Source organism: Symphalangus syndactylus, chromosome 5, assembly GCF_028878055.3.
Source record: "Symphalangus syndactylus isolate Jambi chromosome 5, NHGRI_mSymSyn1-v2.1_pri, whole genome shotgun sequence".
NCBI classification, from domain to species: domain Eukaryota; kingdom Metazoa; phylum Chordata; class Mammalia; order Primates; family Hylobatidae; genus Symphalangus; species Symphalangus syndactylus.
The window spans coordinates 57515143-57576090 of record NC_072427.2 but is presented as its reverse complement, the minus strand read 5'-3'; the positions used below and the strand labels follow the sequence as shown (position 1 = coordinate 57576090).

Below are 60948 nucleotides of genomic sequence, written 5' to 3'. Positions count from 1 at the left end.
CTGCAGGAGAAGCATCAGGGTTTTCTACTATGTGGGTTTCAGAGCTGTGGAAAAGCCAAAGGGGAGACTCCTGAAGAAAGGCAGTGAAGCCTGTGAAGAGCGGGTCAGGAAGATGAGCACAGCACTGCTACTCCTGTGGGCACAGGGACAGCATGTCTCCAGCCAGCGCCACCTTGTCTAATACATGGGAACTCACTGAAATTCATTCTGTATTTTGCCCACAAAGTTTTGCAGCTTTCATCCACAGTCAGGAATTAAACTTATACCAATGAGAGCCCCACACATTCAAGGATGTACTAAGCACTACATGCCTCACAGAAACAGAGATCCTGTCTTGGAGTTTTCAGTCCCACATGGGAGATAAAGGGTTTTATGGCTCAGGGGGCATCACAGAACCTGCCGACATGTGATGTCTCCCCTGGACACCCAGCTTTAAAATTTCTCTTTTGTACTCTTTCCCTTTATTTCTCAGACTGGCCGACACTTAGGGAAAATAGAAAAGAAACTACGTGAAATATCGGGGGTTAATTTTGCCCGATACACCTCAGCCTCCCAAAGTGCTAGGATTACAGGCGTGAGCCATCATGCCTGGCCAATAACTCCTTTTTTTTAAACATTGAAACAACATAAGTATGGAAATGAACTACTCACATATATTATTATATTGCCCATATCCTTCTGCAGCTTGCCTTTTTCAACCAAAGTTTTCTTTATGAGATTTACCCATGTGAATTCTTTTCAATCTAGTATGTTCATGTTTAATTGCTGTATAATATTCCACCACATGGATATGAGTTTAATTATCCAATTTCTTGTTGGTTAACTTACATTCTGCATCATCTTATGTTACTGCAAACACTACCATGATAAACAGTTTTTCCAAATTTCTTTGTACACATGTATTTTTTTGCTCAGCTATGTGCATCTTCAACTTCATTAGAGATTATAAAATTGCACTCCACTTTACCTAGCTGAGTTTCCACTGGCCCATATCTCTGCCAGCAATTCTGTCAGACTTACATTTTCACCACTCTGAAGATGACAGAATAGTCATTTTAACTTTCAATTTATCCATTAGTTTCTAGTTCAATTATCTTTTCCCATGTTTACTGACCACTCCAATTTCTTCTTCTATAAAGTAACTCTTCATATCCTATGCCCATTTTGTCTTAAGTTTTCCTTTTCATTATTAGGCTATTTTTCATTTCCTGGATACTAATCATTACAAAAAGTTTCCCTACAACAAGATCACAAAGACAGGTAAATTTTCTTTGAAATTTTTTCTAGTTTTCCTTTTCATATTTTAGTCTTATAATGTCAGAAAAAAAGACCTAACACTCAAATGTCAAAAAAACCTAACTGAATAAAAATGTGGTACATCCACACTACAAAGTACCAATTTTAAAAAAGATGAAGAACATTTCTATAAACAGATATGAAGTGATCTCTGAGAGAAGTTTAAAAAGTTGCAAAATGGGCCGGACGCAGTGGCTCACACCTGTAATTCCTAGCACTTTGAGAACAGTCTGGGAGGCTGAGGCAGGTGGATCGCCTGAGCCCAAGAGCTCGATACCAGCCTGGGCAGCATGGCAAAACCCAGTTACTACCAAAAATACAAAAAAATAGCTGGGTGTGGGGGCACACACCTGTGGTTCCAGCTACCCTGGAGGCTGAGGTGGGAAGACAGCTTGAGTCTAGGAGGCAGAGGTTTCAGTGAGCCAAGATCACACCACTGTACTCCAGCCTCAGTGACAGAGTGAGACCCCACCCCAGGTCAAAAAACAAAGTGCACAATGGTGTATGCTATCTTTTATCTAAGGGAGGGAGAAAATATTCCTGTCTCAGCCTCCTGAGTGGCTGGGATTGCAGGCGTGAGCCACCATGCCCGGCTAATTTTTTTTTTTTTTTGGTGGAGATGGGGTTTCTCCATATTCATGGGGCTGGTCTCAAACTCCCAACCTCAGGTTATCTGCCTGCCTCGGCCTCCTGGGGTGCTGGGATGGGAACAGGAATTAAAAGAAATTAAAAAATCTGTAAACAAAAACTCAGTTGTATGTAAAAAACCCAGTTCCCCCTGAGAAAGAGAAGAGCTGGAGTCCTTCAAAAAAAACTACTACCTGTTTTTCTCTGGCTAGTGAGCCTTATCTCTCCTCCCTTCCAAGGCATTATAAAAACCCTAATCCCCTAACTGTACAACTGCAAGGTCACTAAACAAACTCAAGTTACAAAACATTTTTCCTAAACAAGGAAAAAATAATATAATGCATGATTCAATTAAACAATTATCTTTGTCTCTCACTTCTATAATATGCTTCACCCTGCACAGATCTACCCCCACCACATAAAATGCTTAAAAAACGAGTCTTTGTTCAGAACTCAGTGCTTTAAATGTTAATCCGACTGGGCCGATGCACATAAATAATTAATAATCTCCTAAACCCCATCAGTGTCTCTAATTCCTTAAAAATCCCGCTACAGGATTACAAGCGTGAGCCACTGGGGTGCTGGGATTGCAGGTGTGAGCCACCGCACCCAGCCCAATTTATTAATCAGAAAAGAATAGATCGGCCTGGTGTGGTGGCTTACGATTGTGATGCCAAGAATTTGGACAGCCGAGCGTGGTGGATCCCTTGAGCCTAGGAGTTCCAGACCAGCCTGGGCAACATGGTGAAACCGGGTGACTTTTTTTTTGTTTTTTGTTTTTGTTTTTTTTTTGAGGCGGAGTTCCGCTCTTGTCGCCCAGGCTGGAGTGCAGTGGCATGGACTCAGCTCGCCGGGCCTCCGCCTCCTGGGTTTGGGTGGTTCTCCTGCCACAGCCTCCCTAGTGGCTGGGATTGCAGGCATGAGCCATCGTGCTTGACTCTTTTTTTTTTTTTTGGTAGAGATGGGGTTTCTCCATGTTGGTCAGGCTGGTCTCAAACTCCCGACCTCAGGTTATCTGCCCGCCTCGGCCTCCAGGGGTGCTGGGATTTCAGGCGTGAGCCACCGCGCAAGACCCAATTTATTAATCATAAAGGAACTGATCGGCCTGGCGTGGTGACTCACGATTCTGATCCCAGGACTTTGTATGGCTGAGCGTGGGGGATCACTTGAGCCTAGGAGTTCCAGACTGGCCTGGGCAACGTGGTGAAACCTGGTCTCTCTCTTTTTTTTTTTTTTTTTTTTTGAGGCAGAATTTCACTCTTGTTGCCTGGCTGGACTGCAGTGGCATGGTCTCGGCTGCCCGTGGCCTCCGCCTCCGGGTTTGGTTTGTTCTCCTGCCTCAGCCTCCCAAGTGGCTGGGATTGCAGGTGTGAGCCACTATGCCTGGCTTTTATTATTATTATTTTTTTTTGGTAGAGACGGAGTTTCTCCATGTTTGTCAGGCTGATCTCAAACTCCTGATCTCAGGTGATCCGCCCATCTTGGCCTCCCGGGGTGGCGCGATTCCAGGCGTGAGCCACCGTGACAGGCCCAATTTATTAATCAGAAAGGAATAGATTGGCCTGGCGTGGTGGCTCACGATTGTGATCCCAGCTGGGACTTTGGAAGGTGGAGCGCGGAGGATCGCTTGAGCCTAGGAGTTCCAGACTGGCCTGGGCAACATGGTGAAACTGGTCTCTTTTTTTTTTTTTTTTTTTTGGAAGCAGAGTTTCGCTCTTGTTGCCCAGGCTGGAGTGCAGTGGCCCGGTCTCGGCTCCCCACTGCCTCCACCTCCCTGGTTTGGGTGGTTCTCCTGCCTCAGCCTCCTGAGTGTCTGGGATTGCAGGTGTGAGCCACCATGCCCAGTTAGTTTTTTATTTTTTTATTTTTTGGTAGAGACCGGGTTTCCCCATGTTGGTGGGTCTGGTCTCCAGCTCCTCACCTCAGGTGATCTGCCGGACCCCGCCTTCTGGGGTGCTGGGATTGCAGGCGTGAGTCACTGTGCCTGATCCGACACCAGGTATCTTAACGGAAAAACAAAACAAAAACCATAAAAATTAGCCGGGTCTGGTGGGCCCGGTGGGTAGTCCCAGCTACTCTGAAGGTTGATGTAGGAGGATTGCTTGAGCCAGGGAGTGGAGGTGGCAGTGAGCCATGATGGCGCTGCTGTAGTCCAGACTGGGCGACAGAGTGGGACTGTGTCTCAGGAGAAGGGAAAGGAAAAAAAAATAACGAAAAAGTATATAAAATTGCCAAATCAAGGAACAGCTTGACAGTATATTATCGAGAGAAATAGAGGCAAAGGTTAGCAGACATCAGTGTTCACTTAGTGAAACTACAGGTGTTCCCAGACAGGAGGCTGCTACTTTTCCAAAGGAAATCTACTATTGACTAAAAAAAAAAAACTTGCTTTGTTACAATATACAAATAGCTAAACTTTATATAGCCCCCTCCCTCTTCTAGCACTGCTCTAAGCCTTTTCCTGCTCTGAAATAGCTGCTATTGTTACCTCCATTGTAGAGAAAACAGATGCCAGAGGTTGTTGTGGAAGGACCACGGAAACTCTGAAATTTACCTGTAAGTTTCAGACTTAAAGGTTCTTCCTACACTGCTCCTTACGCTGCAACATTTTAGTTAACATATCTCTTAAAATACTGGTCCTTTGTATATTTGGAGGGACTCATCTTGCAGTTTGAAGTTTTTTCTTGCACTAAGCATTTGGTCATAAGCTCATTTGCATTTTATGTCAGGTTTAAGTACCTCTTTAGACATTGTTCAGTTAGGAATGTAAATATGAGCAAACAGGTATCTGATTGAAATAGATAACCTAGAAAAAAATCACTTATGAGAAAGTCAAGAAAATGTGAACTCTGGATTTGTGACTATTTTCAGAATGTATTAATTTTTTGGTATTTAATGGCATTGTGAGTATATTTATTTTTAAAAATTTCTTGTCTTCTACAGGTACATATGAGGTAATTAAAAAATGATATGATGTATAGGTTTTACTTCAAAATAATTCAGAGGAAGGAGGAATGTATATAAATGAAGTGGGAATACAAATGGAACCAAACAGGATGTGGCCAGGTGCGGAGGCTCACGCCTGTAATCCCAGCACTTTGGGAGGCCGAGGTGGGTGGATCACCTGATGTCAGGAGTTCAAGACCAGCCTGGCCAACGTGGTGAAACCCCATCTCTACCAAAAATACAAAAATTAGCCGGATGTGGTGATGGGTGCCTGTAATCCCAGCTACTCCGGAGGCTGAGGCAGGAGAATCACTTGAACCTAGGAGGCAGAAGTTTCAGTAAGCCAAGATCATGCCACTGCACTCCAGCCTGGGCAACCACAGCAAAGGCCCACCTTTAAAAAAAAAATACAAAACAAAAACTGGCCATGCCATGAATGAAAAATTGTTGATGTTGTATGTATGTAGGGCAATTATATTATTTTTCTCAACTTTTTTTTTTTTTTTTTTGAGACAGAGTCTCGCTCTGTCGCCCAGGCTGGAGTGCAGTGGCGCAATCTCGGCTCACTGCAAGCTCCGCCTCCTGGGTTCACGCCATTCTCCTGCCTCAGCCTCCCGAGTAGGTGGGACTACAGGCGCCCACCACCGCGCCCAGCCTTCTCAACTTTTTTAGGTTTGAAACTTTTTATTGAACACATGCACATGTCCCTTGATAACTGGGGCTGCTTCTCCATTATTCTCTTAGTAGCCCTTCTGATTTTCACTTCATCTTCATTCTTAGAGATTCTGGATTTTTTTTTTTTTTTGGCAAGTTCAAATATGTCTTTGCAAGGACTATCCAGCATGTCTATTTTATGAGAAAGGCTTTGCAGAGTACCTACTCAGCCATATTATCAGAAACAGAAATATTTTCCAGATTCTTGTCTTGTCCTGTTTAGGTTTTTCAAATTCCAAGAACAGTCACCTTCTTCTACCAGACACTCTGATGTTGGAAGACAAAGCATATTTTGTAAGTGGCATGATTTCTGGACTCCAGTTTAGAACAGAGCCACAGCTTTCAACAACCCAAAAATAACTTACTGTGACTCACCAAATTTAGAAAGATGGAGATTATTAAAAAAAGAAAACCTTAATTTACTATGTGACCTCTAAGTATCTGTGCTGAAAATTGTAAAGATAGAAAGGTAAATCAAAAGATATAGAGACTGTAATCATGCACTTAATGAAGCGCTAAATCAAAATATTTTGGGCATGCATGAAAGAGTTTAATTTTATCACATTTTTTACTGGCACTATAGCTATTTGCAAGTACATATAAAACTACAGTGTTACATATAAACTACCAAAAAAGAACTTTTTAAGAAACGAGACTCATCTAGCAACTTTATTTAAAAGTTTATCTTCAGGGAATAATTAAGGATGGCCGTACAAAAGGATTTAGCCATGGCATGAGAATATTCTCCCTGGCAAACCAATGGAAATTATTAAATGTGCAAAAGGGAACTGTTGGAATAAATTGTAATGCCTTCATATGATCGTATATTTAACCTTTTAAAATGATATTGAAGAGTTGCATAAACTGACCTAAACACACATTCGTAACACATCACTGAATAGGAGAAATATGGGCCAGCAAAGAACATAGAGTTGGTCCAATTTCTACAAAAAAAAGAAGTCTCTAACAGCATGACAGCAGGGAAGGAGGAATATGTCAATGTATGTGTGTATATGTATGTATATGCATAGCAAGTATGAACTTGAAAGGATATATATCAAATTGTTTACACAGATTAACCCAGAGAGGTAAATAACTTTGGCCTTTGGTGTTCTGTATTCCACATAATCTGAATTTTCTTTTTTTATTTAAATAGAGATGGGATCTTAACCAGGAGCAGTGGCTCACACCTGTAATCCCAGCACTTTGGGAGGGTGACAAGGGCAGATTGTTTGAGGCCAGGAGTTCAAGACCAATCTGGCCAACACGGCAAAACTCTGTCTCCACTAAAAATTGAAAAATTAGCCAGGTGCAGTGGCTCATGCCTGTAACCCCAGGTACTCGACAGACTGAGGCATGAGAATTGCTTGAACCAGGAGGCAGAGGTTGCAGTGAGCCGAGATCGCACCACTGCACTCCAGCCTGGACAACAGACCAAGACTCTGTCAAAAAACAAAACAAAACAAAACAACAACCACAACAACAAAACAGCAATAAAGAGAAAACCTAATGGACAGGAGCAATGTCTCATGCCTGGAATCCCAGTGCTTTGGGAGGCCAATATGGGAGAATCACTTGAGGCCAGGAGTTCAAGACCAGCATGGGCAACATAGTAAGACCTTTTCTCTACAAAAAAATTTAAAAATTAGCCAGGCATAGTAGTGCATGCTTATACTCCCAGCTACCTGGGAGGCTGAGGTGGGAGGATCACTTAAGCCTGAGAGTTGGAGGTTGCAGTAAGCTGTGATCACACCACCAGAGAGCCACGACCCCATCCCCACCTCCTTCCTCTGTCCTATGCTAGCAATAAATAAGTTTCTCAGCCACAAATAATTATTAGAACCTCCTCCCATGTGCCAGCTCCAACCTCTGCTAGGTATGATACAGGGGCAGCCCTACCCTCTGGGATATACAAAATGTTACACAGACACAGTATGTACACCGGGGAAGGGGGGCCACACCAGCAGCCCATGCCCTCGCTGGTCCACAGTTAGCCCCACTTTCCTGCCTCAGCTATCTCTCTGAATAAGAAGATGGGAGCCCCCCTGAGGGAAAAGTTGCTATGGTGAGAGTAAGGGGGCCATCAGGCCTCCTCCAAACAAACCAACTCCACCAGCCTCTGGCTCTTAAATAACAATCATCATCATCCAGAAATTTAGGGACTCAGCCCTGGTCAAGGTGGCAAAGGGTCTGTTTGTCTTTCCCCATTAGACAGAGGTCTTGTCCTGCTACCCTAATTGTAAAGGGGTGCCTGGGAAGGGGTGGTAGGGACATGGTGGCGGTGGAGACTCCAGCCCCACTTCTCCAGGCTTTGCTGACAGGGGCCTGCTTTTAATTTTTATTTTTATTCCGTGACTTTTTAAAAAAATCCCGTAACTTCTTTTCCATAACTTTTTTTTGTCACTTTTCATAAAACTTTTTTCTACTTTTTTCCCACAAGTTGTTTTGCCACAACTTTTTTACATTGTTTATCCCATAACTTTTTCACCCCACAACTTTTTTAATCCCATAACTTTTTTATTTTGTGTTCTTTTAATAAACACTTGCATAGTTATATTACAATTTTGTAAAAATGAAACACATTATCTCATGGCAAGTATGCCCAGCATTTGCACAGTATCAATACCTTTAATACTATAGTTTTCAGGAAACACAAAATAAAATTTTAAGGCAAAAACAACACTTTGAAACAATTTAATAATTTATTACATTACAGTAGCATCACACCAGCAGTCAATAATGCCACTCTAGGGAAAAAAATCTTTCAGTATTTCCATTGCACATTCTGTTTACAAGAATTCATAAATTAGTAAAATTCATTCTAAGAAAACTTGGCAAATAAAGCTTTGGACTGGAATTGGCATTTCTTTCTCTGCTTTTCCTTCCCACCGTTTCTTTCTCTTGTACTACAGTATTCATATTTTAAAATGTTTTAACTTATTTCAGAACATTAAGATAGCAGTTACATTTTTAAATAGTTATATTATTTTAAAATAACTCTTCAAGATAAAGTTTTAGAGAAACTATATTATGGATAGGACTGATTTACATTTTCAAATTTTCTAAAATTCAGCTTTGGGTTTAGAACTGATATTTTTTCATTTCTGGAAAATCTATCAGGTTTAATCAAATACTTTTAAAATAATTATTACATACTTCAGTCTTTAAATAGGTGTTTTGATTTTCCTACAGAAATTAAAATGTATTCAGTGCAACTCACATTTTAAAATTCTATGTTTCTGATGAACTCTAACCATCCAATGTTGCCTTCGAAGCAAACTGAGAGCTGCCTTACACTGAATGAGGAAGAGCAAATACTCAGCTGAATGAGGTATCGCAAAAGACGGCATGCACTTTGAAGAAAGACTTAAGTTATTCTCATACAATTTCCATTCTTTTTAGCTTTTTCTTAAATATATGACAAATACCTATACAAAGAGTGCTATTTCAGTCAATATAGTAAATTTATTTTCCAGACTGACCTTCAGCTTAAATATGCCAGTGTGTGATTTAATCCATAGGCACCTGATGAACACATTATTGTCAGATTGGTTACAGATGCTAAAAGCTATCTGAAGGTCATTCCTAGTCACTGATATTTATCATGGTAAAAGTGAAGTGATTTCAAAGATAAAAGTACCTTTGAAATAATTTATCAATGTATTAGATAAACCCAGTTTCAGAATGATAAAAGAAAAAACGTTAGACCAAATAATGTGGCTAATTAACAGTGGTCCGATTTCTAGCCCGAGGGTTTAAAATGCTCTTAAAGTAACTGTCTTTAAACTGAACTCAAAGAATGCAAAAGCGGCAAGTTCAGAAAATAAAAGGCAAGAACAGGACTTTAAGTGCATTTTAAACCCACGGGCTAGAAATTGTTCCACTCTTAATTAGCCGCATTATTTGGTCTAACATTTTTTCTTTATCATTCTGAAACTGGGTTTATCTAATACATTGATACATTCATAAAATTTGGAAGAGTCAGTTGAAGTCACAAGGACCGAATATTTGCCCTCGTTCAGTGAATGCCGGCAAATCTGTTATTCCATTGGTTAAATCATATTGTTGCTCTCCTGTTAATGTCATAGAAGTGTCAGGAGGATGCCAAATGCTAAATCTGGAGATGGTCTAGTAACTAGAAATCCCCACCCCAGGGAGCACACATACATATCTCCCTACGTCCTAATAATGTGATGTGTTCTGGAACACAGACATTAGAACTTCATGAAGTTTGAACTGTTGAGTCTTTCCCAAGCATCATCAAGTTATGATTTAGGCAATATGTGACTGAAATGCATTCATTCATCACGCATAGGCACACTCACATAAATATTGCACAAAACATGTCCCTAACTGAAACCGAGAGGTACAGAAACATATTTCACTCTTTGTAAACAAGTTTGTAAGAAAATATAACTGTGTGATTGTATAGACACGTTTCCTGATAATACATGGACATTCACAAACAGTAGATTGCACTGCAGTTTGTAAACATTTTAAGTTTCATAAACCTCCTTGATTTTCAAAGATAGTATAATACTGTCTACTAAAATTCCTTTTTGTTTCAACTAAGTACTCTCACACGTATTAGTTTATAATAATGTTTCTTATTATTTTTTAAAGTGTTTTCCATTCAAAAAGAAATAAATTCCTATGTCAGAGTAACCAAGGTGGTTGAAGAATAGGTATTAGCCAGAGAGGTCTAGATGGTAAAATCAGTCTTCAAGCCTGAAAGAAGCTCCGTGAACAGAGAGGAATGCCAGGCGTCACACAGCTTTCCTTCACTCTAATTCATTCTTGGCTAGAGCCTGTATGCCTGTTCCAGGGACATTTGAACTCGTAAAGGATTTCTTATGATCTTCACTAAATACATTAAGAAGAATGCCAACCAGTGCCCTTTTGTGTACTGAGGCATGTAGTCATGTGATTAAAACAGGTAACATGAACTCTGACTTTAAAACGTATTATAGATACAAATGCTCTAAGCTAGGAAAGGTTTTCCACATCCACAGTCAATGATGGGAGCCTTTCATTCCTCAGAAATCATCCCTTTTTAGGTCTTCGAAAAAGAGTACAACTGCTGCAGCTCATGATGCAGTATCTTCATGAGCCCAGAGCACATACAAATCCTAAGGGAACCACCATAATACAGCGCTAATTCTTGGCACCGGGACAGATGAAACACACTCTATCCTGCACATACCTGCCAGAGCAGGCCACTTTACTCTTCTGTGAGATTTAAAAAGCTCCCCCAAAAGGTTATGACACTCCCATCACCAATACACAGAAAATGGAGGAAAGGCTGTTTCCAGTTCTCGGCCTTTGAACAACTCTAAATGTCAGTACTCATAGTGGCATATTACAAAGTAATAAACAGTGCACACTTGGGGGCAAACCACATATTGAGCTAATGAAGAGCTCACTGTGATTAAGATTAGATCAAACACTAGCAGAACATAGGCAAATTTTATCTGAATTCTGTAATGAATATACATGTTGCAATGACATTACAAAAGCATGGCAGCCTATTCCAAACCAACGAGAAGAATTTTTTGCAAAGAGTGAGTCTTTGCGTGTTTGAACTCCCAACACATAAGGGCAAACTCGATATGCATGCTAATGACCTACAATTATGAAATTAAAAAAGAAAAATACTAAAGGATGCCAGAGTGAACATCAGTGAAAGCCACAGAGACCCACTCTCTTTTAACTTTTTACAAATAAACTTAAACTATAAATTAGAAACACAAATAATCATGAGTGGCTCTAACATTCAAATGAACGAAATGAATTGTGTGGGAGATTAACCCCGTAACTTGGTTTCTTATTTAAAAATTTCTTGGCCAGCTCTTTGATGATGATGATGTTTATCTCCTTCTTCTCGGCAGCCACGCCCAGCAAAAGAATGGAAGACAGCCAATGCTGCCCAAGCCTGGGTGCTCCTGGTGGTCCCGCACGATCGGCTGTGCAGTAGGGTTGTCACAGGTAGGACCCTCCCTGGCCTCTCCTTGCGCAGAGGTGGTGAGGCTCACCTCACAAAGATCTTTGGAGAGAGGGAGGAAGGGATCTGAGCACAGTGGGAGCCCCCCTCTTCCTGCCTGCCCACCCCGCCTGAGGGCTCTACTCACCACCATGCTTGTCTGCAGCCCCAAGCTCCTGGGGGGCTGGGGCTCCTGGACCGGGCTCATCAGCAGGGTTCTGGGCAGCGGCCAGGAATTTTCTGTGCCCATTGTTGTAGTTGCCACAGGCCCCGATACCATCTGCTGCAGCTCCAGCAGCTTCACCTGGAGGGAGGGGTGCTCAGCTGTCATGCCACTGCCTGCGCCCACCCTCACACCCACCCCCACCCCCACCCGCACAGAGATGTTGCACACCCTACCTTCATCTCCTTCCTGTCCTGGGCCAGCCTCATGATCTCCTCCTCCCAGTGCTGCATCTTTGGCATGGCACCCTGGCTCTGTTAAAAGGTGATGGGTTTTCCTGCGGGAGGACAGGGCTCAGACACTGGGGCCTCTCTGATGGCCCTGCAGCTCCCCCTGCCGTGCCCTGGCCTCCCACTCACTGATGGCATCTCTCTCGCCAGTACTGGGTGAATCGTATTTCTTGTTTCTTCACCAGCTCACTCAGGTCTGCCTTCTCCTCCAAGTGGTCCATAAAGCTGATCTGGAGCCAAAATATTGTGGTCATATCTCAGCAGTGACCTGCCCTCAGGTGGCATTTTCAAGTCATGGAGAAGGCGGAGGGGAGTCCTGGCGTGGGCCAGCTTCTCCATGACTTCCTGCAGGGCCCGGTGGGTCTCCCCACTCACAGACTCGCCCCCAGTCCCTGGGGCTAGGACCGCTGCCTCTGGCTCCTTCTGGGCTGAGGCCACAGGTGAGCCAGGCGCTGGCAGCACACCCTCTGCTCTTTCACCTGCTCTCGTAACCATGCCTGCTCCTCCTGGGCAGTGGCTTCAGTGGCCTTGAAAAATGCCACCTGAGGGCAAGACGTAAGCATTCTTGTAGGGGCATATACAGAAGAAATGGGGCAGAGAGTTGGAGCGCAGCCCCTTCCCTTGGGGCCTCAGAGAGTGCACCTGTTGGTCACAGGTGAAATGGTGTCTGACCACTGGCTCTCGGAAGGGGTGAAGGTCCAGAGAAATCAGAAGGAAGGGAATCTAAGAGCATAAAGGGGTCTTGGAGGGACCATAGAGGAAGGTGGCAAAGTGGGTGCAGGAGGAGTCAGGCTCACCGTGGCCTCCCCGCTCTCCAGGTCCTCTGGGACGCTCGGCATGGGCCGAGGTTCTCCTCCATCTCCTGTGGGGGGTGGCCAGAGGGGTCCTCAGACAACCCAACAAGGGAGGTACCGTGGGCCCACCTCTACCTCCACCCTCACTGTGTAACCCTGAGCCAGCCCCTCCCCAGAGAGGAATGAGCTGCTGTTCTTTATTTTTAAGAATCAAGATCTTGCTATTCCGCCCAGGCACACTCCCACTACTGGTCGATGTGGGAGTTCTGACCTGCTCCCTTTCTGACCTGGGCCAGTTCAGCCATCCTTAGGCAACTTGGTGGCCCCTGCTCACAGGAGGTCACCACACTGATGCCAGACTTAGTGCAGGCACCCGGTCGGCATAGTGACCAGCTGTTCTAAAGGTCTCTTCCAACTCCTCAATCCTATGCTGCTAACAGTCCCCCCTTCCTCCTGGGGCTCTCTCCTCTTCCTCTGAGCGGTCTCCCGTACCTTCTCCAGGTAGAACCATGAGGCCCAACTGGGTTGTTAGCTGCTGGTTCTGCTTGCTGGCAGCTTCCAGGAGCTCCTAAGGGGCCAGGAAAGAGTGAGAAGAGACGAAGTTTGCCAGGTCGTCCCCCTCAGGGCCCCATCCTCAGCAGCTCCCTCCCCTGGGTCTCCTGCAACTTTTGGCGGGCCATCTTGGCCACCGCTTTGCCCCAAGCTTCCTGCTGCTGCAGCTGGTTCGTTAGCTGGGTCTGCTGCAGTCACTGCCTGTGCAGCACCTCCTTCTCAGAGGTCAGCTGCTGATAGGTGGCCACCTGCTGCTGATAGGTGGCCACGTACTGCTGCAGGTGACCCAGGTAATGGTCTGGCTGCTGCTGCAGACTCTGAGCCTCTTGGCTCTTCAGCTCCACCTGCAGGAAGACCCTGGGTGTGTGGGCACATGGTGGCTGGTTTCCAGATTCTGGGCCCATTAATAGGGTAGCGAGAGCACTGTGGGGGCTCTGTCGGCTGCCCAGACCCCTGTCTCCTTACTCCAGGCCTAAGTGACTGCCTTGCTTTCCTAGAACCCCATGCCTCCTTTCCCAGCCTCAAATCTCACACTCTCTTCTCATTTAATCCTCAGCACCTCTGTAGGGAAAATGCTAACTTCCTTTTGAAGTTAAAGAAACAGAGACTTAGAGATGCAAAGTACTTGAATGGTGACCAGTGGAACGGAGGCTGGAATCCAGTTTTAATGTAAGGAGTCTTTTTGTTTTGTTTTGAGACAACAGTGTCACTCTGTGGCCCAGGCTGGAGTGCAGTGGTGCAATCTCAGCTCACTGCAACCTCCACCTCCTGGGTTGAAGCAATTCTCGTGCCTCAGCCTCCTGAGTAGGTGGAATTACAGGCACGTGAACCATGCCCCGCTAATTTTTTTTTTTTTTTTGTAATTTTAGTAGAGATGTGGTTTTACCACATTGGCCAGGCTGATCTCAAACTCCCGACCTCAAGTGATTCTCTTGCCTCAGCCTCCCAAAGTGCTGGGATTATAGGCATGAGCCACTGCGCCTGGCATAAGCAGCCTGTTATACCACTGTCTCTTCCTCTGTGATTGGGGGGCTCCATGCCTCTAGCTAGGATGATGATGTCCAGACCTGGGAGGAGCCCAGGGCTACCCACCTCTAAAAGTCAGAGGGCAGGAAGCAAGAAACAGCCACAGGACTGCCCTGGGGGGTGCTGTGGTCACCAGCCCCCAGGCTGGAGCTGCCTCTGGCCTGGCACCTCCCCTCCCCAGAGGCTAGTGCCCGCCTCCCAGCCCTTCTTGGATGGGGTGGAGGTTTCCGTCTCCTTCATCTCGTCCAGCTTCTCCTGTAGCTCCTTTACTTGCTGCTCCAAACACAGGGTGCTCTTGTTCTCATTGTTCAGGACAGAGAGAAGCAATCAGCAACCACCCACTGCAGCTGGAGACCCCAGAACTTGGTGTCTGCCTCCCATGGCACCAGGAAGGGTAGAGGAAGGTTAGAAAAATCATCCCCTCTCTCCCACAGCCACCTGGTTCACAGGTGCCTTTAGAAGTAACATTTCACGTGAGGGCTACACTGCCCCGTTTTAGAGGTGGGGAAACAAAGGCCCGGAGGGCTAGGGAGGAGGGCAGGCTCCCCAGCTGGGGAACGCACCAGCTCCTCGAAGACGCTCTGTGGCTTGGCCAGCTGCTGAAGCCTCTCCTGCTGTTCCTGAAGCCTCTCCTCCTGCTTCTGAAGCCTCTCTTCTTGGACCCGGTTGAGGAAACTTATGCGCTGATTCTTTTCGACCTGGGCCTGGAGCTCTCCTGCCACTCTCTCGAGTTCCTTCCTCAGGTGCTGCAGCTCCACCTCAGAGGGCACTGCTGGGAGCTCCGGGGGCAGGGGTTCAGCTGAGAAAGGAAGCAGACAATAAGGGCCTCCGGATTCTCAAAAAAAAAAAAAAAAAAAAAAAAAACCCTTCTCTTGGCGCACAGCTCCTCTCACGCTCCTCAAACATGGCCTCACTGCTAATGATTCCTCGCACCCAGATGGTAGCCAATCTTCCAAGCCACTTTCAGAAAGAGAGCACTGTGGGTGGCTGACAATGGGCTCTCTTTGTTGATGGGGACACTGGGGCTAATGGAGATGACAAGACTTGCCGTCTCCTGGCACAGACCTCTTTCCCTCTGCCTCAAAGCCCTTCCATCCACCCACCTCCCTGAGGCATTCTAAGCCACCCGCACAGCCCTCTGATGCCAATCCTGCTCCCGGGTCATGCCAGCCCCATCTTACCCGTCTGTTTTTGCAGTTCGGATAGCCTCTCCAGCTCCTCTACCCACTGCATATAATGATTATTTTCCTTCTTCAATTTGTCTACCTGGCCAAAGCACAGGGGAAAGGGCCCTGGAGAGAGGGGCTGGTGGCTGGGCAGGCTGCCATCTCCCTCTCTGCCCCCACCTCCACAAAGCCCAGACCCATGACCACCTCTGGCTGTACTATTCCCATTTTACAGATGCCCAGAAAGATCCAGTGACCTATCTAAGGTGGGGGGTCTGAAGGGTCAGAACTCACTTCCTGCGACATTTGTGTCATCCTCTGCTGCCACCGGGCCTTCTCTCCTTTTAGACACTGAGCATATTCGTCTCGCTCTGATAGGCCTTGTTTAAATGTCTCCTTCAACTGCAAGAATGGGCACAGAAGTTAGGAAGGGCTGTCACTGGTCCTCACCTGCTCCTGGCCACCTGGGGTCATCTTCCTTCCACATCCCTCCCTCTGAAAACCTCACCTGTGTCAGCTGTGCCTTGAGCAGTGCCTGGTCCTGTAGGGACTGCTGTAACATCCTCTCCATACGTGCTCTACTGTGGCTCAAGAACTGGATGGTGAAGAGTGAGAAGTTTCAATCTGGAGAGCCCGGGACATTCCACACAGTGCCCCTTAAAAGGGCTAGGGCTAGGCCCAATATACAACTCGGCCAGTAAAGATCAAGGCATTTCCAAGCCCGTGGTGTGGTTTTTAAAAGAACTCAGTAAAGTTGGAAAGGACAGGGAATGATATTTAATTTATAGCTGGCTAACAGAGGCCCAGAGAGATCAGAAAATATTGCTATTGTTATTACTGTTATTATTACCACTCTTTGAACCTTTATGGAGTGCTTCACCAGGTACCATGCTAGTGATTCCATTTAATCCTCACAACCACCACAGGAGACAGTTACTATGATTACCTCTATTGTGTAGATGAAAAAACATGGAGTATTTGAGGTTAAGTGCTTGCCTAAGATCACTTAGGTAGAGCTGGGATTTAAACACCCAGGTCTATCCAATTCTCTAAGCCCATTTTTCTTGCTGGGGATGGGGGCACAGATAGGAAGGGGAAAATTAATCTTTTGTTCACTTTTTGAAAGGATGATACATTCGCATAGTCCAAAACTCAGAAGGTACAGAAGGGAAGTATCTCCCAGCCATCTTGTTGCTCTCTCCTGAATTTTTTATGAACGCTTGCAGACACATTTTATGTATATTATCATAGTATGTACACAAACACGCACACACACACACATTTCCCCTCTCTACAGAAATGGTAACATACTAAAGGTACTCTTCTGTACCTTCACAGTACAAGTACCCAATACCCCACCTAGGACTTGCCCAAGACCACAGCCAGGTAAGGGTGGGGCAGGCACTTGGCCTCCAAGCTCTGTGTCCAGTGCTCGCTCCCCAGTGTCCCCCAACTCACCCACAGCAGCTGACTCAGCCCCATGCTGCCTCTAACAACCATAAACAAAAGCAGCGAGAAATGGCCATGCTGCCTTCTGGGCAGGACACTCCATCCTGCAGAAGGGACTTTTAGGCTCACTCCTCCATCTGTGAAGCTGGGCTCCCAGGGGACGGGGCAGGTGGTTGGACTCACCCCATCCAGCTTCTTATTCTGTGTGGCGGCGACAGCAGGGAGAACCCGCTCTAATTCTTCTTTACGCTGCAATGAACATTGCAGCTGGCCTGCCAGATCCTTGGACTGTTCTGTAATGAGAGTTGAGATGGGGCCAAAAGGACTCCCCCGAAGACCTGTCAAAGTGCCAGGCTGAAGGATGACAGGGTGCCCAGATTCCCACCTTCAAAGTATCTGAGAGAACGTTTTGTGTGGGATATGTCCGTATGCAGTTTCTTTTTCTCGGTGTTCAATATCTTGATTTGAACCTTTGGGAGAAAAACCAAGCAAGTGCTGAAAGAGAAGGAAAGAAACATTCTCGGGAGGACAGGAGGAAACTTCACACCCTCCACTCACTTCTAGCCCCCTTTTGGCTTGGTGTCTCCTGTTGTTTTCTTTCTTTTCCTGTAGGAAGAGGAAGACAGAGCTCTTACCAGGGGGAGGCAGAGACGGCACAGCAAGAGACATGCCCCCAGAATGCCACCAATGCCCCAGGACAGGCCCACCCATGGGACCAGGTTATGAGAGGCCCTGTGGGGATGGGGTGGAATGTGAGGAGTGAGCCTTCTTCCCCAGGCTGGGAGTGAGTGAGATGAGACTGAGGCCTCTATGTCTGAGTGCCCCCCAAACCCAGCAGTCATGTCGCAAGGAAAGGAAATCACGTTACTTTTTCCAGCTGATGTTCCAGGTCTTTCTTCTGTTGTTTCTGTGGGGAGAGTCAAATGAAGGTGATGGAGCGTGGCCCCCTCAACTCTATTCCCCAGACCAGGAAGCGGTAGGCAGAGGCCAGGAATGGATTTTAAAGGCAAAGTTCTCAGACATAATGGGAACATGAACCGGTAAAGTCTCCTCAAGCTCCCAAGGACAGAGGATTTGTGTCTTTGTTGGTTTTTGCCCACAGCCACAGAACTCAAAGTCTGAATCAGGACTCTCTTGAGAGGACAGTAACGTAAACCCCTAGAGATGGAGTTTGAGAAAGGCCCCTCCTTCTGGCAGCTTGTGATTTAGAAAGTGCGTTCATTCAATAAACATTTACTGAGCACGTACGGGCCAGGTATGGTTCTTCACAGCAGATATAGGATGGAAAAGGACAGACAGCAGCCCTTGGCCCTGAGGTTTCCATTCTAGGGGGTCTTTAAATCTCGGACTCTCAGAGCTAACAGAGATCTTTGATACTCACTACCTCCTCTGGAAACACAAGCCCAAAAAGGAGAGGTGGCTTGTCCAGAATCGAAGATCAAATTGGGGACTGAGTCACGGCACAAATACAGGGCCCCTGACAACCAGTCAGGCTAGCAATTCCCCGACAGGCAACAACCCCAGGGTGTGTGTAGCAAGGACTCGAGCAGGGGTGTCTGGAGAGGAGAGAGTCAGCAAAGAGGGCAGCAAAAGAAGAGCCACGCTGCATGCTCTGGGGTCCCTCCAGGTGAGGCCTGGGCACTCCAGCTCCCTATTTACCCTTGGCACCAGGGGCCCCCAGCTCTTTCTTCAGGGCCCTAAGGGGAAACCCAGCCCAGGATTGGCAGCATGGAATCAGGGGACCCCACTGAACTCTTACCAAAGATTTGATGGTGTTCTTCAGTAGATTGATTTTTATGGACCTTGAATCCCGGACTACTGCCGGTTCTTGGCACGGGCTCTGAGGTGCATGCAGAGAGGAGGAGGTGGAGCAGGAGTTTGGGGAGACGTAGAGAGAACAATCATTAGGGCTGGGGTGTGTGGGCTGTCTCAGCTGACAGAGGGGCACCTAGTCCCCGCTGTGTGAGGTTGGAGGGCTGGCCTGCAGGGTCACTGCACCTTCACCCAGAGCCTCTTACCTCCAGATCCTTCAGGGTAGCCGATGATGTAGGGCCCTCCCCGTGGAAACCTGTTGCTGACTACAAGAGATGAGAGTGCATATGGAGATGTTCTGTCCCCCTCAGTGTCTGAGCCCTCTGACTTCCTTTCTTCCCCATCAACTGGCAACATTTTCTTTTCTGCCTATCTTGGACCTTTGTCCCATAACTCTGTGCCAACTTCTCTCATGCTTCTTATCTCCCCACCATCCCACCCGGGGGCCCTTTCAATGACTCCTGATGGCAAGTGACTGTTCTCATTGTCCTGGCTTCCCCTTGAGACTGGGGATGAGGAAAATCAAACGGCAATGCTGGGTGTCCTGGGTGTTTGCAGCAGGCCATGTACTATGTACTAGGGATTAACATAAAAACAACAATAACAAATCTCATTTAAACTTCACAAATGGAAGTCAAACAATACCACCTCTGTTATACAGACGTAAAAAGAGAGGCCCAAAGAGCTCAAGCAACTTGCCATAAATCATATCCCTCCCAGACAGAGAGGCAGGATTCAAACCCAGAATTCCTTTTTTTTTTTTTTTTTTTTTTTTTTTTTTGAGACAGGGTCTCACTCTGTCTCCCAGGCTGGAGTGCAGTGGCACAATCTCGGCTCACTGCAAGCTCTGCCTCCCAGGTTCACGCCATTCTCCTGCCTCAGCCTCCCGAATAGCTGGGAGTACAGGCGCCCGCCACCATGCCTGGCAAATTTCTTTGTATTTTTTAGTAGAGACGGGGTTTCACCATGTTAGCCAGGATGGTCTCAATCTCCTGATCTCGTGATCTGCCTGCCTCGGTCTCCCAAAGTGCTGGGATTACAGGCATGAGCCACCACACCCGGCCAAACCCAGAATTCTTAACCAGTACCCAACAGTCCATCCACAATCTTAACAATTACCCTCTACTGCCCCTTGGGCCCCCTGTCCCCAGGAGCCTGGCCAGCCAAGACTCACATCCCCAGGTGACTGGCAACCACGAGAAGTGGCTGCCTCAGGGATACTGCCATTTGTTTTCCTGTTCCTCTTTGCTCCTGTTGGAACTCTAGGGCTGTTTTTCCGCGAATATGCTTTAAACTGTGGGAAAGAAGAGCAGTAACACTCATGAGAACTGTCAGCCCCTACAGCCACATCCTCCTTTATAGTTTTTACAAAATACTCTTATACACCATCTGATGTAATGACACCAACAACAGTACAAGGTGTTGTCACAATCATTTAGTGACTGAGAGGGATTGATATCATGGCTAGAAAAAAGAAAAACGCGATACTGGGACTTTGAAACTCAGTCTTCTGACTCCAAGCCCTGGGGTTTTGCCAAGAATCAGCAGCTGCCAGGGACCAAAACCAGAGGCAGAGGTAGAAAAGTAAACATTAAGTAGGCAGGAACTGTATGCCATGTGGTTTAGAGTCACATATCCTCACACGTCTGTTAGTGTGAAGAGGTGCACCAGTACCTCTCAAACTTTTATACCAACGTGTCCTCATGGCAGAAGGCAGCCTTTTTGTTAAATCTGGGAGTTTATCAGAAAGAGGACAAACCAAGCCTCATTTCAGAGAGAAGTCTGGTATACTCTTAGAAACCTATGTGACTGTCATCCCTAAGTACATTCATGTTTTTTCTCTTGATCTCAAGAGAATCAAGGGAAACTGATGCTTCTGAAAGATGTCCCACATTTATCCTGTGGCACTCAAAGTACCCAAGGTTGAGATAATATCAGGAAGATTCAAACTGTCAAGTTCAGTTTCCCAAGATCTATTCCACAGAAGATGAGGAATTCTCACTTCAGAGACCACTGACTGAAGGGCAGTCTGGTCCCAGAACCATGGAGAATTAGAATATGAGGTGGAGAACTCAGAAAAAAAATGTTAAAATCTCTCTGGAAAGTAGACGCCTGGGAGAAAACAAAACCAAACCCATTCTCCCATCACCATCCAGAGATACTGTCAACGTTCTGAGCTCACAGGGGAAGTGTAGGCTTTCCCCACCGTCAATGTCTATGTTAAGGGAGTAAGGCAGCCTGAAACCTCTTGCTCCTAGGTCCCATAGTCTCCATTCTCCTTCCAGCTGGAAGTTTCTGCTGGGACCAGAAGAAACAGAAATGGGGTGACAACGCTTAAGGGACTCAGTCATAAGACCAAGGCCAGTCTTTCAGTAATGACAGTTTGTAGGCAGACTGTGACATCACTACATTCCACTCCTCCTAGTGCGGGGGAGGGACAGCGCGATGTCTGAGTCGCAGCTCCACCATGCGGGAGGGAAACACAGGGTTGTGACCCAGGTCCTTGGAGACGCCAGCACAAAGAGCCCAGGGAGGTCGACCTTGAGGCAGCAGGAGGGCAGGGCAGAGTCTACAGCAGGGAGCCCCAGGAGTCACCAGCCCAAAGTCACCCAGGGACGACTGGTGAGGGCGGGGCCTGGGGCTGGGGAACCCAGGTCCTTGGAGACATGAGCCCAAAGAGCCCAGGGAGGTCCAACTTGGGGCGGCAAGAGGTGAGGGCTCAGTAATGGAACGGGGAGCCCCAGGAGTCACCCGCCCAAAGTCACCCTGGGGTGACTGGCGAGGGCAGGGACTGAGCTGTTTGCTGAAGGGGCAGGGCTGACTGACAAGATTTTTGTAGGGGGAGGCCAGAAGCGCCGGGGTTGGGGGGCAAAGTTCGGTGTGTCTCAGTAGTAGTATGGACTCTGGCAGCGGTCTTGTCGTCAGAGGGGATCTGTGGCTGAGCTGGGGGGCCATGACCTGGTACGTCTTTACCTTTTTCTTGGCTGCAGCCAATTTGCTCTGTCGAGTTTCTTCTGCCATTGCGGGGTGGGGAGGGAGGCGGGGTGGGGAGGGAGGCGGGGTTGGGGCCACGTCAGCAAAATCCCAGCGAGCACTGATCAACACGTCCAGTCACCTAGCAGGCAGCTGCGTAACTGAGCCAGAGGAAGCCGTAACCAGGGAACCAGTAGAATGCAGAATAGGGGCATGGCCTTAATGCTCCAAGCCCATTGGTCAATGAGAAAGATGAAAGGGAAAGGGGGCGTGGCCAGGCAACTGTGTCCAGAGGGACCTGTGGCTCATCAAGTAAGCTGCCCATGTAACTGCTGTCCCCACCCACTCTGAGAGAGGGGAGGGGCCGGCTTTTGCTTTAAAAGCTTTAAAACTTTAAAAAACAGATGTGTGTATACTTTATATATATATATATATATATGTTTGTCTCTCTGTGTGTATCTATGTGTTCCTCCAGAGCTGTCTTCATTAACCAGCTTCTATGCAAGGTCTATGATTTTGGCCTATACTTTTCATCTTCAAATACAGTACAAAAATTACCAGTATTACCTGAACTGAGATACAGATCCTATAAAAGTGGGAAATCCATACGTGCTTGATGATTAATGAAGCACACTATATTATCCAACATTCCAATAAGATAAAATAATCAAAATGCTTTTTTGGAAAAATGTTTCTCTTATTCTCCTACATTATTGTTGTTGTTTTTTTTTAAACAGGAAACATGGTTAATATCTGTAAAAACACAAAGCTTTTGGGCTGGGTGCGGTGGCTCACACCTGTAATCCCAGCACTTTGGGAGCCCGAGGCGGGTGGATCACCTGAGGTCAGGAGTTCGAGACCAGCCTGGCCTACATGGTGAAACCACATCTCTACTAAAAATACAAAAACTAGCCAGGCGTGGTGGTGGGTGCCTGTAATCCCAGCTATTGGGGAGGCTGAGGCAGGAGAATCACTTGAACCCACGAGATGGAGGTTGCAGTGAGCCAAACTCATGCCACTGCACTCCAGCCTGGGTGACACAGCGAGACTCCATCTCAAAAGAAATAAAATACAAAGTAAATTTTAAAAGCTTTCAATTTAATAAGCACTCAAAGCTCTTTACCAATTTAAAACAAATACAAGGTCCATTTTTCTAGAATCACTTGGCTTCTCTAAGCCTTGCAAATGAAACTGAATTTCTCACTTGATACTTGGCTATGACTTGCAATCATGAAAAGCAAGAATTGTGTTGTGTCACTGTGTACTGCTTGTTACCTGAATTTCACACGAGGCTGGGATCAAGGGTCGAATCTTTCATGATTTGCTCCATGAACTATGTGCACTTCTTATCCCAGACCAAACTAAGCTTTTGTTTAGAGTTCTACAATTTACAGTTAGTAGACAAGAGTGGTTCTCAGTAATGTAGTCTCTGGACCAGCAGCAGCAGCAGCAGCACCTGAGAACTTTCTGTAAGTGCAAATTCTCAGGCCCTACCCTGGACCTGGTGAATCAGAATCTCTGGAGTAGGGCTCAGCAATCTGTGCTGCAGTAATCCCTCCAGGTGCTCAGGAACCTCTGGCATACAGCAGGTAGAAAAATGTCTTTCCTTCGGTAGGTCCAAAGCCAGGGATACTATATGTTCTATCTCGATATGAAACAATGACATGCAATTAAAACACTTAACTCTCCTTCCTACTCCTACCCTCCATCCAATGTGTTATGTTTTTATGAGTTCAATAAGAAAACAAGTGGCAGTCAGAAGTTTAGTCTAAAAAGTATATTTACAAGTATTAGTTCTCATCCAGCCTGACCTTATACAAAACCATTTACATCCTCTTAGCTAAAGTTTTAAAAAAGTATCTTCACAATGTAAGTTTCAGGCACACTAGGAGTTCTATAATAAAACACCAAGTAGATCAGAATGTCCACGGTTACTAGAGAAGAAAAGTGGAATCATTGGCTGTATTTTCAAATTGCATTTAAAGGAAATTTAAGTTCTGAATTTTTCTCACCTTCATACTTTCGAGTTAATAGAATTCAACCAGAACACTCCATTCCTTCAATCAAAGCCTCTAGCCCAGCAAAGTTTTACTGTATTACTTCTTGCTTTCAATGGATATAAAGCAGTGTCCTGGTAGGCACATTTTGTATACCTGCAAAGATGCAGAACTAAACAGTTCCAACTGTTCCATATTAAAACAAAAGCCCTGTAAGCCTTGGATGGTGAGTGTAATATTTCAGCACTAGCACCAATGCCTCAAATATGAAAAGATACCAAGAACATCACTAGCAAAGAAAACTAAACTCTCGGCCGGGAGCAGTAGTTCACACCTGGAATCCCAGCCCTTTGACAAGCCAAGGTGGCAGGATTACTTGAAGTCAGGAGTTGAAGACAAGCCTGGGAAGCACTGCAAATTCACATCTCCACAAAAAAATTTTAAAAATAGCTGGGCGTGGTAGCACACACCTGTCGTCCTAGCTACTTGGCAGGCTGAGGTGGGAAAAATTTGAGACTGCAGTAGCTATGATTATGGCACTGCACTCCAGCCTGGGTGACAGAGTGAGACCTAGATAATTACATTCTCTCCTGCTCCTGTTTACACTAAAATCGCTAAGTTAAAACGCTTTCCAATTTGGCAGGATAAAAATTAAGTGAAATGTGACTTTGGAGTTTGGAGGGAGAAAGAAGGAAGGAAGGAAGGGGAAAAGGAAAAGGAAAAGAAGGGAAAGGAAGAAGGAAAAAGGAAGGAAAAGGAAAGAAAGCAAAGAAAGAAGAGGAAAAAGGAAGGAAAGAAAAAAGAAAGGAAAGGAAAAGAACGGAAAGAAACTAAAGGAAAGGAAAGGGAAGGGAAGGAAGAAGAAAAAAAATCAAATGACAAATTACTTCTGGGAGAAAGTTTTAGTAAACTCAATGACAAATAAAAGGTTTGTATCCTTAGCCTATAAAGAAATCTTTAACATCACTCAGAAAAAAAAACCAAACGATTTTCAACAGAAAATAGGCAATGGAGAAGCAGGCACTTCTCACAAAAATAAAAATGGCCAATAGGTATACAAAAAAGATTCAAAAGCACCAGAAATCAAGGAAATGTCATGAAAACAATGACATTTGCTGTATAAAGGTGCAAAGATGACACATGGAAGGGGGAACCTGGAGCTCTGTCCCCGCTGGTGACAGTGTAAACTGAGCCACTTTCCCTGGAGGATAATTTGAAAATTTCTATTCAAGACCCTAAACATTATTACGCTCCAGAAATTCTACTTCTATGAATTCAGTCCAGAAATGCTTGCACGCGTCCATTAAAATGTATACATAAGAAAATTCACCTCTGCGGTGGCAATAATTAATATACATCCAGCTATTAAAAATGATGATGCCAGGATATATTTACTGCCACAGAAATATGCCCCCAATATAGTAAGTGACAAAAGACTATCTAGTATGATTCCACTTTTTAAAATGTTTACATGCATAAAAAAGTATAAAAAGCAACAAACCAGAATGTTTTGGGTGGCAAATTAAAGACTTTTCTTAATATTTGTCATCCAAATTATTACAGAAAGAATGTGATTTCCTTTGTAATCAGGGAGAAGTGATATTTTCATTTATTTATATTTAAATCTCTTTTCTTTTTCTTATTTTTTCTCCCGTATGTGTCCCATGTAGGCTAGAATCCCTGCCTCTTGAGGGAAACCAGCCCATTTTTCAGAAGTGCACTACATAAAGCTGCCCCATCTTCCTTTTAAGAGATCTGGAGACACTTTTATTTCAAATTGTTTTATTGTTCTCAGAATATATGTTTTTTAATATATGAAATTGAGGAAAAGACAAAGGAAAGGCTGACTCCCCACCCTCCTGGGGCTACTCTTCCAATTTTTGCTGCTATTGTTATGTATCAATATTCACTGGGTAATAAATAGATGGGCAGCCCCTTAGATTCTCTTATCTCTTTCTCATAATCCTACTTCATTCCTTCATTCACTTATTTTTAAAAGGGTCATGTGTACAAATATATAGTTCAGAAAATTTTTAAATGTAACTACCTATAAAAGTATGCGGCAAAATCCCATTCACAGTCTTATTCTCCTTCCACAGCCAAACACTTTTAATTGGTTTCTTATATATCATTTCAGAATTTATCTTTGCAAATACACATGTATATTCTTATTCTACTCTTCTCTCTCAACACAAAAAATAGCATACCACACATACGATGCCATTCCTTCTTCCTTTTAAAAAATACATACAATATACACCATGGAATACTATGCAGCCATAAAAAACGATGAGTTCATATCCTTTGTAGGGACATGGATGAAACTGGAAAACATCATTCTCAGTAAACTATCACAAGGACAAAAAACCAAACACCGCCTCTTCTCACTCATAGGTGGGAATTGAACAATGAGAACTCATGGACACAGGAAGGGGAACATCACACTCCGGGGACTGTTGCGGGGTTGGGGGAGGGGGGAGGGACAGCATTAGGAGATATACCTAATGCTAAATGACGAGTTAATGGGTGCAGGAAATCAACATGGCACATGGATACATATGTAACAAACCTGCACATTGTGCACATGTACCCTAAAACCTAAAGTATAATAATAATAAAAAAAAATACATACAATATATCCGAGTTCTTCTACAAGAGTACAGAGGTCTTTCTCATTCTTCTTTGCAACTGCACAGTATGCATCATTTGGATGTACCACAGTTTACTTAACCAGTTCCCTGTTGGCGGACACTGAAATCATCCCTATCAATCTATTACAGGCAATAATGCCAAGCATAACCACCTACACACACCAAGTTCATTTCGGAATCTGCCTTTGATGAAGCCTCTGTTTGAATCACCAGAATGTCACAAGGCTGAAAAGTTAGCCCCTTTTTTAGTATTCATTATGTACAGCAGTATGTAGCAAAAGACTCCCTTGGGCAAAGCAAACGTACTCTTTGGGGATTTACTTCATAACAATAAATGGATAAACAGAACACCAAGGAGAACCATTTCTATTTAACCATGCATATGTATGTATACAATACATGCATATGCATAGAAAGCATAAATAAATCCATCAAAGCATTAAGCATTGTCTCAGTATGGTGCATCTATGGAGTGCTTTATAGAATGCCCTCCTTGACTATCAATTCTTTCTAATTTCACAACAGTAAATATGTACACTTTTGCAATATAAAATTTCAAAAACTGCTGACTCAAATTAAGTTACATATATTCCTTCAGTCTGTCCTATATTTGTATGGTGCTCCAGAGTGCTCAAATATCACTTCATTAAAAATATTTATTTATTTATTTTTCACAAATATAGAGATGTCAGGGTCTTGCTCTGTCAACCAGGCTGGCCTTGAACTCCTAGATCCTCCTGGATCCTCCCACTTCCACCTCCAGTAGTACCAGGGTGAGCCATCACACCCGGCCGGCTTCATTTCAGAACTCTTTCCCCAGCACTCCATATATTATGAATAATTCCCTTCTTCTTCTTTGGATAGCATTTGAGTCATATCTCTATTACCCCACTTGTCACATGATAATCAGTGGCTCACCCATCCATCTCCCTTGATTGCTCATGAGCTCCTTGAGAAGAGTCTGATTTTCAGCACCTTGAACAGTGTGCAACACATACATGCTTCAAATGCAGAGAAGGAAATGATTTTACTACGGTGTAATTATTCCCAGAACTCAATACCTGTATTTCTAAATTGTTCTAGATACTCTGCCAACAACCTGAGAATGTTATGTTTTTTCCCTAAAACTTCCATCCATTACTGTGTGTCTATGGTCATAGTTAACTCAACTGTGATGTCACCTCTGGCCAAGGCCATTAATAGTTTTTTTTTTTTAGGTGGTTTTTAATTTTAATTTTTGATTTTGTTTCTTTTTTGTTTTTTAAATCTAGTAGTGTTTGGTAAACTTCAACATCTCTATATCCCTGTGTCTTTGCCCCTGCTGGTCTCTGCTTGGAATAATGTCTCAAGGTTTTAGTCACCTGGAAAAAATTTCTACTCACCCTTAAAGAATCAGCATAAATAGGCTGGGCATGGTGGCTCATGCCTGTAATCCCAGCATTTTGGGAGGCCAAAGTGGGTGGATCACCTGAGGTCAGTATTTCCAAGACTAGCCTGCCCAACATGGTGAAACCCCGTCTCTACTAAAAATACAAAAAATAGCTGGGCATGGTGGCAGAGGCCTGTAATCTCAGCTACTCGCGAGGCTGACGCTTGAACCTGGGAGGCAGACGTTGCAGTTAGCTGAGATCGTGCCATTGCACTCCATCTTGGGTGACAGAGCGAGACATCATCTGAAAAAAAAAAGAAAAAGAAAAGCTTAAATAATACCTTCTCTGAGAAGCCTTTATCTCTTCCTATTCTTTCAGGAAGTGTTGAAAATTCCTCAACTTTTGAAACATTTGTGCCTCTATTACTATGTATCAGGCAGTGAACTGAGTGCCTAGATAGAAAGACGAAACTGTAGACCCTGCCCTCATGGAGCTCATGGTCTAGTGTGGAAAACAGCCATATGAACAAATAACCACACTATAGGTCTTCAGAGCTCAAGTCCTATCCTAAATACTGCGAAATTAATGTTCTGTGAGGTTTTGAAAGTACTAGGGCCAGAGACAATATGGCTGCTTGGATGACTTTCCATCCAAGTTAATATTCAGCCCTCATCACAAAGGGAATACATGTGTGCCTCTTCCTTGCAACCCACCAGGGCCTAACACATCATATCACCACTTTTGAAATTAGGAAACAGGCTCAGAAGTCCAAGAGCTTGACCAAAGTAACTTAGCTGGTAGGCAGCAGAGCCAGGTCAGTATGATTCTTCTTCAATATCCTGCCAGCTACATGGGCAAGTGGCCTCAAAATCAACAAAACGCAAGTAGAGGTTGACATGCATCAATGGAGAGGGGCTGAAAAGGAGGATTTTATACACAAGAATAGAATAGAAATGTTCTGGAAGTATATCTGTGCATGTGAAGCAGGAGGGGGCACACCAGGTTTCACCTTGGTCAAGTGAATCTATAATTCCAACTTGGGCCTCGCCCCCCAAGCTCCAGACTTAGCTATCTGTCTTTCTTACTCTAATACAAAATCCACAGGGCAGGACCTTAATCTCTAGCTTGTTCACACAGATTAAAGCAGAGCCTGGCTTATAGTAAGTACTTAATAAATACATGAATGAACAAATAAACTATCAAAGAAGCTAAAGAAACATTCCACGCTCTTGGGGGAAGGGATTACCATGAAACAGACCCTAGCAGTCACTTACAAATACAGTTGACCTTCATTATTTGTGTATTCCACATTTGCAAATTAGCCTACTTGCTAAAATGTCTTTGTAATCCCCAAAGTAATACTTGTGGCACTTTCAAGGTGGCTCCTGGATAGACACACAGTAGTGAAAACTCTGTCACTCTTTGCACACATCCCACACTAAGGTCAAATAAAGTGACCCTTGGTCTGCTTGTTTCAACTCTCATACAAAGATGACCTGAGGACAGAGACAGTAGAGGACACTGCAGGGTAGTGCAAGAAGCTGTGGCTCTGGGGCCAATTGGACAGGGTCTGAATCATAACACTGGCACCTGTTAGTGGAGTGGCCTCAGACAAATCACTTACAATTCTGTACTTCCTTTATTCTTTTGGAAATAAAGAAAATTCAATCTACCAGGATGAGTTGTTTTTAGGAATTAAGATGATAACCTATATGACATATGTATTTATGTACATATTTACCCTGGAAACAAGGGTTTGGTATTTGATTAATTCAGTGTTCTGGGCAACTTTATAGAATATTACTACTGCAAATAATAAGAATTGGCTGTAATTATTTATAAAGAAATAACAGAGATGTAGACAAAACAATTATTTGGATGAGCTAGAGGCAGGCTTCAAGAAGCTTCTGAAGAAACAGAACTTCACCAGGTACTTAAGGTGTAGAAAAGGCTTGCAAGGAGACAGAACGGCACCTACAGAGAGAGGGCCAGGTAGGGTCAGGAAATGGCATTTCAGGAAGTCTAGAGCAATAGAAGATGAGGCCAGAACACGGTGCCACAGTGCTTCTCTGCACCCTGTATACACCCTGTGCTGCAGAACCTCACTCTCTGCATTTAATCCTTGGTTTCTAGTTCTCTCTTTCATTAAACTGTGAGCCCCTCAAGGTCAAGGTCTCTAAGAAGAAACCATAGCTACAGTCCTCTAAATTTGAAAACAAGTTATTAAACACAGATACACCCAAGAAGACTGTACAAAAATAATGTTGGATTTCAACTGCAGTCATAGAAATTCACAACTGGTACACATTTGCAATCTGTCCAGGATTTTTCTCTGATGACTGCTGTAACTCTGTCAGAAACCCTTTTCATTGTTTTAGACACCGAGACATTTGTTAGAATGTCTGGGAAAGACATTCTAAAAGAGCAAGAAAGATCTTGATCTTTTTTGTGTAACTGATTGATTGGTTGACTGACTGAGATGGGATCTCATTACGTAGCCCAGGCTGGTCTGAAACTCCTAGGTTCAAGCAATCCTCCTGCCTCAGCCTCCCAAGTGGCTGAGATTACAGGTGCACGTCACCATGCTGGGCTCTAGTGTGATGTATTTACAAGGCTTAAACGTATGGTTCATTATCCAAGGCTGCCAACTCAGAGTAAAGATTTTTTAAAACTCACTCTAATAGATTTATTTCTCTATATGCAAGATACAATTTTACCATAGTAAAACACAAGGAAGCATACTGATATACATATATGTTACAACAGGATAAAAAAAAGCAATATAATTTTCTCCACAAAAGCTTGCAAAATCCTGGCCAAAACACAGTAAACAGGATGTTAAACTCACAGCTTACATTTCTCCACGGAGACCTAGGAAGAACAATGCCAGTTTTTGTACAGTCACAAAACTAAGCAATGTGAGAATTTCCAAGATTTGGTTAACTTGTATATTCTCCCCACCCCGACAGACAAGTCCCAAAAGAGCCTAGCAGTTTTACCCCAACATTTCAATCTCCTGCAACCTCCAAAATAAACCCCTCACTGTCCAATATCTGAATTTACATTTTCAAACGTCTAAAATCTTAATCAAAACAAAGAGCAGTGCATTAGCTTTGCCGCCATAGAATTCTTGGTATAATTTTACTTAGGCACATCACAGATGGTACTATTACCTAAAAACATATGGGTAGAACCAACATTACTAGAAACCAAATGAATATATTATGAAAGTGAAAGGGAATAGGGAGTGTTGTTTTTAAACAGACTCAACGCTGTGATTCTCCACTCATAGGTTAGATGTGATCAAATCACATCGTGCTGTACAGCTAAGTATGTCCTATATTGTATGACAAAGTAGGGTAACAAATTATTTATTGAGGACCTGTTGGGTACACGGAGGCATGCCAGAAGCTGTAAAAGACTTCATTCTTGCCCTCAAGAAACTTCCACGTTTGTAGACAGCCTGATAGACGGTAGTCGGAAGCAAATACTTCAAGCACTATCCATCACAATTATCTTAGATATTTACTCTACCCTTCTACAAGTCTCTGAATATTTCGAGGCCCCCTTTCCTATGTCCCATGGGCTCTATGGCTCAACATTCTTTACAGCCACAGGCTTTCCTGGACTTCACATTATTATTGAATCAATATTTCTCACTATCTGCCTCCTCTTCGCCAATTAAAATTCCACTTTACATCCAACCACCACTTTGGCTTTGAAGCCACTGCCTGATACTGACACTTTGTCGATGTAGAATGACTACTTCTTAAACGTCTCTGTCTACTGATGAGGATCCTACTCTTTTAGCAGAAACAGTGCCATTGACTTCCGATCAACTAGTTTCAATAATATCCAAAATATTGGATAATATTCCATAATATTCCCAAAACAAATAATGAGTGATGTTCTCTCAAATACACATATAATGAAATGTGAAATTGAGAAGATGGGGGGACCTTAAGACTCAGAGACTGTATTCAGGCCTTTGTAGATGCATTTATTTGACATAATTATGCATTTAAAAAATAAGTTAAATTGTCATCAGCCTGAAATTTATAGAGGTTTTTGTTGGTGAGAAACGTATTTTATATATAATCGTTTACCCATGGAAATGTTTTTGATTAATGTTACCTGTTAAAGACTTCAGTTCACAATATTTCCCCTGTTAATAGTGTATATGTTTTTGGAGCTGATCTGGAGAATTCGAGGACCACGTTCTAATTGCTATCTGATGTTATTCTGGGAGGACAATTAATTGGCTTTGGGTTGCCGGGGGTTGGAACTTGAAGGCGGGTCTGAGTCTAGAGATCTTGCCACTGACTTTTGGAATGTCTGTTGATTCTACCTGTGGAAGTGCCTTTACATGCCTTATGGAAGGCGGGGCATGGTGGCTCATGCCTGTAATCCCAGCACCCTGGGATTATTGATGAATAAATCAATTTGGGAAATGCTTGGTAAATTCAACGGGACCTCTCAGAACAATGAATTTATATGGCCACGATGTTTTTTTTTTTTTTTTCCAAAGAGCATTCGGAAGACTTTCTAGTACACCAGTTTGGGAACTGTTGGTGGAGGAATCAGGGTAATTAGGCTTTGGACTATTCCAGGTACAGGTTGTCACTATATTCAAGGAATTGTTCTTAGTCTTTGTATATATCCAAATTAACTATAACAAATTAACAAGCAGAAATATAAGAAATGGGTCTTGGAGGGAGGGAGAGGGCGAGAGAGAGCGGTAGATAGAAGTTTCCTATTTTAACTACGGTTCAATTCTAAGCATTCTAAAATTTCATTGGATTTTTTAAACTATGAATTACAAGGGTGTTTAATTTTCAAATTCATGTAGCTTTTGGTTAATGTCTTCATTATTAACTTCTACCCTTAACTGCTTCATATTTAAATTATAAATTTTATGGTGTGCGGATGGTACCAATTGTTTTTCAATCTTCTGACTTGCTTAATGGATTAATACATAATTAATGTTTCTCCCACAGTCCACATATGCTTGAGAAGAATATAGAATATCTGATTATTGGGTACAGAGGTCTATATTTGTCCATTATATCACGTCCAATCACGGGTTATTCCAATCTATATATGGGCATTCTGTGTAACTTACTTATGGTAAGCAGGGTATGTTGAAATCTCCAAATACAATGGCAGACTTGTCAATTTCTCCCTGTGGTTTTATCAGTTTTTCCTCTGTATTTTGAGGCTATTTTGATAGGTACATACAGTATGAAAATTGCTACATCCTCCTAATTAACAGTCATTTAGCATCAAGTTGTTACTAATGCTTTCTGTTCCAAAATCCTATCTTGTTTGAAACTGAAGCTCCATCACTTGTTTTTGGTTAATGTATACTGGCATATCTTTGTCACTCTCTCTCCTTTACAAAAACTTTCAATCTTTTCACATCCTCATATTTTCAATAAGATGGATTAAAACAGCTGGATATCGTTTTATTAGTTCCATCTGTCTAACTGGTAACTTTAGTCCATTTACATTTGTTGTGACTGATTTATGTGGACTTCCTTCTGTCACCTTTAGAACTTCCATTTCTCTCACTTTCCAATATAATTTTAATATCTCCTCCTGGGATACCACTAAGTCATATTTTAGACCTCATTCTGATCTCCTCACCCTGCCAACCCCACCAACTTCTGCCCCATCATTTATCCTCATGTCTCTCTGTGTAACATACGGACTTACTTTTTAGAGATAATCGTCTAACCAATTAATCCTTTCTTCTGGTGTCTAATCCATCCACTCAGTTTCTTATTTCAAGAATTCCATTTTATATTTCCTTATTTCATTTTATTGTGAGACAGAGTCTCACTCTGTCACCCAGGCTGGACTGCAGTGGCACGAACCTGCAGCCTTGGCCTCCTGGGCTCAAGTGATCCTCCCACCTCAGCCTCCTGAGTAGCTGGGACTATAGGCAGGTAGGTGCCCCATACACAGCTTTTTTTTTTTTTTTTTTTTTTGGTGGTGGTGGGGTATTTTTTGTAGAAACGAGTTCTCACCATGCTGCCCAGGCTTATCTCCAACTCCTGGGCTTATGCCATCCTCCCGCCTCAGCCTCTCAAAAAGTGCTGGGATTACAGGCGTGAGCCACCATACCCAGATATATATTTTATTTCTGTAAGTTCTATTTCATCCATTTTCCTTTCAGGTCTTCCTCATCATTCCTGGTGGTCTTACTGCTCGCTCAATTTTATGAGTCCATCTTATTTTTATATAATAGATTTATTTCACATGTAACTATTTTCTTGCAATCCTAATATTTGAAGTCTGTATTCTGTATCTGATAATTCCAAAACCTACAGTCTTTGGGAAACATATTATTCATTGTTTCTGATAATTCTCAAATATATTGGGTTAACTACTTGAATGCTATGATTTCACTGAATTCATAGTTGCCTGCTTTTAATCTTTGGGAATCCTACAGGCTTAAGTTAGAGATGCTTTCCTACAAAAAGTATCTGTGTCTGCTTCTGATGAGAGCTGTGGAGACAACTAACATGAGACCACTTTACCACCGTACATAATCCTGACATTCTCTTGGATTCTCTTGGAGAATGTCAGGATTACACAAGGTTCTCAAATTTGGCTCCCCAACCTTGCTCATTTATACACAGAAGACTAGACTGCTTAGTATAGGTGGTGACTCACTTCCTCCTACCCTGGAAAAAACAAAACAGATCTCTCATCTGAATGTGATCACAGACTAGGAAATTCTGAAGGTGAATAACTGCAGGCTGTAGGCAGCAGGGAAGGACAGGTGTCTTTCTTGACCATAGAAATAGGTCAGAAGCTGCCCTAAAGGCTGTGTGCTCCAGGATTTCACTATTTAGCTCAACTACCAGTCCCTCTGTAAGAGTGAACGGAAGCTTCTTAGAGCACCATGTTGCCTTTAAACCACAAATTCTTGCTAAAAGTCATGGTCATGGTAAAAAACCTATGGCTTTGGAAGGCTTTCTTGGTAATGTCCTAGAATTAAGGTTAAGCCTGCGTTTCATGGTAACTGAACAGGAAACCAGCCTGACCAACATCCTTCTCCCCGGTGGCTTGCTCTCAGCTCCTCTTGGTTGGGCCTTGGGCAGCCAGACGGTCTGGTTTTAATCCTTGCTCTGCCACCTGTGACCTTGGACAAGTTACCTACCTTCAGTTACCTCATCCACAAGATGCAGATATTAGGAATACCCTCTTTCTAAGTTATTAAGAGGACTGAAAGACTTAATAAAAAGTAAAAAATAAAAAGACTTGGTAAGCATAGGCACGGGGCGGGGGGGGGAAGCAATAATAAAGAAATGATACTTCTATATTTTCTATAGATCATCTTTGTAACAAGAAGAAAACAAACCCAATGAAAATGAAACAAATTCTCTCAAAAAGAATTAAGTCAAGACAGGCAGAAGGCTCACAAAGTAATATAAAATGTATCTTATGGCTTATGTAAAATTCTTAATAAAATACCTTCTTTGCTCCAAGCTGTACTCTGGCTTTGCCTTTGAGTCAGGTGGCATTTCTTTGCACGATGACTGGTTCTGTCGAGTAGGCACTGCTTCAGCCCTACCGCAAGAAAAAAGCATCTCTAGAACACAGCAGCATTCCTGATTCTCACTTGAGAAGGCCTAACAAAATGACATATGCCTCAACAGCAGCACATCAGTGTTAAGAAGTCTGGAGTCAAGGGGAAAAAGTAAAATCGGACCGTTTCCAGAATCTCACCAAAAACAACAAACTGACATTCCAAGTGGCATCGATCACAAGACACGTAAAGTACAGTAAAATTATTTCAAATGCTACAAACTCAGTTTTTAAATAATCAAGATACGAGAAACTGACTAAATTTCTTTCCTCTAGGAAAAATTACTAATTAAATTAATATCTAACTAAGACTGAAGGAGGGAGAGTAATCTATCTGGTTTCAACACTTGGCATCTACTTGCCTAACAATTCATTCCCTGTTTTGGAAAACCTGTGCCCAAGACAAAGTAACTGGTCCTCGGCTTTCGTGGAGTTGGTAAATAGCTCTAATACAAGGCAGGAAGTAGTAAGTGTTCAGATAATCATCTGATATTTCCCTGCTCTGTCTGAGCATTTCATGTGTATACACACATCATTCTCATTGATTTTTCATAGCAATCATCCAAAAGGTATGTACTGTCTATCCATACTTTAGAGTTGAGCAAAGTGAAACCAAAAAAGGTGTGTTTGTCACCAAACTCAGTGTTCCTTTCACATCCTGCCGCTTCACATAAAAGAGATGTTAAGTCAAAAGAGAAGAATCAGTTTTGATTTGGTCAGAGCAGGATGGACCAAAGTCAGCTTCTTGAAGCTGAAATAATTTGAGTTGTGTTTTGTAGGAGAGAATGAATGTGAATATACAGATGCCACAGAAGGAAGGTAAGCAGAGAAAATAGCATAAACAGGCTGGAAAGGGGCATACACAGGGATCAGCAGGTGGTTCCAGGATGTGAAGAGCAGATGAACAGGGTAAAAAGTGGCTATTCATAGATGAGAAAGATAACCTTGGGCAAAAGAACATACGACCGTGGCTAGGGACGGTGGCTCATGCCTGTAATCCCAGCACTTTGGCAGGCTGAGGTAGGAGGATCGCGTGAACTCAGGTGTTCCAAATCAGCATGGTCAACACAGTGAGACCCCATCTCTACTAAAAATCTAAAAAATTAGCCTGGTGTGGTGGCTCATGTCCATAGTCCAAGACACTTGGAAGGCTGAGGCAGGAGGATCACTGGAGCCTGGGAGATCAAGGCTTCAGTGAACTATGATTGTGCCACCACACTCTAGCCCAGGTGACAGAGCAAGACCCTGTCTCAAAACCAATAAACATGTGACTGAATCTACCACTAAGGCAGGAATGGAGGAGGAGAGCAGCTGAGATCGGCATGTTCATGCATTGCCTGGTATTAACTATAGTTACTTAAACAAAAATCCAGGCTCTAGCTATTTATACACACTTACACATTTAAATGGTCTTGCCTTTCGGTCTTCCTAATTTCTCTAATATTGACAAATTTTCTTTTTCAATTCCTTCATCCTCCAACTTTTTCCCACTAATGGGCTCTGCTTTCATCTCGTAGTGATCTAACTCTTCTATATCCTGCAAAAAGAAGAAAAATGTTAGCTTATTCAACCTATTTTTCTTCAGCAGTTTCTTATGCCAAAAGTTAAGTTATTCTTGACTCAATGGGGGACAAGAAACAGAATATATCTATACTACAGGGAGAGAGAAAAAGCCCCCACATTCCATTCAGGAGGCTCCCACCTTTTATATCCTAGATTTTATTTAAAAGCTAGACTCTGGGTAAAGCAGATTTAAAAGCTTTACAAAGTCATAACTATTATGAAATATGCCATCATTTATTTACTTCTTTAATTTTTACTTCCTTTTTTAAAACAGAGTCTCACTCTGTCACCCAGGTGGGAGTATACAGGGATGATCTCTGCTCACTACAAACTCTGCCTCCCAGGTTCAAGTGATTCTCGTGCCTCAGTCTCCTGAGTAGCTGGGATTTCAGACATACATCACCACGCCCAGCTAATTTGTTTATATTTTTAGTAGAGACAGGGTTTCACCATGTTGGCCAGGCTGGTCTCAAACTTCTGATCTCAAGTGATCCACCCACATCAGTCTCCCGAAGTGCTGGGATTACTGGCATGAGCCACCACGCCTGGCCAAGCCATCTTTTAAATCTCCTCTTAAGAGGAACCTTTGAGACAGTTTAGCAGCAGGTGTCAAGAACCTTAACTGTTCATAGTTTGTTCCAGAAACTCAACTTCTAGAATTGTATTCCACGAAACTAGTCTAAGATGTAAACACAAATTTAGGCATAAGGATACCTATCTCAACCTTGCAACCACAAAAACAAACACAAAATCTGCATGTACAAAAATAGCAAAACAGTTAATTCCATGAAATATTAACAGGCCACTGAAATACCAACACAGCATAATTTCTCCTGTATCAAAAAACTTTGAAACGAAAAATGGAATACACAAAGGAATAGAATTTCAATTATGCTGAAATATGCACAGGAAAAGACCAGAAGAACTTATATTGAAATGTTAATTTCAATTAATTTTAGTTGTTCTCTCTGGAGACATTTGGTGCTTTCCCCTAATTTCAGTTTATGGTTTTATGTAGTAAGCATCTATTGACATTAATAACTAAAAAATGAGTTAGAAAAAGAATTTGATTTCAGGTGCTCGCGAGGCGGAAATAGAAGGCTCGTCTGGGCCCAGGAATTTGAGGCTGCAGTAAACTGTGATCATGCCACTGCACTCCAGCCTGCGTGACAGAGACCCTATCTCAAAAAATAATAACAATTTAAAAAGAATTTGAATAATATCCCCCAGAACAATATCTTTATTTGCATCGTTCTGCTCCCTCCCTTCCCATACTATCTGTTCTTACACACATAACAAATATATGCAGATTTTTTAAAATCCTAACTTTTTTCAATTACCTTATTTTTCTACTTCAAATGCCAAAATCTCTAAAGGAGTAGTTTATATTCATCTCGATTTTTTTTTTCCAAGCCGGCTAATTCACTGATTTCTAGACCTGGTTACTGACCACCTTCACTCAAACTCTGCCCATGACTCCATACTTCATGGAGCTCCCTTCTCCCTGTGTGCACCTTCACCTTTCAGCCCTGATATTCCATCCTACGCTTGTTTTCCTCACAATGCTCACAAATGCCTTTGGCCTGTATTTCCTCCTATACGTTCAACCTCAGTCATGTTCCCATCCACAAAACTTCTCCACTTAAGTATTAATCAGCACATCACAAACAGAATTCAACATCTCTTTCTAAAGCAATATCCTGAGCACACTATCCCCTGCTTAAGGCCGTCCTGTCAATAATCACACCAAACAGAAACACACACCTGTCTTGAATTCAAGACTTCTAACCATCTGCCTTTTCTGGCCAATCTTGCTTTCCATGACTTCAACACATCAACTTTCCTTCAAAAGAAAAGCATCCAATGCATCCGAACACACCATGTCCAAGGTTGTTCTGGGCCTGTTCCCACCTTATTTTAGGAGCCTAGAAATCTGCTTTTCACCTGGCCTGATCTGACATCTCCAAAGTTCAGTCTCTTACCTTTCTAGATTTCCCTCAAAGTTGCGGTCCCTTGTTTATTATCTTAGAGGAGAAAATGAAAGGGTTCATGATCTTTAGTACAATGGCTGCCTGACCCACGGAAAAGGTTTAATGTTTTCATGCAGTTTATTCCACCTCAGTTAAACTGCATAAAAACATTAAAACAAACTCTCATTCTAATTGGACAATTCTAAGAAGTATTTTACTCCCAGACTCATAAAACAAGCCTACAGCCAGGCACATTGGCACACGCCTGTAATCCCAGCACTTTGGGAGCCTGAGGTGGTGGATCACTTGAGGCCAGGAGTTCAAGACCAGCCTGGGGAACAGAGCGAGACTCAAAGTCTACAAAAAATTTAAAAAAAAGCATTAGCTGGACGTGGGGCACCCGCCTGTAGTTCCAGCGACTCAGTAAGATTGCTTGAACCCGGGAGTTCAAGGTTGCAGTGAGCCATGACCACGCTACTGCACTCCAGCCTGGGTGACAGTGAGACCCTGTCTCAAACAAACAAACAAAAAGAAGCCTACGACATTACTTCTTTAGTTCTGAAGCACTCGAAAGTATATTTTAGATTAACAATTTCCAAACCAAGAAAATGAAAGCCTAAATTAAGTCCCCAAACAAAAAATCTTCTTTTTTTTTTTCCCAGGCAATCATTTATTCAGCCATTATTCATTGAGCTTTGACTGCTACAAGGCACCGTGCATACTACCAGAAGGGGGTTCAAAGATGACTAAGACCAGGTCCTGTCCTCAGAAAAGAGAGCACATGTGAGGGGAGAGAGATGACAGGAGACTCGGTGAAGGTCTCAGCTCACCCCAACGAGCACTTAATCCTTCTGAGCTTCAGTTTCCTCTTCTATCAAATGAAGACGCTGGACTAGACATGATCTCTGGGCACCAGGCCAGCTGGAAAACTAGATGGGCCTAAGCCTTCCCCTTCCTCTCTTACTCCCAGACCCCTAGAAAGCCAAGAGGCTGGGCGCCGCCTTCTAAGAGAAGACGAGTCCGCAAAGAGCGCTGGTGAGGGCCATGGACATTCCCTGAAGTTTGCATGTGGCCCCAAAACACAGAGCAGCCTGGAGAAGACGAGACTAAGTTCAGAAAATTGAGTGGAAGGTTTGGCTTTCCACGGTTAGGAAAGCGGAGCTCAGAAGGATGGGGAATTTCCGGGAAATGGGAAGCCCCTGGAGTGTGTGCAGAGAGGAGTGACAGACAGAAGGGTGACAGCATCCGGTGGTGTGAAGGAATCTGGCGGGGGTCAGGTTTGAGGGAGGGGGGTGAGGGATGTCACGGCCAGAGATGAAAGGCTGAGGCCTGGGCTCAGGCTCCTCCCACGGGCCGGCCACAGGACCCATTCCATCAGCCCTGCCGCCGCCACAAGTTCATTTTCATAGAGTCGCTCGACCTTAACGTCGCTTTGCATGTTTTTTCTAAGTTCCACAAGTGGCTTTGTGGTAAACAGGCGCAGCTCACCCTCCTTCCCGCCCGCTCCCCAGCCCCGAGCTTGAGGTTAAACAGGGCCACGGAGTCGGCCAGGAAGGGATCCCAGCAGCCCGGGGTGGGCGGCGCGCGGCGAGGTCTAGGGGAGTCTGGGGGGTCGCGGCGGGGAGCGGGGTTCTGAGGGGGGCGCCCACCTGCGGAGAAGCCATCCTCTCGGTCTGAGCTGTGCCGTCTGCCGTCGCTGTCTCTCTCCGGCGAGCTGTGGCCGGGCGAGTCCCGCTCGGGCACCGGCAGGAACCTCTGGTGCCTCCACGGTGGGAGGTACTCGCGCCTGGGGGTCTCCTCCGCGGCGAGGGGCGAGCCCGGGCGGTCCTTGGCCTCCGGCTGCTCCAGGTCGCGGGTCCCCCGCTGCGGCCGCCGCCCCCCAGGGATCAGGTGCATCCAGCGGTGGGGGCTGCACGTCCGCCCCGGCCTCTCCGCCTCCTCGCGGGTCCCGAACCGGTAAGGGGCCACCAGCCAGCAGCCGAGAACGAACTTCTCGTTGAAATCCACCATCTCCAAGTCGTGGTCGCTGCCGTCGCCCCCCTCGTCCGTACCAGGAGCCGCGTGGGGGTCCCCGAGGGGCGCGTCGTCCTCCCGGGCTCGGAACTGCAGCTGGGGCTGCAGGAGCTGCTGGTGGACGGCGTCGGCCCAGCTCCTTCCCCCGCCCGCTTCTCCGGCCGCCCCGGCCCGGCGGGCAGGTCCGCGCCGGGAGACTCAGCCTCGGGGTGGGGGCGCCCGGGGTCCCCGGAGTCTCCGCCGCCGCCCCCGGCCAGCACGGCCTGCAGGAGGGAGGCTTTGAGCTGCTCCTCCGCCAGCACCTGTTGCAGCTGCTCCAGGTTGAGTCTGCAGCGCTCCAGCTCCTGCTCCGCGTCCCGCGCCGACTCCAGCCTCGGGACCGGCGCCTCCGCCCCAGGGAACTCCGCCCGCCAGCGCCGCTCGAAGGCGCGAGGGTCCCACATGCCCCGAGCTCCGTCCGCGCCGACCCTTCCCCGCGGCCTGGAAGAGACCAGAGGAAAAATCAAGTTTCCCCTTCCGCCCGCACGCCTTTTCCCCTTCTTCTTCTCCTGCTGGGTTTCGCCTGAGGTCAGCGGCTCCTCGCGGCGGGGCGCGGGCCTGGGGGATGAGAACCCGCCCCGGGTATCCCACAGCCAACTCGGGCCGCAGAGCCGCCGGGGGAGGGCGGGAGCTACGGGGCCTGGACTCAAGCCTTCCCCGCCGCGCACTGCCGGCCCCGGGACCCCACCCGCCCCGCTCCCCTGTCGGCCTCGCTCCCTGCACCTGAGCGCGGGGCCCTGGACACCCTCCTGCCGGGCCGGGGGAAGACGTGGGGGCTGAAGGCGGCGTGGCTGGTGTAACTGCGGACCCGCAGGGTCGCCCTATGCGGGGATTGATTGATTGATTTATTGATTTTCCTTTTTTGAGGCCAGGTCTCGCTCTCGCCCAGGCTGGAGCACAGTGGCGCCATCATGCCTTACACTAACTTGATGAAGATCACGGAGCAGTTTAATCCAAATCTGGGGGTAACGCTTTGGGGTTTTGTTGGCCCCTGTAAGCTTCTCCCTTCTTCTCACTGAAGCTTTTCCAGGGAAAAACACTCAAGGATGACAGCGCCAACGGCTCTGCTGGAGGTGCCCGGGACCTCAAAGCTGGATTCCCGGGGTACTGAGTCCAACCGTGGCTGCAGGGGCCGCGGCCTGGCGGAGGGTCCGCGTGGGTGTCTAGGAGGACCCTCCACACTCCATCATCTCCTCTTTGCGGCCTCAGACACTTCCCCTGGGGGGGACAAGAAACGGGAGCTGGGCCGGGCGCGGTGGCTCACGCCTGTAATCCCAGCACTTTGGGAGGCCAAGGCGGACGGATCATCTGAGGTCGGGAGTTCAAGACCAGCCTGACGAACATGGAGAAACCCCGTCTCTACTAAAAATACAAAATTAGCTGGGCGTGGTGGCACATGCCTGTGATCCCAGCCACTAGGGAGGCTGAGGCAGGAGAATCGCTTGAACCTAGGAGGCGGAGGTTGCGGTGAGCCGAGATCACGCCATTGCACTCCAGACTGGGCAACAAGAGAGAAACTGTCTCAAAAAAAAACAAAAACAAAAACAAAAAAAGAAACGGGAGCTGGAGAGGGGGCCTGGAGACGGGAGTCCCATGTGGCCCTGCCCTCCGTACCTGGCTGAGCAACGCTTTCCAGTTCTTTTCCAGGGTTGTGGATGAGGCCCCACTGCCTGCGAAGAGAGGCCCTGATAAACCATCTTGTGCTTTCTTAAAGAGGGAACACCTTATCAATGATTCACCTTTCCTTCATTTTAAGCATAAAGAAATTGATCTAATGGCCGGGCGCGGTGGCTCACGCCTGTAATCCCAGCACTTTGGGAGGCCGAGGCGGGTGGATCACCTGAGGTCAGGAGTTCGAGACAGCCTGGCCAACATGGGGAAACCCTGTCTCTACAAAAATACAAAAATTAGCCGGGCGTGGTGGTGGACGCCTGTAATCCCAGCTACTCCAGAGGCTGAGGCAACAGAATTGCTTGAACCTGGGAGGCGGAGGTTGCAGTGAGCCAAGATCACACCATTGCACTCCAGCCTGGGCGACATGAGTGGGACTCTGTCTCAAAAAAAAGAAAAGAAAGAAAGAAAGAAAAAAAAGAAATTGATCTAAGAGGCTGACTTGGCAGCTGGAAATTCTTCCTCCCCACAGCACCTTTTGGGGACTGGAGCTAAACTCAGCCACCTCCTCCCTAGCCCCTGCCACCCACCCGCCTCTCACCTGAACCATGGGCACAGGCCATCCTGCTCCCACTTTTCCAGCCCCTTAATTCATCCCTCAAGGCTACAAGGAAGCAAGGAAGACGTTTCTTAACCACAAATGTGCCATGTGTTTGCGCCAAGCCCTGTCTTGGCTCCCGTCATCTACAGGGTGGAGTCCAAACTCCCTGGCATGACACAGGAAGTCCTCCCACATCTGGTCTCTGCCCACCTCTCTGCCTTCTTCCTATAATTTAGCCTTGCCAGCTCAAAGCTGGCCCCAAAGACCTCACACCCTTTTCCTTGGAACTTCTCATCTCTCCCTACGTGCTTCCAAAAGTCCCCGCAGAAAAAATCTTGGAAAACAATCAAGACCATAACATTCACATACCTTCTATTTGGTCAATGCAGAGACACAGATCTTTGTTCCGAAATTTGCATTTAAATGCAAAGCTTCAGAGCCTGAAAACATCTAAGATTACACCCAGGACTGACAACTGGCCTAGGCTCAATGTCTTTGGAATTTGCTCTACTAAATTTGCTACCGTTTGAATGTGTTCCCTCCAAAATTCAGGTGTTTCTAATGTGAGTATGATGGAAAAAGTGAAAACTTTATACATCTTTACAGCAGCCTAGAAGTACAGATGAAAAAATCTTTTTTTTTTTTTTTTGATACAGTGTCTCACTCTTTCGCCCAGGCTGGAATGCAATGGCATGATCATAGCTCACTGCAGCCTCAACCTCCTGGGCTCAAGCAATCCTCCCCCCTCAGCCTCCTGAGTAGCTGGGACTACAGGCGGGCACCACCACATCCGGCTAATTTTTTATTTTTTCTAGAGATGGGGGCCTCACTATGTTGCCCAGCCTAGCCTTGAGCTCCTGGGCTCAAGTGACCCTCCCACCTCGGCCTCCCAAAGCGCTGAGATTATAGATGTGAGCTACCACACCCAGCCTCCCAATCAGTCTTTTAGTCCTTCTCTCAAACATGAATGAACAAAAGGGGGAATTTTAAAAAAGACGACAAATGATGAGCAACATAGAATAGATATTTGGGGAAAGGCTTTTGAAAGAAAAATAAGACCAAAATAAACTCAGAAAAAACTTATTAAAGAAAAAAGACATGCTAGGGAGAGAACGAAAGAATATCAAAATAGCTCCTTAAAGACACTTGTGAATATATTACATCTATAAAACAAAAAATAGAATATGAATAAGGAATAATCAGAGAAGAAAAAGTTCTCAGAACTCAGGCTTCATCTTTGGAGTTGGTCCCCAATGAGCCACAACTCCTGTCATTCATGTCCTCGGAAAGGCCCATTCCACAGTGAATCTAGGTTGGCTCCGAGACTTACTTTAACCTGAAGAATGTGGCAGAAATGAAACTGGACCTGTTCTAGGTCTTAGCCTTAAGAATACCTGACAGATGCACTTTTGTGCTTCTGGAAGCCAAAAAGAACTGACTATCCTCTTGGAGAAAGAGAAGCTACATGAAGAGGGCCAAGAGTATGAGATGCTATGTAGAAAGGCCACATGAAGAAACACCAAGGCAGCAGACTTGTGAGTGAAGAAGCCGTCTCAGACATTCCACTACAGCTGAGCATCCAGACCAGTCTCTGACACTGTCTAACCGCACAGTGAGAGCTGCCAAATGAGACCAGCAGAAAAACTGTCCAGCTAGCCCATTAACCCATACAATAGTGAGAGACAGACAAATTTGCTGTCTCATGCCATTAAGTTTTGGGATAATTGGTTAAGCAACAATAAATAACCAAAACAAAACTTAAAGTTATGACTAGCCAAACAAAATTTCCCAAAAGCTTGTATATGCATGGTCACAGCAACAGAATTCACATTAATCAAAAGGTAGAAACAACTCAAATGTCCCTCAGTGGATGAATGGATAAATAAAACTGAATATAGCCCTTCAGCTGCAGTGAGCCGAGATCACGCCACTGCACTCCAGCCTGGGCGACAAGAGTGAAACTCCATCTCAAAAAATAAAAATAAAAATAAAAATATAGCCATTCGGTGGCACATCATTCAGCCACAAAAATGAACGAAGTACTGACACATGCTACAACAGGGATGAACCCTGAAAACATTATGCTGGTGAAATAAGCCAGACACTAAAGGGCACATATTGTCTGATCCCATCTTTATGGAATATCTGGAATAGGCAAATCCAAAGTGAGAGAAAACAGGTTTTTCATTGTGGGGGCTGGGGGGAGAGGGAAGAATGGGGAGTGACTGCTTAATAAGTACAGGGTCTCCTCTGGGGGCAGTGAAATCGTTCTGGAACTAAATATCAGAGGTCGCTGCACAACATTGTACTAAGTGCCACTGAATTGTACACTTTAAAATGGTAAACTTTATGTTACAAGTGTATTACTACAATTTAACAATAATGGGAGAAGCAAGAGTAAGGAGAGCCCTCTAAGGGTCTCAAACATACTGTCCTGTGAGAGTCCCTTCACCTAGGCTCTACGGAGGTCACCCGCCAGCTTGGACTGAGCTAACCCTACAGTGACTGACACCCAGGCAAAGTGGGAAATGACCCAGGAAGGGGCTGGGTCAACCAGGCAGCAGAGGCAGCTGCCCATCAACCACTGACACCCCCTTCTCCTGGTCACCTGCCTCACACACCAGGTGCCACTCTGGGTCCATTTGTGGGGAAGGTGGGAGCTCTGCTGCTTACAGCCCCCAGAGCTGCAGAACTAGGGAGAATTCCATATGGTTTTGTTCAATTCTCAAAAGAGAAAATCTTCACCAACCCTTTCTAATACCATTGCTTAGGGGCCAGCATGGCTGGTTCTTCATGCTTGCTGCAAACACCTGCAATTTTTCCATCCTGCTAACTTAAAAGCAAGAAGCCCTGTGTGCATAGTTTAATGACAGCAACCTACTGGGGCTAAAAATCATTCACGTGGCTCTATCGGAGGCTCAAGCCTGCAGCTCTCTCAGGAGGCTTGACCTGTGACCTCTCCTGTATTCACCCAGTGGCCTCCACACTCGGCCTCGAGCCCTGCACACATTCTGAGAAAACTAGCTTGACATCTGAAAAATGAATGTAATGATGGTGCCCAAGCCAAAAGGAAATTAAATGACCAATAGTAAGTCAGTATTAGACTTCAATTTCCAGAGGGCATTTTCTACAGTATTTAATTTCCACTCATTTATACAGGCCAGATCTCTGTTCTCCTAATATGAGGAGTCCACAGTTCCGGTCAATAAGATTAGTCCTAATAAGAAAAAAACTGAGTTTAGTCTGGATAGAACTGCCTAAGGCTACAGACATTAAAACAAAGTCCTACAACTCATAATTTGAAAAACAAGTTTCACCAGATGATCTATAAAGAAGATACCAATGATCCAGTTAACTTCATTAAATCTACCTGTCTACTTTTAGGAATATACACAGTAGAATATCTGGGATATTTAAACTTGTGGAAAAGGCAAGAGAACAGCAGAAATGGCTGTTATTTGATGGTGGATATAACGATATATGTTTATTTCAATGACACTCACAAGGCATGACCACAATCACTTTAAGCCACAGCCTGTAGGATCTATGTTCCTTCCACTCCTGCCAAGGTGGGATCATGACCCATACAAGACCTAGGAGAGAAGGGGAGGCTGCCCGACTCCCACTCAGGATGTGGCTGTATTATTCACTCATGGCTCATTTTGGTCTCGAATGTCCTCCTGCAACCTCCCAGGGATATGCCGACCCACCGCCCCACGACCTCACACGCCGGGTCCACAGGCCTGAATGGGTGTAATCACAGCTCACCCCTACTGTGGCTACATCAAAATAGTTTTGATTGGCCCAAAATGTTTTTGCTTCTTTGTGGGTGATACAGTTTGGATATTTGTCCCCACCTCAATCTCATATTGAAATGCAATCCCCAATGCTGGTGGCGGGGACTGGTGGGAGGTAGGTGTCTGGATCATGGGGCAAATCTCTCATGAATGACTTGGGCCATCCTCTTGGTGATAGGTGAACTCTTGCTCTGAGTTCACAAGAGATCTGGTTGTTTAAAAGTGTGTAGCACTCCTCCTGCACAGCCCCCGATCAATCAATTAATCTCTCTCTCTCTCCCCCATTCTCACCATGTGAAGGGCTAGAACAGCCTAATACAGTGTGATTCTGGCTACATGGGTTCAGGCTGGCTCGACTTAGCTTTAGAGGGTCCAAACTGGCTCAAGTCCATTCATCATCCAAAAACCTTTTATTTCTTATTTCTTTTATTGCGGTAAGTGTACATAACGTAAAATTTACCATCTGAACCATTTTTAGGTGTAGAGTTCAGTGGCATTAAGTACATTCACACTGTTGGTGCGATCTTCACCACTATGCATCTCCAGAACTTTTCCATCTTCACAACTGAACCTCTGCACCCATTAAACGCCAGCTCCCCACTCCCTGCTCTCTCCAGCTCCTGGCAACCCCCATTCTACTTCCTGTCTCTGTGACTCTACTGTGGGTGCCTCAGAGAAATGGAACCACACAGTACTTGTCCTTTTGTGACTGGCTCTAGCAGGATGTCCTCGAGGTTCATCCACATTGTAGCCTGTGTCAGAATTTCCTTCCCTTTTCAGGGTGAATGAAATTCGATCGCATGTGAAATCCTTTTCTTTTGTACCGTGTTCGCTATGCCAGAGGCTCAGAAGAGCAAGAGGAGCCCTGACCCGCCACTGCTTTGTCTATGGAGTGGGTTTTGTGGGCTGGGGAAGGGCTGGATGACCCCCCTCTCTTGAAGATGAACACAGATATTTCTAAAAGTGGCTAGCATGCTGTTGTTCACATACTTGGGGCCCAATGAATGAATCAAGGAGGGGCAGACAGGCTCCAGAGGCAGAATCAGAGGCCACTTGCAAGCACATGAGCCGAAGGACAGAGGCTGATGGGACAAGAGGGTAAATGAGTGATGCCACCACACACAGCAAGAGCCTCCACCCTGACATCGCACCCGAGCAGCTCTTGGGGAGCAATGTCTCCCCACCTTAAGTCCAGCTTAGGCTCCTGGACCTGCACAGCCTGATCGCACCCAGAGCAGACCCGGCGGGCCACCCGTGGGGCAGACTCAGAAGTGAGTCAGCACCCAGTGTCTCCTAAAAGGCCCAGTGTCTCTTCAAGGCTGAGTGCGGTGGCTAACATCTGTAACCCCAGCACTTTGGGAGGCTGAGGTGGGTGGATCACCTGAGGTCAGGAGTTCAAGACCAGCCTGGCCAACATGGTGAGACCCTGTCACTACAAAAATACAAAAATTACCCAGGCATGATTGCAGGTACCTGTAATCCCAGCTACTCCAGAGGTTGAGACAGGAGAACTGCTTGAGCCCGGGAGACAGACTGCAGTGAGCTGAGATTATGCCACTGCACTCCAGCCTGGGCAACAGAGCAAAACTCCATCTAAAAAAAAAAAAAAAAAAAGGACCAGACAGAGGCCTGGACCACAGGTAGCTGTTGACACTGCAGTAGCGGAACATCTTCTATGAGCCTAGCCCAAACATTCTTCAGCTCCAAGTTTGGGCCTTGGCTTGGTCTCAGCTGGAGAGACATCAACTTCTCTTCTGTGAAGGCTGACTGGGGAACTGGGGGCAGACATGGGTGTGACAGGTCCTGGAGGCCTCTATCAGCCCAGGGGGCTCCATTCCATTCCACATCTCCTTTCTGCATATGTCTGAGTTGTGCGTAGTTTTCCTGAGCTGCTCGTGGTATTATCTGACATAGGATTAGGAGTTATTCTTGGTCAGCCCCTATTACCATAGTCCCTTGGGGTAAAATTCCCGTGCCTGCCATCACCATGGGACTTCCTATGCATCCCACAGCCCCCTGTAAACACGGAATTGCTGTGAATGACAGGAACACCCCCAAAGTGAAGTCAACTGACACCTAACGTTCTTTAGAGGGAAGACAAGACATTAAAATACAAGTGCTGAAAATCCAGGATCAATATGATTTCCATTCCAAACCCAAGTTCTCAGTACACACACACACACACACACACACACACACACAAATTCATGAATTCTTCTCAGAAAAAAATAGTAGTTAAGGCTTTAAAAAATATGAAAGCAGTCCACATATTGGCAAAATAGAAGTTCCTTCACCCAAGTTCAATAATCACATCTTTATATACTCACAGTGAGGCTTTTTTTGGAAGGCGGTTTTTCAAATGTGTTTATTAGAATGCACGCTGACTTTGCTATAATTAAAATACAGTTATGCTGACATCCACTGCCCTCATTAGCATGCGTTTCTTCCCCGAGGTTTTGTCAAACCTTCAAAAAATCCTTTTCCAAATAGGTGTTCACAGCTGATTGCCCATAAGGCCAAGGCCAAGGCCCCTGGCTTTCAGAGACCCCTCCATTGTGAAATGCACTCTGGCCCCGACCACAGGCACCAGGCCACCCAACACTGGCCGCGGCAGTGTGTGAGTACCAGCACCCCCACGTCTTTGCCACTGCCCTGCTGGTCTGAGTACACCCCTGAGGACTGAGGGGCTCTCCCACAGATACTGCCCCACCATGAGCAGACCCAGGGCGGTGGGCAAGAAATCCAACCTCTCTTCTAGGGTGGGAGGAGGGGTGTCTTCTACGAGACACAAGTTGCCACTCAGCCCTCAACTGGCTTTACTCCTGAGTCTGAGCAGCGAGCTTAAGAGTGGCCGGAGCATCCATGCAACATGTCTCCCAACTGGACCAATGAAGAGCTCAGCCACCATTAGAACTGCAAGGCACCCAGCACCCCCCACCACCTCGCTTCAGCATCTGCGAGGCCTGTACCCTGAGGTCCCTTGCTCTCGGGCCCCTCTGCTCCCTTCGCCGGGACAGCCAGAGTCCTACCTGCTCGTGGGGCCACTTCAGCCTCTCTTCTGGGGTCCTGGTCTTGGGCTTGAAGCCTCTCTGGGGGTCTCCGGGGTGCTTGGCCTCGGGAAGGAGGTTCAGCGACTTGGGCCTCGCCTCGTGCCTGCTGGGGCTGCAGCTGGCCTTGATGGGTGGGCAGGCCTCTGCAGAGTCCGCAGGCCCTGGCTCTGGCCCATGCTCGGGGCTGGCCTCACTGGTGCTGGTGATGCTGGTCATCCTCAGGCTTATCTTGATCTCTGCCATGATCTGGTCGATGTCCTCCTCCTGGTCCTCCAGGTCCCCGTCCCCGCGCCTCAGGCGGTAGGGGGAAGCGCTGGTGTTCCCGTTGGCCTCCTCAGGGTAGTAGTCCTGGCAGCCCTCTTTGCTGGGACAGTAGTGACTGTCTTCTTCCTGGTCATGGGCCTCCAGGACGGAGGGCTCATCCTCCGGGATGGGCAGTTGGCTATCTGGGTAGTCCTGGCTGCCTTTAGCCCCGTGACCATGGGGGTGCAGGCCCGCCCAGGCTGTCCACTCCACTGCATCCTGGCACCCGTCAGTGTCCACAGGATGCGCGCCGTGGGCCAGGTACTCCTCCCCGTTGCAGTCCATGCCCTCCAGGTAGCTGTCATCCTCAGGGCAGTGGCGGATGTAGTAGGGGATGCCCTCCTTCTCCTCCTCAGGGAGGCCCTCGTCATAGTCCTCCTCCTCAGAGGTGTTTCATGTAGTCGGAACTGGAATCCCTATCGGGGCTGTGGTTTTGGCACTCCTGCTCCTTAGGCGTGGGGTTCTCTGGCCTCAGGGCGACCAGCTCCAGGCCCTCGGGCACATAGCCCTCCAAGGGCAGCTCCACGTCCTCGCTCTCGGGCTCCTGGTGGTGGGGGACAGGACCCGGTCTTGCCCTGTGGTCCAACATGCTGCTCCCCGCGCTCTCACGCTTCTGGTGGGTCATGGTAGCTGCTTCCGGTGGGCAATGGTAGACGCCTCTGGTGGGCCATGGTAGACTCTTCTCGTGGGGCATGGCGGGCGCTCACGCAGCCATCATTCCCCAGAGGCAGCCACTGTGGGGAGGAACATTGGCATGGACAGAGTCAGAACCCCACAAAGCCTGGCCACGCATGGGACCACTCCACCGCCACAGCACCTCCCACCACGTTCTCCCACAGCAATGTGAAACATGATAGCTGAAGATTTTCATTGCTACAATCTTTTAAAAAACTGGAAACAACCTAAGTACCCATAAATAAGAGAATGATCAAATAAATGATGGCAGAGTTCATGTGCTGGAAGAGTTGACGGCGTTTTTAAAGAGGCAGGGCAACACGCACTACAGTGAGGGATCTTACAGGCCTATTTTTGAGGGAAAATGGCAAGTGAGCTACAGCAAGTGCACCTGTGTAGATCCCAGTTACAGGTCCGTCAAGATGTCTAGAGAATACACACACTGCCCAGCCCATACACACACGCAGAGGCACACAGAAAGGGGAAACCCCCAAAGGCTTGTCAGCCATGTCCTCTGGGGAGGGGAGGGGGGAGAGGTGGGAGGGGGGAGAGCGGTGGGAGGGGAGAGAGAGGTGGGAGCAGAGGGGGCCTGGACATTTTACTTTATTAAAGATGTATGTACTGGCTGAGTGTTTCACCAAAACGTGTTTAGTATTTACCAGCATTGTAATCAAACCCACCTGTGCACCTCTGAGGGTCTCCTAGCTGGGGAGATGTCGGCACTGACAGAAAACCACCTGTGGGGAAGGGCAGACAGCGAGGTGAGGAAGCAGGACTTCCCGAGTGGGCCGCTGCTCTGGGCATCAGGAGAGGTGGCAAACAAGCTGGTCTCCTCCAGGAAGGCAGCCACTGGAGCAGAGGAGCCAGCCTCCCACAAAATCAGGACGTAAGTACACCACAGGGCACAGCCAGAGACACCTGAAACACAGGAGGCGGTGCTGACCCAAGGGAGGGCAGGACCAGGGGATGTGCCGGCCAGGACAGCCAGGGGTGCACAGGCGGACAGTATTAATTTGGGGAAAACTAAATCATTCAGTTTCATTCAATGAGTAGTTTGCATGCAAATGTGTGTGGCAGGGGTGTGTGGTGTGTTCATGAGATACAGTGAGTGTGGTGCGTATGTGGTAAATGTGTAGTATGGTGTGGGTGTGTGGTGTTTGTGTGTGTATGGTGGCGGGGCGTCCTGGAGGGTGTGGTGTGTGGAGTGTACTGTATATGGTGTGTAGTATGTGGTGTGGTGTGACGTGAATGTGATATGTGCGTGTGGTGTGTGTGGAGTGTGATGTAGTGTGGAAGGATTGAATGTGTATGTATTTTTGTGTGCATGGTGTAGTGTTTGTGGTGTGTGGTGTGTTTGCAGTGTGTGTAATGTGTGTGGTTGGTGTGTGGTGTGTATGGGGTATGTGTGTGGTGTGTATGAGGTGGGCATGGTATGTGTGTGGTGCATGTACGAATGCACACACATGCACACATGTGCACTGCAGGTGACAGGCAGACCGGCAGCATGGGACATGCAGCGATAATCAGCTCAGCCAAGGCAGGGCTCGGGGCGGGAGTGGCCAGGCCCCTGGCAGCTCAGGACCCTGGATGAGAGTCCAGGAGGAAAGAACAAGCTGTGTCCCCATCTCCACCCAAGTTCATCACTAACAGGAACCTACAATCTGCACTGAAACTGTTCCACTTCTGGTTAGAATCAGAAACACTTCCAGACGGGCTCGGCACAGCCAAGTGGCGACTGTCCTACAAGGACACAGTGTAGGGGTGGGCAAAGGAATCATGGCAGCAGCTACCTTTTGTTTTTTAAAATGTGAAACATTTCTGAATGGCTTAAGCAACAGCTATTTAATTTAAAAGCTCTACTGAGATGAAGAAAGAAAAAGAATACGTGCTCAGCTCCAGAGACACATAAAGGGACAGAGATTGAGGGACAGAAGGAGTGCATTAATTCCTTCTACGACCCCTGAAGAGCAGCGGTGGATCTGAGCATCCTATCTCCATGAAGCAGGCCAGCAGGCAAGCCAGCTGCCACCTCATCCTGTGCAAACCACAGGCACCATCCCCAAAAGTAGACAAATAACTATCTTATTTGTTCAGGGGAAGCAAAATGGTCCAGGGTTGGTAGCTGTTTTCTTCCCAACAAGACCTAACTGCTATCATCTTTCTCTGGGACCCAAACTCCCTGAATAGAGTGAAAGGTGGCCAGCAGAACCCAAACTGTTCTGCCACAGGCTCCTCCCGGCAGAGCACAGCTCAGTGCAACAGAGTCCCCAAATCCAAGATGCAGAATCCACGAAGAGAAAACCTTCTGCTCTAGAAGGTACTTACAGGAAGTCAAAATTAAAATCACATCTTCTTATGGTTCTTTCTTTCTAACATAATCAATTATTTCTTACTGCAAAACCTAGAAGATGTTTACCATTTATAACCAGAAATAGTTTCTCAGAAAATAACCGTAAAATGTAAATTATTCAGTGACCCCTTTCTGGAAAAGAATAACACCGTATGAAATTGAGGTACTGCACCAAAAATCAAGACGATGGGCCCTGAAACTCTATATACTTGAATTTTAAAACAACTTCATATCAAGCCCATTTAATAGAAACTATGTCAAGCAGACACAATATTAGAACTGATGCAAAAATAAAATTTTAAACTGACACAGCTGTATCAAAAAAAAATGAAAAGAGAAAAATCACTTCATTGCCTTTTAGGATTTCCAAAGATGATGTTAAACCCAGCCATGGTTCTGATCTCCAGGAAAGCGATTGCTGTGGTACAAAAGGACAAGGGTTAAAAGAGAGCAGTGGGAGCTCTCTTTCCCAACTAACTCATGTGGTGTGACGCAGAGGCTTTCAGCACAGGCCAGGGTGCTCGGGACTGAAAATTCCTTCACCAACCCCCCTCCACAGGTAGGAAATACTAAGATCTTTATTCCTCTGACACGAGACCTTGAGGGTTGCTGAAAAGTGCTAGTCCCATCTGACTGGGGCAGCATTTTCATTTATTGCACACCATTAAGTTTTTTTTTGTTTTTGTGGTTTTATTTATTTATTTATTTTGAGATGGAGTCTTGCTCTGTCAGCCAGCCTGGAGTGCAGTGGCGCAATCTTCGCTCACTGCAACCTCTGCCTCCCAGGTTCAAGCAATTCTCCTGCCTCAGCCTCCCGAGTCGCTGGGATTACAGGCGCGTGCCACCACGCCCGGCTAATTTTTGTATTTTTTTAGTAGAGACAGAGTTTCACCATGTTGGCCAGGCTAGTCTTGAACTCCTGACCTCAAGTGACCCACCCACCTCAGCCTCCCAAAGTGCTGGGATTACAGGCATGAGCCACTATGCCCAGCCACTGTTAAGATTTTGGCAGGGCCGGGCGCGGTGGCTCACGCTTGCAATCCCAGCACTTTGGGAGGCCAAGGTAGGCGGATCACGAGGTCAACAAATCGAGACCACGGTGAAACCCCGTCTCTACTAAAAATACAAAAAAAAATTAGCCGGGCGTGGTGGCGGGCGCCTGTAGTCCCAGCTACTGGGAGACGCTGAGGCAGGAGAATGGCGGGAACCCGGGAGGCGGAGCTTGCAGTGAGCCGAGATTGCGCCACTGCACTCCAGCCTGAGCGACAGAGCGAGACTCCGTCTCACAAAAAAAAAAAAAAAAAAGATTTTGGCAGGAATCATTGTGCTAGACACCATTATCCCACCAATCACTGAGCACTTTTCATTTCCTGCCCCGGTGCTGTTGGATACCTTACGGCAAGCTGCCATCCCTGCCCACCCACCTGAGGACAGAAACCTTCCAACTCTGCCTTGCCAGAACTGACCAGTGTGTCTGACAGATGGTCAGTCCTTTGCTGTACATGGCCCTCAAAAAAATGAGACAATTCTTTCACTCAGACCAAAGTAAGCAAATGCTGAAAGACCTTATAATGAAACATCACATTCCCCAATCTGGACTTCCCCACTCCGCTGGCCATCCTTGTTGTTTCTGATTTTAATTCTACTGGTGATTATTTTCCACCTCTCTAAACAATTTTTGAACTCTCTTTCTGGGTATATCAACTTTGGATACTATTTATTGGCATCCCATTATGAGAGGTGAGCTTTGCAGACCACAACCTCCCAGGCTCTGATGCAAGTGACCAGAGGATCGCACCAGCTACTGCAGTCACGCAGAGGGGCTTTCCATTCTTAGCAAGAGCACTGGGATAAAAGAGATCCTTCCAAGAGCTCCCACCTAACTCTGGGAACACAGAAGCATCCTTTAAAAGCCCTGTGGTCACACAGCCTTCAGGATGGATACAGGCTCTTTTCTTAATTTTATAAAGCCCCGGATAGGCTGGTACTAACATGGCATGTTGCTGCTGCACTTTGAGGGCAGGAAGTGGCTCTGCTCCAGTTTGCATCCTCTGCGCCCAGCACCAGGCCTGTCTGCTCAATACAGGATAAGCAGGTAGCTTCAGCCTGTCCACCCAACCCTTGCAGAGGGTGGAGCTGCAGAGAGCATGAGTGACCAAGATGAAGCCCTCATCAGATTCTTTGACTCATGCTACTATGTGAGATATTCTCGATGTCTGAGGGATGAACGGCAAACAAAGTGTGGCCTATCCATACAATGGGGACAGTAGTCAGCCCTAAGAAGGAAGGAAGTTCTGACGCATGCTATAACACAGGTGGGCCTTGAGCATGTCACGCGAAGTGAAAGAAACCAGTTGGAAAAAGACAAACGATTGTATGATTTCACTCACATGTGGCACCTGGAGTCGTCAAATTCAGAGACAGAAAGTAGAATGGTGGCTGCCAGCGGTTGGGGGAGGCAGAAAGGGGAGTTAGTGGACACAGAGTTTCAGATTGCAAGATAAAGAAAGTTCTGGAGATGGATGGTGGTGATGGTTGCACAACACCGTGAGTGTATTTAATGCCACAGAATCATACACTTAGAAGTATTTCAGATGGTAAATTTCCTGTTATGCGTATTTACCACAATTTTTAACAATTAAAAAAATTAAGATATCCTTGATGTCAGATGCCAGGAGAGCGGTGTCAGGCATCTCACCAGCCAATTCTCCCAGAATTTTTCCTCCATCGGGTAACCACGAGCCTGGGGTGTCCCAAAGAGAAGCCTCAGTGTAAAATCAACAATCTCAGTGGAGTGGCTCCAGGGAGTGACAGGGGCGTGACTTACTACTGGAGGACAAGGCAGGAGGCAGGGAAGATGGCCCACACCTGCTTTGAACTGTAAGGAGCACGCAGAACCTCTTATCCAGACCCGGAGGGCTGCCCTGTTGACAGCACAAGCAGCTCAGGACCAGCAGCACAGGAAAACCCCAGGGTCCAGCCAGGTCACGGGCACAGGCCTGCACTCACGGGGCACTACAGTGAGGATGGAGGTGTCACTGCAAATGCGTAAGAGGATATTTTCACCAATAGTAAAAATTTTTTAACAGATTTTAGAAACGAAAGGGTTCCCCTTGCATATGTCAAGAACCTGAGTTTCTTTCTGAAACTTGGGTGGGCCCCTTTAGAGTTGCTTCAAATAGAAAACACACCATCAGCGGCCACTCCCCTGGGGAAAGGCAGACTTTATGGCTGAAAGCATCACCCGAGCGCTCCCGGTTTTCAGCATCACACGGAGTGGCTCAGGTGCCCATTCATTTTATGAGTCAGCCGGGGGAGAGTCCCCACAGATTCGGAGTCATATCTGTGATGGGACACAAGCTCTACCCTTCCCAAGCATTGATGATCCTGCGGTTGATCAATCCTGAGCATTAATGTCTGCGAAAACAAATCACTTAGGTGCAGAGACACCGCAATGACCATCCCGCCGGGGGTTCCCGCCTGATTCCTTCCACATCCTGGTCAACATCCCTGGCCAACAGGGGAGCCCACGGACAGCTGCTCTGCCTGGCTCCTGCTGAAAGCCAACAGCACAACTACTCTGCCCTCAATACAAAAGCCACATGGGCCCTTGAGGTCGGACTGGGGCACCCCCTTTGCCCCCACTTCCTTGGGCTGTGGCCGGCCTGTCTGACATTTGCCCTGGGAGATGAGCCAGGGTACTCCCAGGCAACCACGGGGGCAGAGACGTGAAGCAGGCTTCGGCTACTAATTTTCCATTAAACGAGAGGAAAATCGGCTATTGTGAGAAGAGTCACGAGAAGGTACCTAAAAGTTGTCACAGTCCACTCATTCGAAATAAAACCCATCCCATTAGGAACACTGTCGTTGCAGCCTGTCTCCAGCACTCTGCTCTGTATAAAAGACCGACTGTGGCAAGATAAGGGTTTAAAATTGAAAATCAAAGAGCCATTCCTCAGTGATACCCAGGAAATGAGGCACACGGGCAGATATTAAACCCACCCACATCAAGAATCCTAAAAGATACCGTACAGATTGCTCGCTTTCAAGCAATACACAATGATACAAGTAAGTCCTCAATAAGACTGCATGGGTTGAGGCACTGGACTTCCAATAATGCCATCTCTCAGCTCAGGGGTCCACGACAAAGCTAACCCCACTGAGATGAAAAGCCACTTACCCCTTTTTCATCACTTGCAATACAAATTTCAGAACCCATCCCAAACTGAAAGGAAGGATACAACTGAAACTGAACTCATGCCCAGCTAACCTGGGAAGGACACCCTCCTCAGATAATGGAGACCCACCAATTCCCCGGTGTCAGACATCACACACCCTCTTCTCCCACCCACGGCTGCGGACCCTCAGGAAAGGCAGGTGTCCCTGAGAAACACCCGGCAACATGCAGAACCACAGGGAAAGGGGAGGCAAGGTTCCACACAAATGCACCCAGTAGACAGTTAAAGATTTCTGAGCTGGAGAGAGCTTAGGACACCCCGATCCTCAGACCGCAGACAGCAGGTGGTCACCACTGAGCTGGCGACAGCCCCAAAAGAGGTCAGCTCGACTGCAACGAGGGGACCCCATCTTGATTATCTGTCCAGTGCTCTGTGACATCACCCCCCCATCTCCTGTAGTGGTGTTCTATCTACATGAAATTAACCTCAGGTATAAAAAATATTCATGGTTCATTTGCAAACAGGCAGCTCTGAGCAGCACATGCAGAGGTTGCCAACTTCGGGAGGCAGAAGAGCTCGAGATCAGCCTGGGCAACATGGTGAAACTCCATCTCTAGGAAAAATTTAAAAGTTGGCTGGATATGGAGGTGCACGCCTGTGATCCCAGCTACTACTCTGGAGGCTGAGGTGGGAGGATCACTTGAGCCCAAGTGGTCAAGGCTGCAGTGAGCCAAGATCACACCACTGCACTCCAGTCTGAGCAACATAGTGAGATCCTGTCTCAAAAAGAAAAGAGGTTGCCAAATTAATCCAGTACACACTTCTTTAAACCTGTAGTAAATTTTCTCTTTATAGCCAATTCCCAAAGTCAAGTATATTGACTCATAAAAATACCTTCTGGGAAGCATGTGACTGATTTCCAGCTGAGAGGCCCTGCCACTGGATGGTTAAGTTTATAGGCCCTGGAGTCAGAAGGGGGTTGGAATCCCCCCTCTGCCATGCCTACTACTTGGCCTTGTGCACACTCGCGCTCGTGCGCTTGTGCGCTCTCTCTCTCTCTCTCTCTCTCATGCTGATTCTGCAGGCATTCTACAGGCCTCCCATGTCCCAGGAGCCAGCTCTGTCCACAGTGCTCTTCCTGCTCCTGCTCCTGGCCAACCCTCCAACCAAGGTGTCTAGGAGCCACAGGGAAGAGCGGGTTCTCTTGCTAGTTGCTCTTCCACTAGGGCTGTGACACGCTGGCCGAGCTCCACCTCCACCGGCTCTGAAGACAGCACAGATGACTGTTCCACCTCTTCCACTTCCACTGAGCAGAGGAACTGCGTCTGAATGAAGCCAGAAATGGGGCATTTGGGGACCACAACAGAGAATGGATGCCTAGCAGATGGGATGACAACAAACTAACAAAAACCCAGGCCTTGAACCCACGCCTCCCGGTAGGCTTCCTCTCCTCTCCCTCTCCCCTCCATCACACTTCGGACCTTCCTGGGCCTGGATCACCTTCCTGGAAGCCTGACCACCCCCCATGCCTCCAGGCGCCACCCCCGGCCCTACCACCAGAGGGCAACATGAAGCCACATCACGCCACCCTACAGCTCCTGTTGGAAGAGGCTGAATTCCTGGCAACACCCACCCATCAGTCCCAAGTCCCGAAGCATCAGTACCTTCACGCAAAAGGCACTAGGTTGGCTGGTTTACCTCTTAAGATGAGAAAATTGATGCCCATCACCACAGACACATTGTTAGCTGGTGTTGACAGCTGTAACACCCTAAACAAAGACTCTAGATGAAAATGATGGAAACTAGTGTAAAAAGTCTATGATGTGCAAAATAACAGAATCTAACCTAGCAGTAGCCACTCCCTACCACTTGTCACAAGGAAGCACAAGAAACTCACAGCAACCAGCAGCTCCTGCAGGGTGGACACTCCAAGGTCAAGGCTAGAACATAAATGACAGGAAACAAGTGAGGATGACCCTGAGCTTCACAGATTCCAGGGCCTCCCCTGGGGCCATGGGTCCCAGTGGGAATTTGGTGGCAAGGGCAGCATCTCCTGGCACAGTCAGGGCGGGGACTTCCCTCAACCAGTCTGGTCCACATCCATGGTCCCTTTGGCCACTGAGTCACACATGCTGGCCCCACCACCTGCTTTGAGAACCAGGGCTGTACACTACCCTCTTCCCCCTACCCCCTCATCTGCCTGTGCACCAGGGGGCCACCACCACTGCCTGGGGATCCCTTTGGGGGAAGGAGCAGAGGCTACCAGTGGCTGCCAGCTTGCTGGCATGGGTCCCGGACATTGCCACCACAGCCACTGACAGCACCTGAGCAGACCCTCTGAGCCCCCTGCCTGAGGCCATGCAGCAGAGAAAGCCACATCCTCTAAGGCCCCCATGAGTGAGCACCCATGCGACAGCCCCCGCCAGACCACTGCCCTTACCTGGAGAAACCACTCCCCAAGACCCCTCTCCTCCAGCTTGCCCAGCCACACAGGGAAAAAAATTCACTTCCACTAGCCACCGGCCTGCTTCTACTCTGTGGCACAGTGGCTGCCCTGGGGACTGCTGAGCTACAGGGACCCCCAGTCAAAGAGCCAACCCACTGACCATGAAGCAGAAAGGCCCTCCTGAGGAGGGCCCCAGGGACCGCAGAGTGGACTAGTATCAAACACCCCTCCACAATGGACCCCATAACAAAAAGCATAAATAACAGAAAAGAAAGGTAGACAATGGCGAATGATTCTCCAATAAAAAAATACAAGAGGAAGAAGGACCAAACCATTTACATCAACAGAGAGACTGAAGCAAGCTGGGCAGGCAGTCCAGAAATTTCAAAGGTAACAGCTTTTCTACAGACCAGCCACAATCAGCTAGAAAACGAGGCAAGAGGAGGGGATGATCCCAGTGACAACAGCAGCAGAACTGACAGACGTACAAACATGCATGAATAAAGCAATGAAGCTCCAGTGAAGGAGGTAAAGGACTTTTTAAATAAATCAAAATCCGGATGAGAAGGAAATACAAAAGCTGTCTTCTCCAAACACAAAAGCTGTCTTCTCTCCCCACCCCGAAGCCCCACCATAAAATCCACAGAACAACCTTAATCAAAATCCCCATCAGATTATGAGCTGAATTTACTTTATTCTAAAGTTTATCTAGCGGCTGGGTGGGGTGGCTCATGCCTGTAATCCCAGAACTTTGGGAGGCCGAGACAAGAGGATCACTTAAGCTCAGGAGTTCAAGACCAGCCTGGGAAACATGGAAAAACCCCATCTCTACAAAAAACACAAAAATTAGACAGGCGTGGTAGACCCCGCTACTTCAGAGGCTGAGGTGGGAGGATCACTTGAGACTAGGAAGCCAAGGCTGCAATGAGCCGTGTTCGCACCACTGCAAT

The 60948-nt window shown here is 46.3% G+C and overlaps 2 protein-coding genes and 1 pseudogene across 6 annotated transcripts; all 3 read right to left on the bottom strand.

The window, feature by feature from the left end:
* Positions 1-8079: 8079 nt before the first annotated feature.
* Positions 8080-36891, bottom strand: LOC129482564 (golgin subfamily A member 8M-like). 5 transcript variants are annotated; one of them, XM_055278562.2, is made up of 20 exons: positions 21789-26405; positions 19990-20109; positions 19022-19081; positions 18763-18843; positions 17872-17910; positions 17562-17609; positions 17389-17473; positions 17187-17296; positions 16063-16149; positions 15849-15956; positions 15570-15654; positions 14955-15187; positions 14639-14700; positions 13870-13882; positions 13303-13375; positions 12814-12878; positions 12146-12246; positions 11963-12063; positions 11712-11867; positions 8080-11626 (listed from the first exon to the last, which is right to left on the bottom strand). In XM_055278562.2, the coding sequence occupies exons 1-20, from the start codon at positions 21834-21836 to the stop codon at positions 11451-11453; spliced, it is 1851 nt and encodes a 616-aa protein (XP_055134537.2). In that variant the 5' UTR covers positions 21837-26405; the 3' UTR covers positions 8080-11450. The 5 variants fall into 5 exon arrangements, with proteins under 5 accessions (XP_055134537.2, XP_063496330.1, XP_055134534.2 ...); XM_063640260.1 differs by lacking the exons at positions 13870-13882; positions 14639-14700; positions 21789-26405 and adding exons at positions 27819-28109; positions 36801-36891 and having other exon boundaries at positions 13303-13378; positions 14952-15187; XM_055278559.2 differs by lacking the exon at positions 13870-13882 and having other exon boundaries at positions 13303-13380; positions 14631-14700.
* Positions 20147-21780, bottom strand: LOC134736793 (uncharacterized; annotated as a pseudogene).
* Positions 36892-39717: 2826 nt separating the features above from the next.
* LOC129482563 (uncharacterized) lies at positions 39718-51986 on the bottom strand. The gene is given in 8 exon segments (XM_055278558.2): positions 39718-39946; positions 39949-40026; positions 40585-41112; positions 41115-41428; positions 42602-42657; positions 50026-50743; positions 50745-51083; positions 51705-51986. Coding segments are annotated over 7 exon segments (2112 nt in total). The 5' UTR covers positions 51044-51083; positions 51705-51986; the 3' UTR covers positions 39718-39827.
* Positions 51987-60948: the final 8962 nt, after the last annotated feature.

What these genes read in the sequence shown, in the direction of transcription:
- LOC129482564 (XM_063640260.1), bottom strand. Translation starts at nt 27,941, where the DNA reads ATGTTGGGCAGGCTAGTCTTGGAAATACTGACCTCAGGTGATCCACCC. An exon ending in TGACACAAATGTCGCAGGAA is followed by an intron (nt 15,655 to 15,848) that starts GTGAGTTCTGAC and finishes TGCTTTGGCCAG; the next exon opens with GTAGACAAATTGAAGAAGGA. An exon ending in CATGGTTCTACCTGGAGAAG is followed by an intron (nt 12,879 to 13,302) that starts GTACGGGAGACC and finishes CACCCCCCACAG; the next exon opens with GAGATGGAGGAGAACCTCGG.